The sequence below is a fragment of the Populus euphratica genome, unplaced genomic scaffold (genome assembly GCF_000495115.2).
Source record: "Populus euphratica unplaced genomic scaffold, PopEup_1.0 scaffold1.1, whole genome shotgun sequence".
In the NCBI taxonomy this organism is placed as follows: domain Eukaryota; kingdom Viridiplantae; phylum Streptophyta; class Magnoliopsida; order Malpighiales; family Salicaceae; genus Populus; species Populus euphratica.
The window spans coordinates 3,291,504-3,361,752 of record NW_011499845.1 but is presented as its reverse complement, the minus strand read 5'-3'; the positions used below and the strand labels follow the sequence as shown (position 1 = coordinate 3,361,752).

General features: G+C 35.1%; 7 protein-coding genes and 3 pseudogenes across 10 annotated transcripts in view; 6 read left to right on the top strand and 4 right to left on the bottom strand.

Moving 5' to 3' along the window:
• LOC105128093 (mitotic checkpoint protein BUB3.3-like) overlaps positions 1-5,804 on the top strand; it is a 9,413-nt gene extending 3,609 nt beyond the window's left edge. The window contains exons 9-15 of the mRNA XM_011029615.1: positions 1,406-1,491; positions 1,597-1,673; positions 3,694-3,828; positions 4,653-4,775; positions 4,872-4,928; positions 5,005-5,079; positions 5,408-5,804. Coding sequence (XP_011027917.1) covers positions 1,406-1,491; positions 1,597-1,673; positions 3,694-3,828; positions 4,653-4,775; positions 4,872-4,928; positions 5,005-5,079; positions 5,408-5,509 — 655 coding nt within the window. The 3' untranslated portion in view covers positions 5,510-5,804. The remainder of the gene's footprint in view (positions 1-1,405; positions 1,492-1,596; positions 1,674-3,693; positions 3,829-4,652; positions 4,776-4,871; positions 4,929-5,004; positions 5,080-5,407) is intronic.
• A 4,110-nt stretch (positions 5,805-9,914) lies between these two features.
• LOC105121129 (probable WRKY transcription factor 3) lies at positions 9,915-13,523 on the top strand. Its single transcript, XM_011019659.1, has 4 exons — positions 9,915-10,843; positions 11,368-12,044; positions 12,128-12,289; positions 12,938-13,523. Exons 1-4 carry the CDS (start codon positions 10,460-10,462, stop codon positions 13,182-13,184), a joined length of 1,470 nt encoding a protein of 489 aa, XP_011017961.1. The 5' UTR covers positions 9,915-10,459; the 3' UTR covers positions 13,185-13,523.
• Positions 13,524-26,556: 13,033 nt separating this feature from the next.
• On the top strand, positions 26,557-32,612 carry LOC105121119 (probable protein S-acyltransferase 22). Its single transcript, XM_011019649.1, has 9 exons — positions 26,557-27,399; positions 27,512-27,625; positions 29,026-29,424; positions 29,745-29,813; positions 29,894-29,965; positions 30,549-30,677; positions 30,754-30,834; positions 31,067-31,255; positions 31,465-32,612. Exons 1-9 carry the CDS (start codon positions 27,358-27,360, stop codon positions 32,227-32,229), a joined length of 1,860 nt encoding a protein of 619 aa, XP_011017951.1. The 5' UTR covers positions 26,557-27,357; the 3' UTR covers positions 32,230-32,612.
• Positions 32,613-34,862: 2,250 nt separating this feature from the next.
• On the bottom strand, positions 34,863-36,434 carry LOC105121111 (uncharacterized). The gene has a single exon (XM_011019637.1). It carries the CDS (start codon positions 36,085-36,087, stop codon positions 35,086-35,088), a length of 1,002 nt encoding a protein of 333 aa, XP_011017939.1. The 5' UTR covers positions 36,088-36,434; the 3' UTR covers positions 34,863-35,085.
• Positions 36,435-39,030: 2,596 nt separating this feature from the next.
• On the top strand, positions 39,031-42,436 carry LOC105121104 (uncharacterized; annotated as a pseudogene).
• A 646-nt stretch (positions 42,437-43,082) lies between these two features.
• Positions 43,083-46,567, top strand: LOC105121088 (Prefoldin chaperone subunit family protein). Of its 3 annotated transcripts, none has more exons than XM_011019604.1 (7): positions 43,083-43,162; positions 43,246-43,383; positions 43,743-43,842; positions 44,159-44,188; positions 44,337-44,438; positions 44,528-44,635; positions 46,194-46,567. In XM_011019604.1, the coding sequence occupies exons 3-7, from the start codon at positions 43,751-43,753 to the stop codon at positions 46,363-46,365; spliced, it is 504 nt and encodes a 167-aa protein (XP_011017906.1). In that variant the 5' UTR covers positions 43,083-43,162; positions 43,246-43,383; positions 43,743-43,750; the 3' UTR covers positions 46,366-46,567. The 3 variants fall into 3 exon arrangements, with proteins under 3 accessions (XP_011017906.1, XP_011017898.1, XP_011017915.1); XM_011019613.1 differs by lacking the exon at positions 43,083-43,162 and adding an exon at positions 45,757-45,811 and having other exon boundaries at positions 43,174-43,383; XM_011019596.1 differs by lacking the exon at positions 43,083-43,162 and having other exon boundaries at positions 43,166-43,383.
• Positions 46,568-46,924: 357 nt separating this feature from the next.
• LOC105128084 (protein argonaute 7-like) lies at positions 46,925-48,962 on the bottom strand (annotated as a pseudogene).
• Positions 48,963-50,842: 1,880 nt separating this feature from the next.
• LOC105128074 (ethylene-responsive transcription factor RAP2-11-like) lies at positions 50,843-52,075 on the bottom strand. Its single transcript, XM_011029595.1, has one exon. It carries the CDS (start codon positions 52,033-52,035, stop codon positions 50,860-50,862), a length of 1,176 nt encoding a protein of 391 aa, XP_011027897.1. The 5' UTR covers positions 52,036-52,075; the 3' UTR covers positions 50,843-50,859.
• A 2,879-nt stretch (positions 52,076-54,954) lies between these two features.
• Positions 54,955-63,685, bottom strand: LOC105121079 (CSC1-like protein At1g69450). 2 transcript variants are annotated; one of them, XM_011019579.1, is made up of 11 exons: positions 63,520-63,685; positions 62,889-63,217; positions 62,650-62,805; positions 61,650-61,713; positions 61,144-61,353; positions 59,636-59,815; positions 58,291-58,589; positions 57,319-57,595; positions 56,392-56,667; positions 55,531-55,764; positions 54,955-55,363 (listed from the first exon to the last, which is right to left on the bottom strand). In XM_011019579.1, exons 2-11 carry the CDS (start codon positions 63,167-63,169, stop codon positions 55,196-55,198), a joined length of 2,145 nt encoding a protein of 714 aa, XP_011017881.1. In that variant the 5' UTR covers positions 63,170-63,217; positions 63,520-63,685; the 3' UTR covers positions 54,955-55,195. The 2 variants fall into 2 exon arrangements, with proteins under 2 accessions (XP_011017881.1, XP_011017887.1); XM_011019585.1 differs by having other exon boundaries at positions 59,651-59,815.
• Positions 63,686-68,811: 5,126 nt separating this feature from the next.
• Positions 68,812-70,190, top strand: LOC105128066 (26S proteasome non-ATPase regulatory subunit 11 homolog; annotated as a pseudogene).
• Positions 70,191-70,249: the final 59 nt, after the last annotated feature.

The window sequence follows — 70,249 nt, the reverse complement described above, 5'->3', positions numbered from 1 at the left end:
GTTCTACCATACTCTTCTTAAATCTTGACAGTACAATTTCTCTTCAGCACCTACATTCGATGATTTTGTGTTACATTGTTTTCATTGGTGTCATTTGGTTTTCCGTAACATAAAGATGCATCTGTTCACTTTTGTCCATATAAAGATCGATTGGCAGCCTCCACCATCAAATCTAGATTTTTGCATGAATTGTCCTTTCTACTCCATCATTGATGTTTTTCTCCGTGCTGTTAAATTTCAACTTTTCGTTCTAGTAGAACGCTGCAGACTGCTTTTTTGGAAAAAAAATTGATATTGTTTTGTTTTTAATTAAAATTTTTTATCAAAAAGTAAAAATTTGGTGCATGTGCATAATCTGTTTCACTTCATGGAGGTTAAATTATTTTTATGATAAGGCGGGAACAAAGTGTTCTTGACAAGCAAAAAACTCTTTTTTTCTTCAATCATTTGTTGATACACCACCGTGTCGGGCTAGCAATTTTTTGCTTATGGGTTTTTTGAATTTAAAACTAACAATATAAATATTTTATTCTTATTGAATATTCATGAACAATTTTTTTTAAAAAAAATTGTATATTAAATTTATATATAATTTATTCAACAATTAGTTATTAATATCATCATAAAAAAATCTAATTTTACTTGACAGTTCAGGTTCCCTTGAGCGTGAAAGGACAAGTCAGGCCTCGTGCAAGTCTTAAAAAAAAAAAAAAAAAAAGGCACATTGAATGTTATTCTTTGCAAAAAGTGCTGGTAGTGGTTGAAAAATTACGGCCCAAGTATTTTAGGTTAAATATCAAAATTTCAATTTTTTTTTCACGTAAAACACATTTTAGATATCTTTATAATTCTATTTTCAATTCTAAAATACGTTCTAGCTAATTTAAAAATTTAAAATTAAATCAAAAACACTTTTTTCAAATTTTAATTTATCTTTTTCAGTATTATAGAAAGTTCAAACTATCTTCATCGAATCCCTCTCTTTAAAATAAATCTAGTGACACTAAAATTAACGTTTTCTGGCCGGCCAAAATCTATCTGTTAAGTGAAAAAATTAAAATATACAAAAGAAAAATGTCATGATTGAAATACAAACTTTGTTAATTATAAGAAACAAAATGTAAAAAAAAAAAAAAGAAGCTATCTCAACAGTGCAAAAGTAAACGGACAGTGTTTTAGGAATGTGTGAACAATGTTTAGATATATGGTGCAAATTATTCTGTTTTTTTTTATTGTTAATTGTTAATATTTTTGTCTTTGCTGCTTGTATCTTCATTTTTCTGCATTATATGATGGAAGAAAACCGACAACGGTCTCTTATTTGATTATGGCACTGTGTTGCCTAATACGTGTTGATCAAATCGCTTGACCATGCATATTTCTCCATGTGACATTTCCATGACAGGGAGGTGCCCGTGCCCCCTCAAATATTCATACAGAAAATGGAAGACAGCTATGTTGGATTCTCTTCTGAAGTTTCAAATGGGGAATGAATATTCGTATGCTTGGTAAAGAAGGTAATAGATCTAATTTAGAAGATAAATCTGCTCTGTAGTTCTTGCTTAGTTGCTTATAACAGTGCAATTTGCTGCCCAGGTATTAATAATGGAGCTTGCTCCAAACTGCAAAATGCGGGGGAGAAGGTGCAAAGCATTTTGTTTTGGTTCTTCCATGTAAGAAATTCCTTGTACCTGTAACATATACCACTCACTTCAATGGTTATCCTGTCCGGCTTTAATAAAGACGCCGTTTGGTCATGGACCCTTTTCCAATTCTGCACTTTTCTCCTCTTCTTTTTCTGCTTTCGAAGGGACCAGGATATTCATAAAGAAGGATTTGTTTCTGTCAAGTGAAGCGTGTTGCCTCGTGCCTGGTACTGAGTATTCAATGAAAAGAACTGGCTGTTAGAAGTACGTGTCGGGGTTATATTTCTTATGAATTTTCCACATAATCAAGGTCAAACTTAAAAACCAAGTTGCCTGATGGGGACCTGAGCGTCCATGTGTTTTTTTTTTTTTTTTAAGTTATCTCGTAAGTTTTTCATAAACCAATTTCCATTTTTATAATATAAAACATAAATTCTCCTACGGCGACCGAGCATGGAATACAAATTTTGAGAATTTTGATATTTTTTAGATTTTTTTTAGTGAAACGAATTACTTAATACATTTTAAAAAGTTGGGGTGTTGACTTATTCTTGCTTTTTTTTTTATCCTTTAATATTTTCTTAATTTTATAATTATTGTATTAAATATTTTAATTTATTTTATATAAGTTTATTCTAGTCTCAAATAAATTAGATATTTAATTTATACTTAATTTTATAAACATTTAGTTTTGTTATTATATATTTAAGTATAGAAAATTTTTAAAATAAATAAATATATGAAATTATTAAACCTCATAAAATATATCACATGAATTTCAAAATTAATGGATGAAGTAAAAAGTTTTTGGCAATATAATATATCCATGTCTTAATAACCATTTCAAAATTAATGGATGAAGTAAAAAGTTCTTGGCAATATAATATATCCATGTCTTAACAGCCAAAAAAACAAAAAACAAAAAAGAAGTAGAAATAGCGATCCTAATATTGTTTTTAAAGTCAAAATATTTTTTATTAGTTATTTAAGTTATTTTTTAATAAATTAAATAAATTAAATCATATCAGAATAACTTTTACAAGATTTAGTTTTGAGGGCTTGTTTGGAGAATGCAGTCCATGTTAATTTTTAGAGTATTTTTTGTTTAAAAATATATGAAAATAATAAATACTTTTTTTGCTTTTTAAAAATTAACACATTGAAATATTTTTTTATTTTTAAAAATTAACACATCAAAACAACTAAAACATATTCAAAATAATTAATGTAAAGTTAAAAAAATTCGGTTGGATCACAATAATAAAGAAAAATTAAATTCAAATTAGACAAAAAAAACCAATTAAAAAAATTTCAAAATTAATCTTTTAAACTGATTTATTAATAATATCAAATATTTTCTTCCAATCTATCAAAAACACGGCTAAATCACATTAACAAATAAAAACTAAATTCAAATTAGATAAAAAAACACCAATCAAAAAGTTGCAAGATTAATCTATTAAAGTTAAATATATTAATAATATCAAATAATTTCTTCCACCCTGCGTATTTCTTTAATGTTGGAAAAGAAAAAATCAAGTGGCAGCATGGCTCAACACTATAAACTAAACTAGTTTGTAATGCGGATAAAAGAAACCGTGGCGACAACGCAAGGGGTCGGCAAGGTCAAATTTTGTGGTTACGTGGCAAACTAGTTTATGCTTTCAGGAAAGTGGGGGAATCTCTCCTAGTAAGGAGGACACGTGGTAGAACATAATCGTGCATGTGTGCTTTAGTCAAGAACTTTACGCAAACACTTATCCCAAACAGCTTCAGCACAAGCAGCCCACGTGCCGAACTGCGTCCTAATAACGCCTTAGGCCAAAAATATATTTCATCGAATCCTTCACCGTCCATCTCTTAAATCCAATGATCTAAACTCACTCAAAATAAGTGGTTTTACAAAAAAGCCCAACTATTAGAAACCCTAAAGACCCTCACTTTTAAATAACGCACCCATATAAATAGCATAAATTGGTAAAATCTCTGCCCTCGTGTACTCTGTTTTTTTTTTATTATTATTGTTGGTGTTTTCTAGTTCTCTTGATCAGTCGCCGCCATGTCTGACGAGGAGCATCACTTCGAGTCAAAGGCCGATGCCGGAGCTTCAAAAACTTACCCTCAGCAAGCTGGTACCATTCGCAAGAATGGTTACATAGTCATCAAGAATCGCCCTTGCAAGGTCAAGTTTCACTATCAATCTAAATTTTAGATCTGCTTGAATCTTTTTGTTTTCATTTTTATCTTTGTGTTCAGTTTTGTTCCAGAATATGCATGCCTTTTATGAATGTCGGATCAGAATTGATTTAATTATTTTTATGGAATTGATTTGGTTATGGATAGTCAGGGTTTAAAGCTTACTTACAGTCATGTTCAGTGTGTTAGTTGCTGTTGATAACTTTAAAAAAGTAAGAGGAAAAATAAATAAATAATTTAGATTTGATACTAAACTGTTCAGAAAATGTAAAAGTTTGTTGAATAATAACATGTCTATAGGCAGAATCTAATGCTGATGGTAATTTTGCAAGCATGATCGAAATAGCCATTGCTCTACTCGTTTTGTGAAGGTCAATCTCAGAATACTTTGATTAATTATAAATAAAATATTAGGATAATTTGATTAATTATAAATATGAAACAAGTCATGAACTCGGATGGAAATCCTACTTGTCAGGTGTAAAGCCGTTGCTCAATTTTTTTATTTTGTAAAGGTAAAATTTTAGGATAGTTTGATTAATTATAAAAATGAAATAAGTTATGAACTGGATGAACTTCTGCTTGTGACGTGGAAATTGTTATTGATTCTGTAATCAGATAGGTTATTTGTTGTGAATGCGTGTTTGTTTGTTTGTTTATCATGTGTATAATTCATTTAGTGATGTTGAGCTTTGTTAACCCATGTTGATCATCCTATTGGTTCTTCAGAGATTGCTTTCCCCTTTTTAAAAAAACTTTTGGGTTTTGTATATCACTTATTAAGGACATGCTTTTAATTTTCTTTTACAGGTGGTGGAGGTTTCGACCTCCAAAACTGGCAAGCATGGCCATGCTAAATGTCACTTTGTTGGGATTGATATTTTCAATGGAAAAAAGCTTGAAGATATTGTTCCTTCTTCCCACAACTGTGATGTATGCAGTTTTTTTATCTAATTTATTTTACATCAATGAGTTATTTATCACTGAAGCTTTTTCATGATTTAAATGTCTCTTTCCATTGCATTGTAGGTTCCCCACGTCACCCGTACTGACTACCAGCTGATTGATATCTCTGAGGATGGATTTGTTCGTTCATTGCTCTTTCACTTTTTTTAAAACTAGGCTAATTGGACTTTTTTCTAATCTGTTTTTAAAATTTCAGGTGAGCTTACTGACTGAGAATGGCAATACTAAGGATGACCTGAGACTCCCAACTGATGACAGTCTCCTCACTCAGGTTAGTTGACACTTTGTTCTCCCTGGTGAATTCGATTAGGCAACAAGATTGTGCTGCCTCTCAGGATTTTAACTTTTTGGTTTTGTGGTCGCTTAATCTGCTTGTGTATTTTGTGCTTTGAAATTGGATGGATTTTTGTAATGCAGCACAGGTCATGTGCTGGATGTATAAAAATCTTACAGTGCCCTTAAACTCTGGCTTTGCGCTTCAATTTTTGTAGTGTAGTTTTCAATCTATAGGAGATAAGTCCGATTCAGTCTATTTCAGAAAAGCCATGAACCTCTGTTATACAGAATCTAGTTGGTCTGTTTTTCTCTTTGTTATGCAGATTAAGGATGGATTTGGTGAGGGGAAAGATCTTGTTGTGACGGTGATGTCTTCTATGGGAGAGGAGCAGATCGGCGCCCTCAAGGACATTGGTCCCAAGTAATCTGTGCCTGGCTGCAGGCAGCGCATGCCCAAGGTAATATGTGGGTTGACTGCTGATAGTTGTAGTTTTAGCAAGGGTTTTTATGTGGGTTTGAGAACTGGGCCCATTTAAGTAACGTTCTGCACCAGATGCGGGCTTATATGAAGACTTGCCATTATTTAAGTGGCTTTTTATTTGTAATGAATGATATTCTTGTGGTTCTTGGTTTGGAGAAAGTTTGTTCTGCCATTAAGACTGTATACAACATCTTGGCACCTTTGGTGGTTTCAAACAATTTACAGTTTTTATTTCCTTGGAGGTTCCAGTTCCTTTCCTCATCATCGTTCCTTGTGTTTGCCCGTCGATATTAATGTTATGGTTACTTGTGTTTTGGTAAGCGAACTCTTTACTTGTTTGTGTTAGGTTAGAGCCGAACCGATGGAAGAGAATTGATATTCTTCTTGAAAATTTGGTTCTTCCACGTGTTTGCCGAAGGATTCACGCTGGTTGAATCATAATTAATAATTTTATGACAGCGAACTATTTAGCAAAATGGAATGCCGTTTTCCGAACGGGTTCTGGCTTTCGTCATGTTTTTTCATGGCTACAATCTGATTTAAAATGTCCACTGTCGAAAGTAGCATACAATTGAATTCTCGAGAGATGTGTATGAATCCTCGTAGAGGATCCAATAATCGAGCATTTGTTGTTGCCTGGTTCGGAATCCTGACGAGATATGACCAGGGCAATTCTTCAAAAATTCCTTTCAAGGAATCCTGTTGAGGTTGGTCTTAAAAGTGTATTATCACTTTTTTGACATTTTGCGAGACACGAGATTTCCTAGGTCCTTTTGCTCAAGCTTCGGTGCCCCTGACCAAAGTCTCCAAATTCATCAGGTACTATTTCCTTAGCCAACTAATCTAATGGCAGTCCCCAGCCGATCTTTATGAGAGGAAATGGGGTCATAAAGAATTTCTTTTAACTTCTATGGAGATAAAAGATTCATCATTTATTAAACACTCACATTAACATTATAAAAAAGCGTAACATCAGATATTAACTCCAGTAAGATGATATTTAGAAATGTGATGATAATTATTTTTAAAAATATTTTTTATATAAAATATATTAAAATAATATTTTTTATTTTTAAAAAAAATTACTTTTAATATCAGAATATCAAAACAATAAAAAAAATACTGTAAAAAATAATTTGAAGTATTTTCAAAAATATAATTTCAATCACTTTTCTAACTGTCAATAAATGCAACCAATACTCGTAGAGTGAAGCATAGAAAGGACAGTCAACACGGACCATTGTTGACAAAGATCATTCGAAATGTCCAGTGTTCAGTAGTACAGCTTTTTTGTATCTAAAAAAAAAAAATCGAATCATCACAACCCAGCAACCATAGCAAGAGCAGATGGAAAACAAATGGCCTACCAGTGAATTGTTTTCAACTGGTTGAAGCGGATGGTTAGGGTGATAATTTATCGGTTTCCGACAAGGAAGAGGTAAGAAGAACCGGTCAAGAGTGGTCATGGACATAAAACCCTAAAGTTCAGGAATTGTTTAGAGGCTGGCCCAAATCAGTTAGGTATCGTTTGCACACAGAAAGATTGAATATTCCCTACAGCGCATGATGCAATCTATGGCTGTGGGCCTGTCTCCATGGGCCATATACTTCTACATTTCAACATGACCCCTATTCTCCGAGTTGCCAACTCGTCAAGAAATTTCTTTTAGATGTCGATCATCGTGTGGTAAATTCGTCCAAGAGCTTCATGCTATGTAGCAAGATTCAAGAAAAAGTGTTAGATTCCCAGATGTTTGTATCGAACCAAAGTACAGAGTATCTTCCATGCCTTCCCCAGCCAAGCTTTTCGAGGCTTGAACTGGACTCTTACATGTTTCGAGGGGGGGAAGACATCGTTTCTGTGTGTATTCTTGTTTGACAATTAAAAATCACCTGAAATTATTTCAAATGGCTTAAAATTGCATTCCTATCTCATCTAAACGTGAAGCAGGAGAATAGTGATGAAAAAGAAAAAAAAGATTGAGAAACCAAGAACTTTATTTGGATAATAACTTGTGCAAAAAAAGAAACAACAATATTTTTTGCCTGGTGAAATCTTTCAAGGTGGGTGCACTTGAAGCTCCGATTTATTTCAAATGTCAATGCTAGCTTTGTTAATTACTATTTAAAAATCAAAATAGAAGAGTTGAAACCTATCAAATTTAGGCCTTCTTTTTTTTTTAAAAAAAAGTGCTCTGTTCTCATTACCATAATTCTTACCAGGTACCTAGGTAAAGCACGGCACAAGGCAGCCCACTTCGACATGAGTTCTCCCTTTCAAAACCAATGGCATTAACAGTGGCATCCGTCCTCTAATGCAGGTTTGTGTCTTGTAAAAAAATACATGACATGTCAGAATCAAGGAAAAACATTAACTTAATATATTTTTAAATAAAACTTACTTTTAGAACACATGAAGAAGCAAAAACTATAACAATTCCAGGCACTTGCGAAATTTCTCCCACGTTCAATCGTTACCATCTCTGTGGATTTTATTAAAATAGCCCCCAGGCAGGTCCTTGCTAAAAATAAAACAAAATAAATATGAATGGGGATGGGGACGGGGACGGGGACGGGGACGGTCTCTCTCTCTCTCTCTCTCTCCAGCCAGAGCGTGGCCCTATATGCTTTGCACGAACCCATTTGCCATTAGCCATCAACATCGGCAACTGAAAACAATAATGTCTGTATGACAACTTGCATGCCAGCCCGCACAGCAGATATACAGATCAACAACATATTCCACACGCCGAGGCACAAGGAGGGAGAAGCAGCACCACCTGCCCCTTTTTGTCCTAGCACCAATTTTTCAAATAATGTGTCTTGCAACCTCATTCCATGATGCCTCTCTGGGGTTGGAAAAAATAAAATCCTTGGTGGCAGTTACAAAAGCTTATGATTCCTTTCTATTTTTCACTGAGCATACGATAAACAATCACTCTGTATCTTAAATATATGTAAAAAAAAATTAAGAAATTCAATTTGTAGTTTTGCTAAAAATCTTTCTTTCACCTTTAGCCGGTTCTGTAAGTTTGCCTTCATGGTTTGGGTATAATATTATAAAATGACAGATGCACTCGTTGTCACAACAAGACCTCTGTCTCGGGATTCTGTGGATGTCATTACAGACTAGCCCCTGATGCGGACAAATATTGAGGAAAAATCTTTTTGGGCAAGAACCACAAGTTGTGTTATCTCTTGGATCTTGACTTTCAGCACAATATAGCTTCGACTTGACATGAACGAGAAACCTGTTCTGGCACTGGGAAGACGCCGTTTGCTCCTCCCTGTAAAGCATCGAAGAACTAGCGAATTCTCGGAGGAAGTCCTTGCAAAGGTAATCTAAAGTAGCCGTGTGAAATATTTTGTAGGAAATAATATAAATAATAAATTAAGGTATTATTTAAGAGTTTAAGTTTTTAAATTGGGATGATTATTTGATATAATATTATAATTTTATTGATTAAATAATTATATTTGAATCTCATTGTTCTAATTAATTAATAGCAAATGATAGAAAAATGTATTAAAGAGTAATATAAATTATATTTTGAATTTTTTTTTTAAATAATTAAGTTTTTTTGTTGAGATGAAAAATTAATAATTATATTTATTAAATAATATTTATTTATTGTTGTGGTATAAAAAAAAGATAAAGAAACGGTTACAAGAAAAATGAATAACGGTACACAAAACTTGCATTTCTATTTTTCATTTCACCGTCTCTTTTATTATAAACAACAAATAAACACTATTCAATAAAGAATAATAATAATAAGTAAAGAGATTATATATTCTCTTGCGCCCTCTACAATTTGAAAAAAAAAATATAAACAGTAGAAAGACTCGTAACTCGCACGGTATTGATTTGTTTTTGAAAAGAATATAATGAAATTTAAACAAAGAAAGGTAATACAAAACTCTATTCAAGTGATGGCAACCAATTTCTCTTATATATCACAAATATAATGTGTGCAAGTCATAGTTATGATAGAATCTAATAGCAGCCGCAATGCTGCCCATTGCTTCATGTACAATCCAACCCCGGGATTCAATATATAATAGTCATAATTTAGAGGTAGGTCAGCTAATTAGATTTTAAATTTATTTTTAAAATTTTATTAAATTTAAATATTATAAATTTTAAAATTACTATAAATTTATATAATTATTAATTTTATACATGTAAGATAGTTTAAACATTAAAGATATATATATATATATAAAAAAAAGGAAGCAGCGCTAACCTCCCTTGAAACAAGATTAAAAAAGAGCAGAAAAGAGTGGAAACTGGCCAGCAATCATAGAGAGATCTATTCCACGGTTCAATTCCACTGTCACTGCATGCATCCTGGTATGGGCATAAACAAACATGCTTCTCCCTCCTGCTACTCTCTTTTAAAATCGATTAGACACCAGACTCCAAAGCTCTATCCTCCAATGAGCACTCATGTCAATCCAGTAGTCGTCGGGGACACAACAGTGATTTCACCTCCTTTCAATGAAGTCCCTGTCCCCGTGAGTAAACTATCTGTAGCTATTTGCTATAAAACATTAAAAATAATATTCTTTAAACAGATACACTTTAAAGAAAGGCTGGAGACTGATTCATTAATCGTGCGTGTGCATGAATCAACTGGGATTATAGCAGAGTGTAAACTTGCAAGATCATGAAGGCTGGAGACTGGTTCATGATTCCTTCACCCGTAAGAAAAAGACAGAAACGTCCTTTTAGCTCTATTAAATTCGTTTTCTTCTTCTCGTACCAGCAGCTAGCGTGGACTTTCTCAATCTTTTATTACTTTTCAAATCCACCAACAGCCAAAGAAACAATACAAACCGAAACTAACAAACTGGACACAAACAAACACACGGAAAACAAAACTATAATCGAATGGCTGATGAAAAGGAGCATCAGCAGCCACAACAGCAGCAGCCATCTTCCCGCCCGATCACCATAACACTCCCTCCACGTTCCTTCACCGAAACTTTCTTGTCCAGCGGGCCTCCTGGTTCCATGGGCTTCAGTCCAGGTCCTATGACTCTTCTCTCTGGGTTCTTCTCCGACTCCGACGACTGCAAGTCCTTCTCTCAGCTTCTTGCCGGCGCCACGGCCTCCCCTAATTTCAAACCAACCGATGACAAGAGCTCCTCCGGGGACTTTAGCAGGCCGGGAAACTTGTCGATCGTCCCTCCTTCGCCGATGTTCACGATGCCGCTGGGGCTCTGTCCGGTGGCTCTTCCTGATTCACCGGGGTTCGGGCTCTTCTCTCCTGAGGTAATCGAGTGCTTATATGATGGTTGCATCAGTTATACATTAACTCTTCTTTTTCGTAGTTTACTTTCGCTTGAGAAAGTTTCGGTCTTTTTCTTGTTTTACACTATTTTTATTTTCATTTTTATTTTTGATTACTTAGAAAGAAATAAATCTTTTTGACATTTTAAGTTTATCTGAGAAGGTCTTTCGTTGTCTTTAAGATAGACATTTTGTTTGCTTGGAGATTTTTTTTGTTTTCCTACCTTAGATAACAGCTCAGGTGTTTATTAGTCACATGGATTAGTTTCCATGAGGATTCTTAGCAGAAGGAATGTTAAATATTTTTTAGCTTCAAAGTGATTTATTTGCTCGCAGTTTCTATTATTGATGCTTTCAAGAATTAAGATTGCAATGTGGTAAAGGTTTGTATTTTATTAATTTATCTCCACCCCCCCCCCCCCCCCCACCCACCGCTCTTGTAAGAAAGCCTGTATTTTTATTGTCTTGCTATACTTGTATTCTTACGATTTTTGAGATGTCTGCAGGGCTTTGGAATGATACACCAGCAGGCACCAGCACAGGTCACGGCACAGGCAGCACAAGCCAATTCAAATATGCATGTTCAACAGGAGCATTCGACACCGGCAATGTCTTCGACACAGTTTTTGACCTCTATCAATAATTCAGCAGCGCAGCAGCTGCAGCAAATGCCAGGCTCAGTAACGGACTCTAGAGTGACAGTGCAGGAACTGTCGGGCATTCCTCACGCTGATCGGAGATCCGAATCTTCTTCTTTGGCTGTTGACAAGCCCACTGATGATGGATACAACTGGAGGAAATATGGGCAGAAACAGGTGAAAGGAAGCGAATTTCCTAGAAGTTATTATAAATGTACACATCCTAGCTGTCCTGTTAAGAAAAAAGTTGAGCGATCACTTGATGGTCAAGTAACTGAAATTATCTACAAGGGGCAGCACGATCATGAACCACCACAACCCAATAAGCGTGGAAAGGAAGGGATAAACGGCAATTCAAACAGTCAGGGTAATTTTGAAATGGCTACCCTTCAAAGTGGATATGTCAGAAAAACGAGAGATAGGAAGGATCAGGAATCCAGTCAAGCTACACCTGAACATGTATCTGGGATGAGTGATTCTGAGGAAGTTAGTGACACTGAAACTAGTGGTCGGATTGATGAAGATGAGCCTGGTCATAAGAGAAGGTACTTTTGGGCATGCAAATCTTAGTGTGCTTTTACTTGGAGGACTAGAGTGTAACTAATGAAATAGTTCATGTCATGTGCAGAATAACTACGGAGGTTAGAGTGACAGAACCAGCTTCTTCACACAGGACTGTGACAGAGTCTAGAATCGTTGTGCAGACAACCAGTGAAGTTGATCTCTTAGATGATGGCTATAGATGGCGCAAGTATGGGCAGAAAGTTGTCAAAGGCAATCCTTATCCAAGGTGGTTCCTTAACTCCATGAGATTGTAGTTTGTATTAGTAAAATCCTTGCCTTTGGCTGTATTACTGGTTACTATGCTGGTTTACTCGTGAATTTTAGCCACTTGCTGTTTTTAGACTTGCACTTAAATGTTGTGCAGGCGCAAGCTCTTGGTTCTTGATAGAGCTCCAATCAGTGTGGGGGGAATAATAGGCACACATATTTTATTCCTAGTTAACATCATTGTTGTGAACAGCTCTACTAGAGGTGTAAAGGGATAAAGAGTTTGTCTTGGGGTTACCATTGAAACGTGCTCTAAAGCTGTTTGTTCCTCGATAGCGATCCATGAGCTGCATCCTTAATAGCTTTGCTGGACAAAGGTAGTTCCTGTAGATTTGGTTTCAGAAACTTGTTAGAAGGGCCTGGATGTGCTAGTGGTGGGATAATTATAACAGCATGCTATTTTAATGCCCAAATAGCGGCATGCTGCTAGTGTAATTGCTGAATTCTTAGTTTGTCGTTGTTTATTCTGAAAATGGAAAATGTATCTCCATTTTATCATGTTTGGTTTCTTTCTCTAAGATATGTGTGCGGCACTTGCCCTTTGGACGTCTATGGAATGTTTTTAATCCAACTTTTCCTTCTGTTTTCATTTCTGTACAAATTACAGGAGTTACTATAAATGCACAACTCCAAGATGCAAAGTCCGTAAACATGTCGAGAGGGCTGCAGCAGACCCTCGAGCCGTTATAACAACCTACGAGGGCAAACATAATCACGATGTACCAGCAGCTAAAAATAGCAGCCACATCACAGTCAATAGTAATGCATCTCAGCTGACACCACAAACTCTGGAGAAGCGTGCATCAAACAACAGCAACAATCAACAGCCTATAGCACGTCTGCGGTTAAAATAAGAGCAGATAACATAGTTCATCTGAGTCCGTATCATAGCAGGAAGATAACAGCAAACGTTTGCTACGGACCGGGGAATGGTTGTAAGTTGTCTTTTTCTCGGATTTTCATGCTTTGGCCATTACGTACTTTGATGAAGGCCCCATGTCACCCAACTGCGAATATACAAAAGATAAATCAATAACAAAAGATATACATAGGGAGAAGTTAATATGAAGCGAGCTTTCTTATTATATGTAAAAAACAGTTCAACGGACACAGTTCCTTGAAATTATGTTCTGTGTATTCTTCTGCACATGGAAATATGAAAGAAATGTTTCATGTGATTGTTGACCACTTCAGCCTTTGGAATTTCATGTTTGACAGTCTCTCTTTCCCGCTTTTACGATGATATAGGAATTCCTATATCCACTCTACATCTTTTACTGCTGGTTTAACTTGATGTTTTCCCCAAGTTTGGCGAAAAAGTTCTTCAGTTCTTAAAGGTTGAGACCGTTCTTGAAGCCAGTTCTGGTTTGCAGTAGCTTCGAATCCATGTCCACTCACTTACGTAAGTTACTTAGTGAACAAAATGTTTCGATCCGGCTCAGCCCGTAACACGAGACCGCTTGCTCATGAATGTTTTATGGGATCCCGCAAAAGAGCTGGAGAGCAAGTGACTTTTTATTCAACATTGAGAATAAAACCCCTCTATTATTAGCGATCTTAAGAAGGTTCATACTCATATACTGTTGACGCATCATGGACGAGGCGTGTCCCCAAGAACATTCGTGAAGAAACAAATAATTTCAACTTCCCATTTAATACCCGTTAGGTTTGGTACAGATGTAGTTGTGATGATAGCACTCTTGAGCCCTTAGATGTTATTAACTGTCATCAGATGTTTTTTTAACGACCGGGAACATGGTATACCATGTTTTTAAAAAATTTAATTTTTTTTATTTTAATAATAAAAATTCTTTGAAATGCTTTCAAATAAATGCATGATACCCCTTCAGGGTGATGTCCCTAAATTTGCACAGCTATAAGTGTACGACACAACAGATGAAAGTGGCTCTAGAATGCATGCATTTCCCTCCTGTCAGTTAGTAGAGGAATGTGAGAATAATAATATATTCCAAAATCAGCATGATCCAACGATGAATTCCAAAAAATATAACCACAAGAGCATTATTGTTCCTCCAAATTCTACACGCACTTGCTGTGGTCATCAGGAAAGAAGCGTGTCTGATGCCGTTTCTGCACCACAACAAAGGTAACCCGAGGACAATATCCTTCTTCCACGGTGCCACATGCCTAGAAAGATTTAAAATCGTGCAAGGATATATTTATTTATTGAAAAGTGAATTTTTAAAAATTATTTTTTAAATATTTTTGTATTTCTTTATCAATATAAAAGTTATTTAATAAAAAATATTTTTCAACTAAAACAAATTAGTTTGGTTTTTAAAAAAATATTTTTTATTTATTTTAGATGGAAAACACATTTTAAAAGTTGTGAAAAAATTAGAAATATTATATTATTTTCTGATTATATTAAATTTGATTTTTAAACTTTTAATTGCTATATATATTTTATTTTGAATATTTTTTTCAATCTTATTTCTTAAAATTTAATTTTTATATTAATTTTGGTCCTCACTTTTATAATTATTATTTTTTTCTCTTATTATTTTTTAATTGAAATTTTTTTCTATCAAATTTAATTTTTTTTCTCTTATTATTTTTTAATTGAAAGTTTTTTCTATCAAATTTAGTCCTCGTTTTTTTAATTATTACTTATTTTATTAGAAATAATTTATGAAGTGATAATTATAATTATTTTAATTTCATCATCTTTCAATTTTTTTATTTTTTAAATTTGATCTATTATTTTGATTATTAGTTTTTATTTGAGATAATTTATAAAATTATATTTTTTTGAATTTTATTTTTATTTAACTTTTTAACTTGTATGATTTGTTCTCATTATTTTAATAAATTTAAAATAAAATAAAATATTAATAGGTTATTTTTCTATTTATTTTTTATGATATAATCAAATACTGAAAAATATTTTTTAATTTATTTTTTATTATATTATCAAACATTAAAAAATAATTTATTTTTCAAAAATTTATTTTTTAACCAGTAAACAGGTTAAAAGACATAAAAGTTTTACTATTGACTTAGTAAAAGTCACTGAAGGCACGAACCCTGTTTCTTTCTCTCTTCCCCTCATCAAGTAGTGGGTCCATTAGAAAACTAGGGGCCCGGACCCCATGTTCTTATAATTATCCCGAGATTCCACTCTTCATGTTGTAAAGATGAAATGTCATGTCAACAGAAACCCCCGAAGAAGCCTTTGCGGAAATGATAGCACTTTGTGTTTGTCGTAGATAAGCAGTGGGCTTGAGAAAGCAACTGATCCAAGCAAATGGCTTCTCGTGCTTTTGTGTAATGGAGTGGGAAATCGAGCCCATGAAATGCACTCACATGTTTCCCAGATCATTGGTCATGTCTCGGTCGAGCCCAGACCTACAGGGTCAACCTGATTGCCCAAACCCAGTCGTAGCTGCCAGAGTATCCTCGTCAATAGTTCCCCTTCCCCTCCAACAATTTTTTTTTTTTTTTCATTTTGTGAGCAACTCTCTCCAGCATATCGAAATGCTGGCAGCTCCAACCTCTTTGAGGAGGATAAGATTGCCTGGGTTGGTTAAGTTAGATAGCAGATACAGGAACCCACTTGCGTCCCTGTTGTGGAGATATTGATTGATTCCTTTGGAAAAGTACTTCCACTTCTCAGTATGTTGCCGCATAGGGTCACGCATAGTACAATATTGACCGAGCTCAAGGGTATGTTTATTTTGTACAAAAATAATAATAAATAAAAAAAGAGGTTGAAGTCATTTTTTATTATTTAGATGAATACAAAAATATTTTTTTCTATATTAAATTACTTTTACATCCCTAGTTCTAAAAGAATGGTTATTTTAATAAAATAAAATAAAAATAATAGTAGTGATGAGCGGAACAGTTGCTGTTGATGTTGTATTAGCAGCAGCACAGTCCTGTGTTTAGATTGTAATAAAATGATGGTTTTATAGTTATAAAATATCCTCTTTTATTTTTTTCCCACGCAAAGTATTGTTTAAGGGTTGATTAAAGAATATTTTCCTTACTTGTTATTTACTCTCTTTTTTTTGGATTCAACTGAAAAAAAGAAAGGAAAATGTTTGGCGTGGAATAAAAAGACTCCAAGACCATGTCTTTTCGCTGTCCCTTCCAGGACGGCCTTTGGAAAAAGGCAGAGCTCCAGAAAGGAGAAGAAAGTAGGGTTTGAACATGTACGGGAGGTGGTGAAAGAAATAGCTCTTCTTTCTCCCCCTCCTCGCTCGGCCAGGGCCAGTAGGGATCGGTGAACACACTGTTAAATCTGTGACATTGTAAAGCAACTGAAAATGTAAGGCGCAAGCTTCGTGCTTTCTTTCTTTCTTGTCCCAACCTCCCCTCTTGCACCCAGATGAAGCAACTTCTTCTCCATCGTTATCCTTTGGATATTCGATCGGGTCTTCTTCAGCCAGAAGTACCATTTTTTGTCCGAAAAAACACATTCAATGTAGATGCTGACTTGAGTTGGTGAAATTTTTTTTGTAAGACTCAAGTTTGTTTTGGGAACCGATGCCTGCTTTAGTAGACTAAAATGGCTGCATCCCGGTAGAGAACTTGAAAACAAAATGTCGCTGGAATAAATTAACAAGGAGACACAGTGCTTTTCTTGAATTATAATTCATTGTCTGGTATCGTTATGTAATTTATTTTAAAATATCTTATTTATTTTTAACAATAACATATTAAAATCATAAAAAAAATATATAAACTTAATATTTTTCAAGTGAGATATATTTTTAAAATAAAAATAAAATTACCGCGATCACAATCAGAAAATTAGTTTTTCAACTCTCGACTTAAGTACTGAACATCATCTGATTATTTCTCTTTATGTGGCCATCGTTAATTTTAATTCAAGATTTATAAAAAAAAAAAAAGAGCTTTATGCAAAAGGAAAGCGAAAGCCCATAGGTGGCACTTCTATCTTCGCGATGTCACGACGGATATCGATCAGATCGTGCCCTAGAAAAGGTGGAAAATAAAGGGGAGAGAGAACGTTAGAATGATCACTCACGGGCCACGTCCTTTTATTTTGTCACATTAAAGCGATGCTTGCCTTAATAAATTACGGTCAACATGACATTGGCACGACTGAATAAATCTCAGATCACGAGTCACAGCTCGTTGTGATTTAGTGGGAGGAAAATACATAAAGTTCCTTCGCAGTATTCGTTCGTTGTCTTTCACTTTCTTTTCTTCCAGCATAGCAGCCTCATATCCCTCTTCTCCACGGAATCATAGCAAGCAATACGTCAAATATTCTATAATAATTAAAAGCACTGGTGTTAAAATTGCTCTCAAATCTATGATAGTGAATAGAGTCCACCTCACCGTTGTTATTTTGAACGCCAGTTACACTCTGGCGGTACTAAGGAACAGTCACATGTACACAAGTCCATTTCCTTCTGGGACCAAGAACAGAAAAATCCGAGAACAACCTCTTGCTACCAGAACGAAGGCATGCAAGTGCAGCTAGCTAGTTGGTGCATAGATGGCGCCGTGTGTATGTATATATATGGTCCCCCTTGTACAAGATGGTGTTTGGTTCATGGGTGAATATATGAATGGATCATTACAAAAATAATATTCAAGGATGTAGAAGCGAGTATAAAATTGATACTTTAAGATTATTGCTCGGCAAGAGGTTAAGATAAACTATTTAGTGGAGTCAATTGGAAGAATGCATCGTTGCCTCGGCGCTGAGTCCTCAAACTTGTTAATTGATGAATTCCTAAAATTTCAAGTGGCTTAATAACAATATTTTCATGTTGTATAGTTGGTTATAGTAATTTTATTTATTTATTATAGTTAAAGTAGTTGATAACTTGTATTTGATGTTTGATAAATCAAAAGAACTTATAAATCATACTTGTAAACGTTTCTTTACGGTAAAGATATGAACTCTCTGATATTTAAATAAGTATTTTATTAGAAAAAAATACAATAATATTCTAAAAAAAGATATAATAAAGATATATATGTAATATAAAACAAGAATTATGAATCATTATTATGAAGATCTTGTTATATATTTATAATTCATAAGTTTTATTGTTTTATGAAGAATAAAAATTAAAATGTCATTTTGCATTTTTTATGTTTAGAGTTAGGCTTGCCACACCACGAAAACTCAATCATGATTGAGTCTAGCATTAGACACCCCAAAAACACTTAGAGTGTGGTATACCACCAAATCCAATTATGTTCAAGTCTGGTACCAGCCACACCTTACACTCTCGAGGCTTAGCACAACATCCAGACTCAACATCGTTGAGGCGGCTTACCAGACCCAATTTGTATCTGAGTCTGGCACAACATCCAGACTCAACATGGTTGAGGCTTACTAGACCCAATTTGTAGCTGAGTCTATCTAATATCAAATCCAACATATTTTTACTAGAACATGTTTATATTCAAGAAGATTTATATTTTGTAAGTATTTCTTGACCCTTTTTATTATACAGAGATACACAAATAAAATCTTAGTTTATCATTAACTTTTTAATCTTTGCAATATAATAATATATAAAAATATTAATTAATTTTTCAGTTTAGATAAAGTATTATGATTGGATTTTATTAATGTCTGGCAGGGCTTATCGTGGGTTTATATGGATACTTGTATTCTCATGTTATGCTTTCAATCGAATAAAAAAACAGAATATAAAAATTGATTAGCAATTTCATGAATTTCTTACTCGCAATTTAACAATCTAACTGGATTATTGATATTAAAATCGCAATAGTCAAGAATGAAACCTTACATTTAACTACAAGGGAGGTAAATTATTTAATACGTACAAACTTGTGTTCTACATATTACATAACGAAGAAACAGTGAACAGATTTTTGAATGGAATCAATTTTAACGTGAGACAAGGAAGACCCCATTGTACCTAACGCTAACCATATTCATCTTTTCCTAATAAATACAAATCGATAACAAAAGGTTCCACGACTCGCGTGTGAAGCACAACCCTGCACCCAGTCCGCTTCCATCTTCCCCGGCGCGAGCCTCAAATATTATTTATATACGTGTCCTTGGCCTTCCAGGACTAGTTTGTAATTGTCTTTTAAATAGCATTTCATAGAAATTTAATATTGTTTATTTTATTTAAAATTATTTTTTATCTTTTAAAATTATTAATATAAAAATAAATTTTAAAACATATATATATTTTTTAAGTAACCACTGTCACTCCATTAATCTTGTATCTGGTCAAGGCCCGTGATCATATGAAACCCATTTATCGCGATGCCGGAGATCTGTACGAAAGGAACGCGCAGCCAGAGAAGTCTGTGCAGCATGAAGTTTGTTCACTCATGTTCATTCTTCACCGTCAGATCCTTTTTGGAACACATAACACCGTTATAGCGTTCTTTCAATATCATCTCGCCATTACCATCAAGTACTTTCAGCTGTGACCTGTCCTCCTGTCTCGTTGAATTTGAAAATTCCCTTCGGGGTCAACCTCGGGTTTTACAGTGGATGGATACGGTATGGTATTTGTGGGGCGCTGTGCTGAGAGAGAGAGAGAGAGAGAGAGAGAGCAGAGGTGTCTTTTGAGGAACGACAGACTGGATCCAAGGAAATTAACGCACTTGATCTACCCCTTCCTCTTCACTCCAACACACTATCAATTAATTCGACGTGAACGCCCTTTTCAATTCCTTATTTTATTCTCTCTTTTTCATGGTTTACGTGTTAATAATGCTGCAAGAATATCTGCTTTTTCTATTTATTTTTTTTAGATTAATGTGGGTGTCCGGACCAGCTTACGCGCAACACGACTAATCCCATGAGTCCTGAAATTAACGACCGTGTAAGCCTTCAATGACATCATATAAGCAACCAAGGACTCGAATTTGAAATTATAGAGAGAACATGTAGCTCGGATGTCCTACCAGCTTACACGCACCACGACTAATCTTATAGGCCCTGAAGTTAATGACTGCCTGAAATTAACGACCGTGTAAGCCTTCAATGACATCATATAAGCAACCAAGGACTCGAATTTGAAATTATAGAGAGAACATGTAGCTCGGATGTCCTAGCTCATTGGACTGTGTTTCGTTTCCCCCGTCAATCTTCTTTCTTCCCTGCCCTTACTCTTTGTTTAGGTATATGGAAGGACTTTTATCTCTGTCACGGTGGAGGCTGATAAAATCACAAAAACACTCAACGATCTCAGCTATGGAGATCGATGAGGTCTTCTCCGACGCTATTCATCTTATGCTCAAGTTTATATGTTTAAGATTTTATCAATACATGTCTAGAATAACCTATATATGTAGTTATTTATAATATTGCTTGAACCTAGCTCTATTTGTCTTCATGCGTGCAAAACATTTTTACTCCGATCGAGTAATTCTTTTAGGAGGACTATGTATTTAATTCAGTTCATTAACTGCAGTGGACAGTAGTGAGATAAAGCATGTGAGAAATCTGATACAAGTTGATGTCTTGAATTGAAATATATATGAAAAAATGGATATAGAGGTGAAGATATAAAAAAACTTCGTTAATCTCCATCTGCATGGGATTCAAATCCCATAAAAAGATTTTTGTTTTATTTTTTTAATAAAATACAAGTTAGTAAATAAATGAACCTGTTTAATTTGGATGGAATTAAAAAAAAAAAGGTTCAATACCGTTAAATGAGAGCGGGAAAAAAAAATCTTAATATTATAGCGAATATCAACCATCGTACAATCTTAATTAATGATTAACCTTTATACTAGGATGTGAAAATTGACACGGAATAGTCTCGCAAACCGAATATAAAAAGGAAAATTGTGAAGGGAAATGCGGCCATGGACATGATTTTTTAAACCACGCCATGCTCCTGTCCAATCCCAGACATGTATGCATGCCGAACGCATGTAAATTCCATACATACGTGTTATATGAGCACACTTTTATGCATCAGTGCTGCCCATACACTCTGCACAGGATGCACGGACCATCTTCTAGAAACACAATCAAGTGGTATCAGATTAAAGTTGACCCATGATCTTACGTGGAGACAATAATGATGACTGTAATGATGATCATCACGAGCCCACTGTATCACACTAATCTTGCTGGTCACCACTGCGAGCAGGGGCGGAGGCATGCTAAAGGATTGGGTGTGCTATAATACATGTAAAGATTTTATTAATATTTTTTTTTATTAATTTTATATAAAAATAAATTTATAATTTTCAATTAAGTTATCAAAAACAATTCTAAAATTTTTTATTGGGTTTTCTAATATGATACTTTGACTTAAATTAAAATTTCATAATTTTTTAAAAAATTTAAAAATTTAATGAAAAATCATAATTTAATCAGTTTTATATTATAAGGTGTAATTTTCAATCTAACAATCAAATTAAACTGAAATGTACAAGGAATCTTAAAATATATTTAATAAAATTTAATTAAAATTTTAAGATGAATGGAACTTGGTAGTGCTAATAAAAAAAATCATCAATAAAAACAAGATAACTCATTAAAGGTAAAATATTTATTTGCCATTAAAAAATAAAACAAATTAGTTTTTCATTCCTTTTATACGTTGTCGATTAAGCAGAAGCAGAATAAAAAAAAAGTAAGGAAAAAAAATTAAAAAAAAAATCCAAAAAAAAAGAAAATAGTCTTATAAATATACAAAGTCCAACTTATAAAATACTAGTATAAGAAAGTATCAAGTGAAGAAGGAGGAATCGAGAGGAAAAAAATTTAATTATTTTATTTTTTAGTTGATATAATATTCTTATTTTATCCCGGTTGAGGAGTTATTATAATATCAATTTAGATTTGATTATACATCAATTATATTTTATAAAACTTCAAAGGATATAACTTTAATAATGAGTTTATTTTTACTTTAATTTTATATACTTTCAAATTTATTTTTTAATATTTTAAATAATATATTTAAATTAAAACTTTATTATTAATTTTAAAAAATTTTATATATAAATTAATAATTAATCTTGAAATAAATTTATATATTTATTTAATAATCCAGAGAAGTAAAATTTTTTAGCTCCTCCCTTAACTGCGAGCCTTTCAATCACATATCACAAAGTGCTTAAGTACGTAGAATTTTCTTATACCGTGTTTGTAACTGTATTTTTAAAATATTTTTTATTTAAAAATATATTAAAATAATAATTTTTATTTTCTTAAAACTCACCCCCGTTGGGACCATAATCCAAAATGAGAGCATCGAATGCTGATGGTGCACATGTACGCTCGGCCACACAAAATAATCTTCTCTCCATTTACTCTCTCACTGCAATATTTAATTACCTGCGACTGGCCTATGTATATTTTACTTCGCTCATCAAGTCCAATACCTGACAAGAAAATGCCAATTGCATCTTCCAAGCTTTGCAGAACCCTAAAAATAATACCTGCTGTAAACCCCATTCCCCATGAGCCTGTTTCGTAATGGTATACTGAGTGTTTTTTATTTAAAATAATATTTTTAATTTATAACATTTATTTTTTATATTAATGTATCAAAACAATCTAAAATAAAAAAATAACTTGAAGGAAATAATAACAATAATAATTTTTCAAAAGTAAAATAAACTGGCTATGTTTCTCTCTCAGACTGTTGGGTCGCTCTCTAATGGTTTACTTCCATTCACTTTGCATGCGATTATCGTGGTGCTGGAAAAGAAATTATGTCGCTTGGTTTAGAAAAAATAAATTCAATTTTACTAATTAAAATAATTGTTCTAAGAATTAAAACAAAACTTGATAAATCAAGAATTGTTTTGAACAAAAAATGAGAAATTATGAAAAAAGTGGCCAATAGGTGCAACACAAGTGTCGTCTTGGGGAAGAGGTCGCCGCATTTGAGCGGCATGTGTAGCAGCCTTCAACGTCTGTTTCAGCCCTCTCTTGGTGTCAATTGAAATCGCCTCGTCATGCTCCGTCTCCGCAAGCAGTGTGTAGGTGGCAGTCTGCTCCAGTTTGGCTTCTACTGTGATTGGACCTTTGTTTTATTTTATCCATAATTTATAACTGTTTGGTAAATATTTGAAACTCAAATTTTAGAAATAGATTCATTGAAAATTAAGTTTGTACTTCCGGTTTTGTAAAGCAAAAAATTACTGCTTTGTAATTTTTCACTTCTGCTCGCCTGCTGCCAAGTGAAAGATACGACTCAAGGGTCCAGCCAACCCAGCTGGTCGTTTGCTTCCTTCCTTCTCAGCTAAATTAGGAGTATTTATTTGGCGATTATCATTATCTGTACATTATCAAGTGGATTCATTTAGCATCGTTAACGTCAACAATTATCTATTATTCATGTGTACAGTCTCCTATTAAAAAATTTAATTTTTTAATCTATTCATGTGTACAATTATCTATTATTCATGTGTACAGTCTCTGATTAAACTTTTTTAATTTTTTAATTATATTTTACTTAAAAATTAGTATTTAATTTTATTTAATAACACAATATAAATTTAAAAAAAATCATATAATAAAGTAAAATTTATAAAATTTGATCGCAATTTCAATTTCAATTTCAATTCTGATAATATTTTACTTGATTTTATTACACGCTCAAAAAATTATAAAAAATTTAATTCTTATTGGATGAATTTCATGTGTGGTGAAATAGTAGATAAGTTAGTGAAACAATTAAAAATATTTGTTATAAGATATTATTTATTTAGTGATATAGTAGTGATAGCTAAATTTATAATATTTAAATTAAAAATATCAATATTAATATATATTTTTTTAGTTATTTTATAATCTTAGTTTGAAAAATATATTTAACCAAACACATTAAATTATTTTTTATTCAATCTCAATTTCAACTAAAATTTTAATTAAATACATATAAATACCAAATCAACCTCAAATAAAAATATTTTTTTCAAAACACAATTACAAAAGTTACATTATTCAACAAATCACCTTTTTTTTTTTTACTTTTATCTATTTCCCTTTTCCTTAACCTCAATCATTAGATCTCTACGCCTGGCCTTGTATAAAAACCAAAACGGGTTGCCAAATTATTTTTTTTTAAAAAAAAATTAGTTGTTATTTTTTTGATTAATGTTTATACCTACCATTATTTTCTACCATTTAAAAAACATTTGACCTTATTTTGTGAATTTATCATGCTAGCATCAATTTACCTAGTTTTTTTTATTCTTTTAATATATATATATATTTTTTATTCTTTAATATTATACTAGTTGAGAATTATGATGCATATATTTTTTTATGATTTTTCATCTACGAGGTAATCCCGGTCTCTTGACATCAATTGCAATCTTGCAAAGCTTTGCTGGATTAAGTTGAGTCTTTTTTTTTAAATATATTTTTTTAATTTTATTTTTCAGCGCTGAATTGGTTAGGATTTATATTTTATAATTTTTTTTATTTTCTATAAGATCAATTTGATCTAACAACATGTATTAAATTAACTTGAATCTTTTTTTATGTCCCTTTTATTTCAAATCATCATTTTTTTCAATTCATCGTTCAATAATAAGTTGTTTAGAAATTGAGCCTTGATGATTTTTAAAATTTATTTTTCATAAAATTATCATATTTCCATGACCTGTGCCATGAGTTTGACAATATAACCCAAGTTGATTTAATTTTTTTTAAATATTTATAAAAATAAAATGATTTTTTCCCTCTTCAATTTTTCAACGTAAGACTAGTTTGAGCTGGACTTCTATGGTAAATATTTATAAAAATAAAATGATTTTTTTCCCTCTTCAATTTTTCAACGCGAGGCTAGTTTGAGCTGGACTTCATGCTTTTCAATTTGCTTATTGATTTGCTCTTTACGATGTCGTTGTATTCTCATAACCCGTAACTTAATCAAGGTTGACCCTAGTTAATCTAACTAACTTAATCAAGGTTGACCCTAGTTAATCCAACACGTTATTGTGTCAAAATTCACATCTTAAAATGTCATATAACATGTCATTATTTATGTATTTGAAAAATATGTTGGCAAATATGCATTGAATTTTTATTTTATTTGAGCGGTTAATGAATTGGACTTCATAAATGTTTTTTAATTTATATTTTAATTTATTTTTCATGAGATTATCATATTTTTACTATCCGAGTTATGGATTTTACAATTTAATTAAAGATTATTTATGTTAATATAGTATATTATTATCTTAATATTTATATATATAAAAGAAATATAATCCAATAAAATAGCTAATTCCATGTGCAAAAATTATGTCATCGGACATGTATCACATTTCTATCTCATAATTGTTTTTTTATTCAAGCAAGAAGCATGTTAGCAATGCATGAACGTTTTTTACATTTAATTTATTTTTTTATCCGACCCAGAAAGCGGTGCGGAACAGTTATCTAGTCTTCGAAGTTCACAAGGCCATGGAATATTTGGCCAGCCCCATTTCTTCGCATGATTCTTCACCTCTTTCCGTCGGTCCTGTTTAATTAATTTTTCATTTCACGGGGCTGAAATGTGCTGCTGTTCACTATCTACTCTATTTTTTTCTCTGGTCACAACTGTGAAGCAAAGCAACCATATCACATAGCCTTTTTGACTTTTTGCGCAAGCGCTTTTCAATTAACCCTATACCGTCCACCCCCCATATTCGACTGCGTCCATCTTTGTCCCACCCCTTACTGAATAGTGAACATGATTGGTAGTTAAACTCTGATCTTTCATGTCTCTTTTTTAATTGGAAGCGGTAGCTAACACAATAATCTTATTTTTTGTTCAATAATTGCTCCTTGCTAGGCGACACCATAGAACTGAACGGAGAAAAGGGATTAAAAAACATCGCCATACTGGGATCTTGTCAATTGTAAAGCTCACCCACCCATGGCATATGCCACCTTCAAGCTTCATTTTCCTCTAGGAATCAACCACTCCATTTATAGTGGTATGAAAAAAAGAACAAGGTCAATAAATATAGTAGGTATTTGTCTTAATTCCTCCAGATGAGTTACCAGCCAAAAAGCATGCCAAGATGGCGATGAAGGACACAGGAGCTCTAAAAGGAAGAAACGCCATTGAAGAAGTGGGGTTTGAGGGGAGGGTTCTCTGTTCCCTCCATTTGTTCCTCAACTTGCTATTCCTTTCCACGAAAGAAGTCTTTAATTAGGAAGGCGCAATTCTACATCGATGTGGGCCTTCTTCCCTGCCAGATTTTTTCCATGAAAAAAAAAAAAACTTCTATAAAAATCCATCACAGAGAAAATACTAGTAAATTGCTACAACAAGATAAGGTACAAGGGGGTGTTACTGTTCAACATTGAAAAGGGAAGGGAGGTTGGTGGCAATTACAAAAGTGAAACCAAACAACTGTCTGTTGCCCTGGCCTGTTACACATGATTTGGCCAGAGAAAAGGTAACGCTAGGAACAGGGAAAAAGTAAAAGGGAGGTTGCAAGGTAATTATAGGCACGAAAAGAAATCCAGACCCCAATGTTGTTTCTTTCTCTCTCCCCTACAGTCACATGTCTTCTTCTTCTTTTTTTTTGGCCCAAAGTGAAAAGCTTTGCTTGAATATACAAAACAAACAAAGAAAAACCCAAATCCTAAGCTAGGCCAAGCCACGCTCTTTTCTCTCATTTTTCTCTCTTCTCTTCTTAATTTTTCTTATCCATCTCCTTCAATTCCATGACCTTAGGCCACGAATGATTGAGTGAACTAGACAAAGGTTTCCTCCCTGTCTATTGACTCTATCCCTCTTCACCACCCAGCACACCATACTAGTCATATCGCCAACCTCCAGCTCCTTTTCTGGTGTCCTTTTCTCTCCGCATTTCCTCTCCTTGTTTGGCTAGACTCATGAGAATCATGGCCATGTGTTAATCTTTGCTCTGGTTGATAATGCAGTGGAATGAGAGATTTTAAAGTAGCCTTTTTAACTAGGAGAATGAGGGAAAGTGAAAGAAAATAAGTAAACTCAAGCCACTCCTCCTGCTTTCCCATTCATTTTTACTCTTTTACCTTGAACACATATTTTTTTGTGTTGGGCTGCTTCATTTGGCTACAAAATGAGAAAGCATGGATGGCAACTTCCTTATCACCCACTTCAGGTACTTATTTATTTATTATTATTATTATTATTATTTCTTTTCATTGTGTTATTTTTCAGTGTTCTGCATCTTTATTGGTTGAAAGTTTTGATCTTGAGTGGTCGATGTGAAGGTGGTGGCTGTTGCTGTATTTCTGGCACTGGGGTTCGCTTTTTATGTGTTCTTTGCTCCTTTTGTGGGGAAGAAGTTATTTCAATACATAGCGATGGGAATCTACACTCCTCTTGTAAGCGAATTCACGCTTTTCCGTATAGTATTTCTTTTTCTCCTTGCATATTTTTTAATGTGTACTTTCATTATGTTTAGCGGGTTTAACAACCGAGATCTGTTTTCCTCTTCTTGGTTCAAAAGCTCCTAGCTTTATTTTCTCTAATTCGATTTCCTTGTGTGTTTCTGTTTTCAGGGATTCTTCTATCTATAGATCCTTTCAAACATACTGTCACTTTAGTTGATAAATGTGATTGAGTTGATTGTTGTCTGGTTCCCGTGTTTGTTACCTCAAACCATAACACATGAACTACAAATTTGATCCCCTAAAGATCAAAATTTTGGCACTAATTGGAACAAAAACACTGTGCCATTTGTTTCTCTGTGAATGCTAGCCCTTGGCATATGCCTGTGTTAACAAATCGGGGATATTTGATACAGTATGCTATTAATTGTGGTCTTCCAATGAAAGCAGTATAAAGCCAGTCCTTGAATTTTCAATTTAGACTGTAATTGCTTAATCACTGGCCTCCCTCTCCCTCTCTCCCTCTCCCTTTTTTATTTGTGGATTTTCACAAACTGTCAAAACCCCTCCAAAGCGTGCATTTTTTTTTTAAGAAGAGAGTCAAAAGACTTTCTGGATTAACATGGAACTCAAAATAACCATTAATTAATTTCAGTATTCTACCCTTTCATGGTCTCGGGAATCCATGAAAACATATCACCATTATGTCACTTGCAGAATATGAATGGTGTCTATGTATAACAAATGTTTTATTGCTAGGTACTGAATAGACAGCTAACAAGCTTTCTATTCCGCCAACACACGTAGGGGTGATGATACTGAAAGCAGTTAATTACCAAAATACAGAATTGGGTTAGATTTTATTAGTGCATGCTATTCATTTTCAGGCTATCTAATTCCGTGTTTAACAATCAACTTCTCTTACATGATTCACTTTATGCCTTTGGATTGAGATATTTCCGACTGATTAAAGTCTGGATGAGAAGCTAATAGGTAGTAGCTATGGCATCAATGTATTTATATCTAACATGCTAGCCCATGCTAATCAAATAGATATCCTTGGGCCTGGTGATATATTTGAAACACTCGACATTTAGCTGTTAATGTGGTCTCTAAACAACAAATCATTTGCCAGAGGAAAAAAATAGTAGGCTTATATTTCGGTCATGCTATGGTTCTAAATTTCATTTGTGCAAATCATGACATGAGCCAGCCATTTTAAGCATAGAAATCGCGTCTTCTAGTCTTGTTTATTAGTGACAACTAATACAGGTCCATGTAAATGCAACATACATGTACTTCACAACCACTGTTTCTTATGCTGGTTTCATTAGTTGTGTGCTCTCAGCTTCTCCTCTAGTTGGCACTTTAATAACTGCTCCTCTTCTTTTCAGATTACCTGTGCCTTTGGTCTATATATTTGGTGTGCAGCTGCTGATCCTGCGGACCCTGGAGTGTTTAGATCCAAAAAGTATCTCAAGATTCCAGACAGTGAAAAGCATAACCCACAGAAGGATTCAAAACTCGGTGGAGGGTCCACTTCATCAATACATGATGCAAATGCTTCTACAGTTGTAGGAAATTCTCTGGAAAAAGAGGTGGTGGGTGCAGAATCAACCAAGAAAGAGCCGAAGACTCAAATTGATAAGTTGTCATCAGGGAATTCATCTTGTTTCCAGTTGGTTTTCTTTCCTTGTGCTTTTATCTGTAATCACTGCAGTTCGAGTGATGAATCTTCTGAGCTACAGATGAGCGAAGATGGCATGTTCTATTGCAGTTTGTGTGAAGTTGAGGTTGGTAGGAGTGCTTGAAGTGAATAGATTTTTCATTTCTTTTTAAATTGTCCAGTAGAGTTAATAAATATGCACTGACTTGGTTGAAATGAATAGCTTGACACTCAAGAATTACTGTTCTAATAATGTAAGCATATGCTTGCAATTTTTAAGTATTTCTGAGGATGTTTATTTTTATTGAGAAACCATTTTGATACATTCAACCGGAAAAAAAGCTAACAGCCATTGCACACATCTTGAGTTCAATCTAAAGTTCAACTGTACTACTTGTGTTTACAGTTCATGAAAGTTTCTGCTTATGAAATTATAATCCTGTCCAGGTTTTCAAGTACAGCAAGCACTGTAGAGTATGTGACAAATGTGTAGATCGTTTTGATCATCACTGCAGGGTATGGGAGGTCTTGTTTTCTGGAAAATTTTCATTTTCATCTTATAATCCTTATGCTCATTTGGTCCCTGACATTTGCAGTGGCTTAACAACTGCATAGGCAAGAAGAACTACAGACAGTTTTTCACACTTATGGTTTCTGCTCTCCTCCTGGTAAGCCCAAGCCCCCATGTTCTGCCTTACCTGGAATCTTCAGATGGTCAGACTGCATCAATAAACTGTAATCCCGGCTTCTGAAGGTCATTAGGATTTTCCATGTCCTAATTCTTAAAATCTTTCCATTCTTCCCTATGCAAGTGTCTTCGTTCCCAATCACGTGAAGCGAACCAAAAAAATTCATCTCGAGTCCATACGATGTTGTTGCCTTCTGTAGTTCATAATTTATCCATGCATGTCACGAACTTTTGAAAGCTCTTCCAGTTGAGTCCAAGACAGATGGATATTTATTTTTTTATTCCATTGGTTACTTTGCTTAATTGCTTGACTATCACGTTCCATTGGCCTCTGGCTTTACTGTTTGTGCTTAAATAGTTTCCCAATGATGTCTGAGATTCTTGAATCATTCCTGGTATTAAACAAGTTTTCACTTCCTGAACTTTCTACCATGATTCCCACAAGCAACCTCCCATTACTGAAGATTTCCCAGAGTAAGCCCTTCATTTTCAAGTCATTTTCGATGTAATTGACTATTGACAGGTATATACATGGTTTGTATACCTTGGGCTTGAGATTGCAGCTTATTCTACAATGGTCGACTGGAATCCTTGTACTTATCTGCTGTTTTCTTGAACGGAGGCGATTCTCTGTTGATATCTCTGTTAAACTGGGGAGCAGTTTCTCTTTGGCCCCCTTTGTTATTGTGGTGGTGAGTGCTCTAATATTGTTATATGTACCGCCTCATTTCTTTGCATTAAACTAATAGAATGTGTACATTCATGTAGTTGGCCTGCACCATCTTGGCTATGATTGCAACCCTACCTCTTGCCCAGCTTTTCTTCTTTCATATCCTCCTTATAAAAAAGGTAATGATGCCTGTCATTTTCTCTTCAAATTGCGCTTTCTGCTATTTTTTTATTATTCAATAAAAAAATATAATATTAATAAAGCTTTTATTTTTATTTTTTTTCCTTTTTGTATTTTCTGTGCTGATGAGCCTTATATATTTATCTTGGTACCTTTAACTGTTGTTTTGGTCTCATGCAGTTTTATGCCAAGTTGTTAGGTATAATAACATAATTTCTGCACACGTCACAGGGAATCAGCACTTATGATTACATAATAGCTCTAAGGGAGCAGGAACAAGAGCAACAAGGTGTTGATGGTCAGCAGAGTGCGCAAATGTCTCCAGCCAGTTCACTTACTGGATTAAGCAGTGCAAGCTCATTTTCTACTTTTCACCGGGGTGCTTGGTGCACACCACCACGCCTTTTTCTGGAAGATCAGGTACCTCTCACTAATCAATATTTCTACTAGGTGTATTGTGTGATCATGAATCTGTCCATTATAAGAGGGACGATAACTTCAGCATGTGTTTTATTTTTTAGATTTTTTCTGCTGTCTTTTTTGAATGCTTTGCACTTAGGCACGAGTTTACACTTTTAACGACACTGCTAAACTTCTTGATGCTAATGTAACATTCCCTGTTTTTTCAGTTTGATGTTGTCCCTCCAGAGACTGGATCTGTCAGCTCATTAGGAAAGAAGACTGTTGGAGAAGAACCAATCAAGAAAAAGAACCCAGCGGCAGTAAAGATCAGTCCTTGGACCTTGGCCAGATTAAATGCAGAAGAAGTTTCAAGAGCTGCAGCAGAGGCAAGAAAGAAGTCGAAAATCCTGCAGCCTGTGACAAGAAGGGAACCCCCTTTTGGGCTAGACATGCATAGCAGCTTTGGCAGCAGTGGCCGTCGGATGGTCCCAAGGACTGATAGTAATAGAAGGAGAGCTAGTAAGCGAATACGCATTCCAGCTGACCTACCCATGGAGTCTGCAACCCAGGCTTCAGGTATAGCTCCTGACAAGGGTTTCACTGAGACATCAACTAGCTTGGCTCCTCTCCAGCTTGAGGCCCGTAGCGCTTTCCAAACAAGCCGAGCAATGTCAAACTCAGCTGGGGTTGTTGCTTCTTCTCCTGAGAGCAGTTTAGACTCCCCAGATATCCACCCTTTCCGGGTTTCCTCATCCGGAGAGTCGAGACGTCTCATGGGTCTATCAGTGGGTGGTCCTGTTTCTCACAATTTATTTCCACTTTCAAGGTCTACCAGTGATGGCTATGAAGCGTCTGGCGGGGAAGATAGTGACAGGGTTTCTTCCAGGATTGCTCAAAGGTCAAATAATTGGAGTAACCTTCTCTTCCGAGCTGATCAGGATGAGAGTGTCTTTAGATTGAAAGCATCATCTTCATCCAGCCAGGCTCAGTAGGAAACTTTGACAATGACTCATTGAAGTTGGGTTTCGCTCTGGTTTCTCCGTGGGGAAAGGTTCAGCATTCTTTCATTTTTGGGCCAAGAAATAACTGGCCACTTACTTCGCCTATTGACTCTGTATTTTGCTTTGGATTCTGGATTCAAGGCCCCAGGAGAAGACACGACACTGCTGCAAAAAGGTCGTTGAACTTGTTTCTCTTAGCCACACCGAAGCTTCAAGCGCCCTCATTGCAACAGTCGGTCCCTGGCCGTTGCATTTGGTACCAAAACTTTGATCTTGTATTGTTTATAATACTTGATTTGTATTTTATTGGAAGGGTTTGTTGGAAATGGACTCTCATGGATGGTTTCTATTGAAGATTTTACTTTTAACATACACAGACTAATAGTATTGTTTCCGGGGTTCTGTCAATGGATCCAGCAAGGAGGAAAAGCTCACAGTGCCAATTAAAAGACAATTGCAAATGCATCCCAAGTCAACAAGCTTCAATCCTTTCCACTTCATTTTCTTGCATATGCTGGATTGTCTGATTGTCTTGTGTTGGTTCTGGTACAACTTAGAAACTAATGATTAATGGGTACCAAATTTAGGTCGAAGGATATGCCATCTACTAATTCATGTATTCCGGTATCAACAATGCCAACGCTGTAAACTTGCTGCTTCCGATTGCTACTGTGTTACCTAGCCCTGCAGCTTGTTCCGTAACTTTGTTTTTGTGGTTTGGATTTATTTATTTATTTTCTTGAAAAATATTAATTTTTTTTATGTTTTTGATATGTTAATTGTTTTTCTGAAAAACAACATTTAAATATATTTTTCATTGAAATGATCTTCTGGTGAAGCGGCTTTGTTTTCTCAACAACCACAAAAATAACTTTCCAAAGACCGTTTTGTTTGGCTTTGAAAATTTTTGAGTGTTAATTATTAATATTTTACGTTTCTAAAAACAAAAAAATGAAAAATGAAAATGATACTAAACAATCCCTCGGCTGTCAAAACTATATGAACTGCAGGTCTTATGGCTAGAATTTCCAACACCAGACTTATTCCATGCATGTCACTGCCAGACTGAATAGTAGTGATTAGAGTATATGATAGCACTGACATCGTGAGTCCGATAGTACCCGGTGAAGGCATAATTTTATAGCTCCAGGTGTCTAAAAGAAGAAACTTCATTGCAATTTCTGCGAGCTTTAACTTTTTACGGAACAGATTAGACAAAACTATTTGAATCGTAACAGAGTTTCGGCAAGTCAATTTCCAATAAAAAAAACTGGGGACTCAATGAGTTCTAGGTTTGCACGTACCCCTTTTTTTTTCCAATTCAGATGCTTTAACGATTGGCAAATGACAGCAAGACATCTTAAGATTCAGTTTCAACATTAACTGAAGTCTGTAGTACAACAAAGCTAACATACTGTACAATAGTAGATGCAATGATTTATTACGAGAACTGAAGAGGCCCCCCCAACCTCCATGAAAAACTGTCCAAAACTGAATCAAACGAGATACCTATGTCACTATCAAGCCACAAGCAAAGAGAAACCTAACAAACTCACCTCCAATCTCTATTCCTAGCTACTAACATATAAAACCTTCCACGTCCAGGCATAGCAGTATTTTGGGGGGTACAAATCTAACAGATGCCACCACAGATGAAGCTTCAGGAATCAGAAGGTCAGTGCAATCAGGAGATAAAATCTGAACTATTTCAATCACCAATCCCACCAATAGCAATGCTGCCAATGGTTAACCACTTTACAATTGAAACCACTTAAAAATCCTAAATATAGTGAAAGAGCTTTAAGCCACACCTTGTTCCTTAAACTGCCTTTGTGATTCGACAAGACATTCATACATCTGAGTCTCAGGGAAATGATACATACATCTTTCAAGTTTATGTAGATCAAATCTATCAATATCCCACTGGTATGGCGGGTTTTGAAAAAAAAAAAAAAGGCCAAAAACCATTTTCCAAACAGCAACACAGCACGCACGGAGTGCAAGTACTACACAATTCTGAGAAATGTGAGCACCGGCAATCAAGGAGTAAAAACATCAATTGGAAAAAGGAGTTGCAGCGACAGGATATGTAGCAGGAAGTAAATGTTTTCTACTCAACTCGCGTTCAAACTTCACAAATTTCCTTCTCGAACTAATGCTTCCAATAGTGTTTCTTCTCAATTTTATGGCTCAATAATCACGACTTCTTTTCCCGAACGTGATATCTCAACACCTTTTTAAGATTCCATGTTTTACTGGCAATTTTTTTTTTAATTCAAATATACTGATTCATGTGTCATTGACAAGTCAATATGCATCTTTAAAGTTTCATGTAAATTAATTTCATCTTTTTAACCACAGTGTTCAATTTATAGATTATCTAAAAGTGCACCATCTACAGATACAATCTGGTTTGCAGTATTATTATGTTTCCCTACTGAGCTCTTAGGGTTGTGAATCCACCAATTGCAGAAAGAAGAATACAGTTTAATTAGTATTTCCAGTGTGAAAATTTCAAGCAGTGGCAGCATCCAAAATCCACACTTGAATTAATTTTTCGAGTCCTATCCAACTAAAAATGGATCTGTTCAGTCTCCATCACAGATTTAGCCAAACCAATATAAGTGAAAAGAAGAGCTATAATAAGATCCATTCATAAGCAACAGCAACTCAAATCTTATTTCAGATGATGGTACACACAAGTTTCATATTCATTGCAGTATCTACATAGAACTCAGTTCAAATACACAAGTACGTACAGACTAGAATAAGCTAGAAAAGAACAACCAACAAAACATGTATAGCAAACAAAAGGGATCACGAGGTCGCTAACCTTAGTACTGCATGTCATATATAAGCAACAGAAACAAAATGAGGGTTCTTTCCATCATCAAAAGGCAAGCTAACATAGTCACCAGCAAACTCCTCAGCAATCTCCAAAACAAGCTCTCCGTGCACAGCCTTGCAATCCATGTAAAGAACAGCAAACGCCGCGATATTGTAAAGCTGCAACACCATTTGGAGTGCTGAAGTCATCACAATTCGAACAACAAAAGGCCAAATCTTCCATGCACTATCAATATTACCAACTTGCAAACCTTCCCAAGGAAAAGAACTGGCAATTACCAAACAGCCAGAGAAAAACCCAAAAAATAAAACCATAGACAAAGCCACTCCCTTCTTTCGTTTCATTAAGTAGTCACTCCTTCTCAACGGCTCAAGACCCCAACTTGATTCGGCAACCACAATCACCCGAGCTAAAATCCACTTCAATTGCAAATGAAGCAATACGAAGGCCAAAACAACCCCAAGAATCACAACAAAAACAATAAAATAAGGCGAAGAGACATTAATTTCAAATCCAGGAAGCTGAATTCCATTTATAACAAAAAACAACAACAACACAAAAGGAAGAAGGACCCCCAAAAAGATAATTTCAACAAAAGAGCCAGTGATCGAAAGGGGAAAGAAAGAAGTGAAAGCAGATTTGATTGAAGACCAAAGCTTTACAGGTCTACCGTAGAATCCATGAATAACACTGTAGGTGATGGAACCTAGAGCAAAAGTTGAGAAAGTGATGGTGAAGAGTGAAACGAGAAGAGAGAGGATAATGAAATTTGTTGTGAAAAGGTTTGATGGGTCATCTTGATAAAATGTACGAGAGAGGAGGGTTTTGGAGCCTCGAGTGGAGAATTGAGAGATGATGTTTTGGATGGTGGGGTAGACAGAAAGGAAGAAAGAAGGAGGGAGGATAAAGAGGACAGAGAGAGCCAAGAAATGGCGAGAGTGAGCGTTTATTATACGTTGTGATTCTGATAAGACAGAGCAAAGGTTTGCCGCTGATCCCATGGTGGAGATGAAGGGGGAGGGTGGTCGTGGTGGCGGTCTCGTTTTATGGGACGAAGAGATGGATTTGTTCTGTCTTTTTTTTTGTGTCTGGAGAGATCGAACAGTTAAAAGACAGGAAGTTATTTCCGGTCGTTTACTTTGTTTGTGTGCTGCTTACTTGGTGGTTCAGGCTTGAGATTGGAGATTGAAAACAGCAGCACAAACCATTTGATCGGCAAGAATTTTCTTGTTCGTGATCAGACAGCTAAAACCAATCAAACTAGATTGGCATCAGGGGACGGGGACGTTTTAAGAGCTAACAATTACTATAGAATTTTAAGGGGTCTCCCCCGCTATATATGAAAAAAAAGAAAAAGAAAAGGCAATTACTATAGCAATTTGAAGATATTGTAAGTATAGTGGGAAAATTTCAAATCTATAACTTGACGCTGGTAAAAGCGACTTTTCCTTTTTCCAGATATCTCGGATTTAAACATAAAAAATATTACTCTTTTCATAATTTGTTTTGACGGAGTCATTATAAAATACATCCAAATTATTAATTAAGATTTGATTGCATATCAGCACTTTCAACAAATTAATTTGAACAATAAGTTCATGATGCTATTTCATTATAAAATATTAAGTTATTGGATTGAAGGAATCCACCAATTTTGACATTGATTGTGTGATTGGATAACTCAGTGAAATTTATTTAAGATACACGTCAACTAGAAGGCTTGATTCGTTCCGAGAAGTTAACCCATGAAAAGCTACTCTGGAAATAACCCAATTCCTATAACAATGAGGTTGAAGATCCTCTTATGGAGACGAGGCTTTGCTCAAAATTGATGTGAATGAATGTTCTTGGTTCATCATGTAGCAGTGATGACTAGAAAATCTGCAAAAACTTCTGTTGTTATCATTAAAAGGTATAAAGATTCGCATGAATTACCAAACATGTGGAAAGAAATAAGCCTTAGAAACCGTCTTGTTTTTGTAGGGAGATCCAGAAGGTAAGAAATTAAGGTTGTTTACTTAGTCAACTTATATGAAACCGAGAATAAACCAGACAATTTCACCACCATCTTAGAAGGCTCGCCAGTCATAAACACGGACATAAGACTAAATCTATTTTCTGATCACTGAAGCTTAAGCTATCCGTTCAAGAACCGATGCCAATAATGACAAGGAGAGGGTTTATTTTAAGATGCGGAAGATAGGGAACAAACAAGTTTTCCAATTGGATCCTCGACATTGAATTAACAGGAAACGAGGATCTAGGTGTCTTGTTTTGATGCCAAGTTTGTCATAAAATAATTTTAACGAGCAGAGTTTGGGATTGTTTGTCTTTCACGTTGTGCCGTACTTTTCAAAATTTTATTTATTTTTATTTTTATTTGTATATTTAGATTATTTTGATATATTTATGTCAAAATAAAAATAAAAAAAATATTATTTTTATATATTTTTAAGTAAAAAATATTCCTTAAAACAATGTTAAACACCATCTTTAATAATGAGGTAATGTTTAACAAATAAGTTACTCAAATTAATTTTTTTTTCCCTGAAAAAACAACAGTGGAAAATATTTTGTATTATATATCAACACAAACCTTGTTAAAATCTCCAAAAAAAAAATAAAAATGCTCGAGACTCGAAATAACTATATCAAGGATGCGATGCTTGAAGAGGTGTACCCCTCTGCCACCGCTAGAGTTCTTTTCTTATTTTGCTTCATCACGTCTTCTTCCTTGGCAAATGTTGCGGCATAGCTCAGTCATCGCTGTCGTCATCTTCTACGTAGCTGAAAGGTAAAGGCACAGACTTGAACGCGCGATATTTTCCTACGTTGTTCAAATGTTCATTCTCCAACCTGACCGACAATTCAACCAAAAGATTTAGAGATTCTCGTTCATTACGGATCTTGAATTTTTTGCTGTTTATTTTTGTATTTTAAAAATGTTTTAATTTTTTTTTAAAATTTTAATTTTTTATATTTTTAGATTATTTTGAAGTATTAATTTTAAAAATAATTTTTATAAAATAAAAATAATATTATTTTAATATATTTATAAATATAAAACATTGTAGAAATAACCGGAATCAAACTTGAATCAAACTTCTAAACAGAAATGAATCAGACTGTTCCTGGACATGCGTTCTTGTGGACTAAAAGAGGGTGAACAGTGAAGTCATGAATCTAGCAGTTTGGGGCTACCTGGAATCTAACAAACAAGAAAAAAAGAAAAGGACTTAAACCTGACTACACAAGAATACTCAAATTTAATGATCGAAGAGATGAAATTGGCTGCATAAAAACACTTGAATGTTCATAGTTCTAAAGATAACAAAATCATGGATTAAAAAATTAAGTTATAAAGAGACTAAAATAGAATTAAGTTATAAAAATTAACTAAATGAATTTCTAGAGGGTAATGATTTGCCCACCAAACGCTCTTTTTGAAGGATAAAATTTAACAATCCCTAATTAAGAAACAGCGTGAGTATGATTTGCCTTGCTACATGATAGAATCAGAAGGATGTGGCCTTTCTCTCCTTTAGAACATCTATGTTTTGTTTTTTGGGAAAAACCTCAGTTTAGTTATAAATCTGTACGTTCATTCTCAATTGAATCCAAATTTATAAATTTTACCAATTTGATCACAACTTTTTTTAAAAAAACTCTCAATTAGTGTTCATCGACATTCTTATCAAATTTGATGTTGATTTGGTGCATAAATATGCACATTAGACCAACATTATTAATGTTTATTAATTTTTCCTTCATTTTTTCATGAAATTAGGTCCTTTTATTTAGTATATAAAACATGCATATGAAATTTAAACTTTTATAAGAACTTGACAAAGGGTTGCAATTGAGAATGTATGGGATCTAATCGATAAGATTTATAGGTTTGAAATGCAATTGGAAATGGGTATATAGTTTGGGGACTAAATTCAGATTCCCATTTTTTTAACCACTTTCACGTAACGCCCATCCAATGCAAGCGCAGGCTGCAGCTAAAAAAGCTCCAATGGTGGCATCTTCAACTGCACACCTTAGAAAAAATGCCAGCATCCTGCATCTATGACACACACACGGTTTTGAATCACCATCCCATTCACGCAAAGAACCCACCGACTCCTCTCTTTCAGTATCAGAATCCCTCACTATTAATTCCCTCCAATTCCAGCAATCAGTTTGCAAGTTCCCGGGTTTTTTTCACCATCCGATCTGTCTTTTCCATGTTTCTCTTATTGGCCTATAAATCGAAATCTAAGTTTTGTTTCTTTAAGTTAAATTGCTCGGCAGTTTCTTTAATTCAAGATCCAATATAGTGGCCCTGTGTATACATTGAGTCTTGTTTCTTTATATTGTCGAGTAAATATTGATCAAATGGAGGTTTCTAGCGGAGCTTCTCCTAGAATGAGCTTGGATCAGCTACAAAAGGAGGGATCTGAAGAAACCCGTTTCCAAAATTTTGAGCTTGATTCATTTGATTATATTGATAGCCATAATCTTCAGTTCTATTCAACGAGTGCATTGGACATCTTGAGAGAAACAGTGAGGATTCTCCGATGTAATTCATGGTCGTTTATGACAATTGCTGCTTTGCTTATTTGTCCAGTATCTGCCATTCTTTTGTCGAATGTATTGGTTGATCAGTCTATTGTTAAGAGATTGAGTACTAGGCTTTTGTTAGTTGCAAAATCTAGCGGACTTCCATTGAGGCCTCTTATCAAACAGCTGTGTCATCGTTTCGCCGAGATGGCTGTTTCGTCTGCAACGTGTTTCCCGTTGTTTATTACCTTGTCTTTGTTATCAAGAGCTGCTGTGGTTTATTCTGTAGATTGCACATATTCGAGGAAAGATGTTGATGGTTCAAAGTTTTTGGTGATGATAAGTAAAATTTGGAGGAGGATTGTTTCGACGTATTTGTGGTCGTGTATGGTGATTGTCGGTTGTCTCACGTTATTCTTCGTTCTTCTTTTAGCTGTTTGTAGCACATTTTTGGTGCTTGGGTTTTGGCCGGAGTTAAATCTGTATGCTGCGATGATAGTGGGGCTAGTTTTCTCGGTTATTTTTGCCAATGCGATTATTGTTTGCAATATTGCTGTTGTGATCTCTGTGTTGGTGGATGTTTCAGGGCCCCAGGCACTGCTCCGGTCCAGTGTTTTTATTTGGGGACAGACTCAGGTGGGTCTTTTAATATTTCTTGGATCAACAATTGGGATGGCATTTATAGAAGGTTTGTTTGAGCATAGAGTTAAGACATTGAGTTATGGGGATGGGTCTTCCAGGATTTGGGAAGGTCCTCTCTTGGTTATCATGTATTCATTTGTGGTGCTTATTGATTTGATGATGAGTGCAGTTTTCTACTATAGTTGTAGATCTCATGGCATGGAAGCTCGGATGGCGGATGCCTGTCAATTTTAGGAACAGTTACTGTTTTTGCTGAATCTGTGGGCATTCCATGACGCGATCTTGTAAATCGATTGACATTGTAGAGTTTTCTCCAGTTAGTGAAGGCAGGACTTGTATGAGAACTCTCTACTGATAAGGAAGTCGCATGGAACTTCACTTGCCATTAGCATGCAAATTAAGATTATGGCTGTTGCTAAACTCAGATGAATCTGTAGTTTTCTGTAGAAATGTTACTGGAATGCGGAACATCACATTCTTGGTATTCTGCAATAGATAAAATAAAATTCAAAACAGGTATGTGAATTTTGATGGGTACAGTATAGTTGTCAAACAGATAATCCTTGGAGATAAACCTTTAAAAATGATAATAACATTTTCCTTTCATCTGGTGGAAATCCATTTCCTATTAGCTTCTTCTTTTATTTTTTCAGCTACCTTTTGTCCTTTGCATGTGCTGTCCTCAATCATGGATGATCAAAGTTGTCTAGACGTATTCAACTGCAACTATGAATTTGTTAATATTTGATTTCTATAAATTAATTTGTTCATTGTATTGGATGTAGTTTGCCAGTTGTATGCATTCTTTTCCGCACAAGGACATTGCGCGCATAAGTTTAAAATGTTGGAAATGCCTGATGGACCAAATGAAATTCATGATTATCTTGCTCAGGATTGATTTTGATTTCTTTTGGCCTGTTTCCCAAGTCGTTGAGGAAGTGTGTAATTTCATATACTTGTAATCATTGTAGCATTCATATGGGCAGTTAGTGATATAATAATTCCGTTTGCTGGGTCTTTCACTTTGAAATCCTTACATATAGCTGTTGTCTGGTTGCTGGAAGCTTTAGGGGAAAGGATTTCAAAGTATGCTTCTCAGGTTTTCTTTTTTAATAATGGATATCCCTTATCATCTTGAGATGCATGCTGGAAAGCAAAACATCTCTTAAATAGAAAATCACGGTTTTTTTTCTTTTGCTTGTAAGAGACACACCTTCAATTTGAAAACCATTCTACTTATGAACAACCCTATGGGATTAGTTTTTTATTCATGTAGTTTCATTGCCTCAATCACCAGAATTTTGAGAATTGTCATTTATGCTGTGAATATCACCAAAATTTCATCCAGGTGGAAGCACGATGATTGAATTCAATAGGTCACACTTCTTCTCGAATATGTTCACCACAGTACCTTTATTACAAGTATCCAAACTATTTTGTTCTTGTTGAACATAAGCTGGTGCTTATGCTGCATGAGGCTTTTGCCGAACATTGGGTTCTCTAACACCTCGATCCTTTGACTTGTTTCCACATTAAGGAAGTATACTAATCTCTAATTCTTATGCCCTTTAGATGATTTGTTGTTGTGCCAATTCTAAGAATCAGGTCTTTACTTCCAGGAGCTCCACTGTTATTGTTGCACAATCTCACAGGTATTTCAGTGCTTGTTGACCCTTCAGGCTCACTTCAGATGCCAGTACTTCCATTACTGGATTTTCCTTCTTGAAAACTATCGATAGAAGTGAGACAAGATGATTTCTCGCATCTAGATAGTCTATATACAGAAAGCAAGAAATAATACAATACAATATAATTCAGCTGGTAGCGAACTTTGATCTTAAGTGTTGCAACAAATTTTGATGTTAAGTGTTGCAAGTCATACCCACAAGATTGATTTGTTATTGTTGAATAAAGGTTGATGCTTCTCGTTGCCTCATAGTTTGCTGGAGTTCTTGAGGGTTCACATTAATGCTAGAAGGTCCTGGATCATTATTGGTAGCTATTTGTTTCCTTCTATCCTCAGATAATGCCTGCTGCTAGAAGGTCCTGGAAAACGAACCTCAAGTTTTCATGGTGGCAGGAGTAATGCGGAAAGCAAGGCCGAAGGAGCTTAGCATTAAAATCAATGTGATAGAGGGGCAGAAACCATGGTGAAATTTGATTAAAAAAAGATGTTAGTGTTGTGAAATGTTGGAATCTCTTTTCCAAGGTGCCGCTTGAATTTTGAGGTCCAGTTCTCGATTCTAATCTAACAGTGTAACAAACCCAGGACGACCTGCGGAAGACATGTCGTTCATAAATAAAAGTTAAAAACAAAAAACCCTCCATACTATATGTGTAAAATAAAAGGCATGCCATTCATGTGCTCATTCATATACATGACATGTCGTTTATCTAGTCTAAACTATCTAATCATCACAGACAGTACCTCACTCATGCGGAAAAGGGAACATCCCTTTGAACAAATAAAAAAAAATAAAAATCCCCCCAAAATCTGCACCTTGAACGAATAAAATTTATGAATCAGATAAATGTTTTATGTTCAGGAAGCCTTTCTCTTTTCGCCCCGGTTTGGGTTTTTTTTTTTTTTTTTACAACTTAGCCAAACGGCTCTTTCCCTATTTTTGGTTCATAAAACAGTTTTTTTTTTTTTTAATACAATCTTGTTTTCTAAAAAAATTGATTTTTTTATTTCAATTTTTTTTAATGTTTTTAGATTTTTTAATATGTTATTATAAAAAATAAATTTTAAAAAGTAAAATTATTTTAATATATTTTTAAATAAAAAACCAAAAATAACAAAAACACTTTAAATTACATTATTTTAAAAAACAATCTCTGCCTAAATCACAAACACTGTCAGAAACTAGCAGCGGGTAGTGTTATGACGTAGGTTGAGCTTTCCCTTGTAAAATAATGTAATTTAATAATATTCAAGCGAAAAAACACAAACTATAATATTGCGGTTGTAGCTGTGACAGTGCTTGGAAAGAACTGGATGGCTCGCCTCGCGCTCATCACCGTATAAGGAGTAAGAACCCCGAACAGTTACGATTCCTCCACTTCTTGTCAGCGTTTTGTATATGAACAAAACCTAAACCTTGGAAAAGGTGAGCAATTTAGTTATTTAACACACATATAATTTGTATTTTCTCTTGGCTTGACATCGGACTAATTGTTTAACTCCTTTTTCCTTGTTAATTATAATAATCATTAATATTCAACTCTATTGCATTATAATTTTTTTCCTGTCTAGCAACATGCGTGCATATAGTTGGACATGCGGTTATTTGAGTTTGTGCAGTTAAACTGTTCGACAAAAAGCCTAAACGAAAAGTTTGCTTGTTTCCTATTTGATTGAAATGCTTTAGGTCAGCCTCTTTTTATATATATTTTATTTGCAAGTTTGCATAAGAATAGTGACTTCTCTAGTAGGACGTCTAACGAGCTTGGCTATATTTTGTAACAGGGATAATAATGGACAGCTACATACAGGAAAAGATCCATAAATTTGAGGAATTTGTCGATGGCCATTTGAAACCACAGCTTGTTCGCGCTATTGCTGAACGGTATGGATAAATGTTTTCTTTTTTTGCTTACTTTCTTTTAATTATGGCTGCCACCTCTTTTTATCATTATTCTTATTACATAAGTTCTGCTACTGCTATTGTAATCTCAAAGTTTTCTACTTTTTAAGTGAGAATGAATGGGAAAAGAAGCTTAAAAAAAATTAAGTATAGCTTACATCAAATGCTTAGCATGTTGCTTCTTTAATTTGCTGGATCGAGAGTTCACAAGTAAAAAGAGATATTTATAATTTACTCTATGTTGAATGCTGGCTTTGTTGGATGCTTATTAAATGTTTTCCATGTTCTTATTTTGCAGGGACAAGGTTTTTGAGCAACAAAAGATTTTGTATCCTTTTGTTCCTGTTCATGTTTACTTAGAAAATAAAAAAATATATCCTTGTGCACCTTGGACATTGAACGTTTTTTAATTCAATTTTACAGCTCATTTAATGATCTTTGATAGCATCAATGTTTTCTTCACCATTTACTTCTAGCTCAGATTTGCGAAGGAATATAGAGAACTTCGAGAAGAACAGTGTAACTAATCTCAGAACAATGGTCAACCTTGGCTCTGAAGTGTACGTGCAAGCTGATGTGTGAGTGCTTGTTGCCTTGAAGTACTCTAGTTTCTATCAGTAGCTGCATGATTTATCTTTCTTTGATCTCCATGTCTTTTACATATTAGGCCAGATACACAACGCATATTTGTGGATGTTGGACTTGGATTCCACGTGGAGTTTACCTGGACTGAAGCTTTGAATTTCATAGCGCTAAGGGAGGAAAAAATAGCAAGGTATGCAATTTTTCTTTGGTTAATCAAAGCTTTCTCTTAGCATTTACTTAACAATATTTTCATTGCCACCAAAATTTTCATGCCACATTACTTACCAAGCATCGGAAAATACGTCAATGCACATGTTATGGTTAAATATAAAATATTTTGCGCAAAAAAAAAGCTCCCTGAATAACAAGACAACTTGCTGATGGCAGAGTTGAGAGAAGAAATCCTTGCTGGTTACTTTTGTCATGTGTTATCTAGAAGTAGTTCTTAATATGACAAACCTTATTAGTCATTACATATTCTGTCATGGTAGTACCAAAATGAAAGAAAAAAAAAAAGGCTTGTCATGCAAGTTCCTACATCTGACCATGGTGTACCTTATTTATCTCTATACTCCCTTACAATAAGAGAGGACACGGAACTAAATCCTGAATTGATAGCATATATTGAGATCTCGTAGCGCCTCTGAGGCAGAAGTTAGCAGTGCATGTCAGATTATTCTTCTCTTTGATCATTTTGCTTGGTCTCAGCTACAGTAGGAGGTAGGGTAGAGGATGTTTAGGAGTGTTTCCCTTTTGCTTGACAAATTTAGGGGGTGGCCAGGGGTGGTCCTGGCTCTCCCAAAGTTTGAAAATTTTTCAAAAGCCCCCGACATTTATAAAAAAATTTAAGGCATTTTTATGAAATGCCCCCTCCCCTCAAAATCAGAATTGTATGTTATGCCTCCCTACAGTTTGCCAAGTCTAGATTTGTCCCTGATAATGTGAACAACTTGTTGGCATTAATTATGATGAACCCTTGGGTGGGGATGCTGGAATAGAGCTACTTTTCATTGTGATCGAATTCTGAAAGTTCAATAATGGAATGAATGATCTTAAAGGCTTTTGCTTAATACTGTAGGGTATGCCACAGGTCCCATCAATTACATGGACTGCACTTGCATCTTCCCTTCAGTTTCTTGTCTGCACATCTAATGTCTTTGTATCCATCACTCTTGCCATTTTGTATGGCTGTATCACCACTCTTGAAATTTTCAAGTCCCGGGAATATCTAGGGGTGTTCTGTATTCATTCTTTATAAGGAAAGGGTGTTCTCTTCAAAACCTTAACGATAAACTGAATTTGATTCTGCAGACAAATAGAGGAGTACACTCGCTTAATATCATCAATTAAAGCCAGGATCAAATTGGTAAGTTTTGTTTTAATGAAGGCTCATTTTGTTCCAAGTTCTTGCTGTTTAGGGGAAAAAAAATCTCTCCTTTTGTCTAAAAACCATCTGAATGCTGCTAGGAACTACTTTTAGTAGGTCCTTAGTCCTATATGTGTTTTTCTCCTTCTTAAGTAGAAAGGGGCTTCAGGACGTGAATTCTATTCTTAGTAACATACAAGGTGAGGTATGAAGAACATTGCATTAACTATATAATTGCTTTCACCGGTGAACCACGAGCTTTTCTTGGGTGAGAGTTTTAATCAGACATATCCATGGTGAAAGCACTTGGTACTATGACTTATTTATTAGCATTTCTTGATAGTTTCTGGGATTTGAGAACCATATCATTGGTTGCGTGCAGGTCTGTGAGGGGATTCGAGAGTTGCTCCAACTGCCGGCAGAGAAATCTTTACCACAGCGTGTTTTTTAATATTTATGAGTTAAAAGTGTACTGCAACCACTTACCCTCCTTCATAATTTGCACTTGGGAAAGTGATGGTCAAGAGAGTGAAAACAAGATTCTTGCTCTGTGATTTAGAGGATAATAGTTTGGCGTTGATGCTTTTCTGATACCCACTTCTGTAAGATGTCCCTTTTGCGGTGTTGCTGAATTTACTTTTAACTGCTAAAACATAAAGTGGAAGTAGATATAATTTGGTGCTTTTATTTGCCAGCAGGAATGCTGTAACACCCTTGTTGTAATTAAGGAATGCAAAGAAGTCCCATAATTATATAGTCTTTTTTTTTTTGGAAAATTAACACTTTAAAAAAAAAGTTGAGAAACTAGCACAAGCCAAAAAAATATTTTGAAAAATAGCATAACTGTGATACAGTTACCAAGTATAGTATTTAAAAAAAAAACTCTTGGGAATTGGGTGTTTTAAGTTGTCAAAATGAATAGAATGAAAGGAAGGAAAGAGAGATTTTAGATAGCTTGTTGAGAACTTAAAGGAATGCTCTCCGTGGCTGGGATGGCATGTAAAAAAGGGTTTTTTATTTTTTTGAAAATATATTACAAAAATATATTTTTTATTTTTTTATAATATTAATAATTTAAAATGATTCAAAAACTTCTTAAAAAAATTAATTTACAGCTAAAATATAAATATATAAAAAACTAAACAGGACCTAAAGCCAACATCATCTGCCATCACCTCCCAGCATGCACCAGCCTAGTTGCGGGCTAGCAGTGCGAGTATCGTGGACATTAAATAACGTTCACTCGTTGATTAGCCGGCTATGTATCCTGTGAACAAAATTTTAGCGCCCCCAATATCCATTGGATCTGGATAAAAAAAACTAAAGTCTTTTATTGCAAGCCCAAACCTAGGCTGCAAAATTAAGCCCGTCTCTGTTGTTAATTCTGGGTCAGAATTTTATCGTTGAAGAATCGACGTAAAACTACCAGGTTAAAAAAGGAGTGTGGCTGGCATCTTCTATGCACTTAAAAAAATAGATGAATAAAAACATTTCTTTTTTTTTCTTGGTTACGTGTTTTTGTATGTATGTAGGTGTAACTGCCAAACTGAGACTTGACTGATTCCACCTGAGATAGGGTTTTGTTTGTGAGGTTAGATGGCAATGAGAGAAAAAATGCCCCTGTATGCAGCCAAGTGAGCATAGTAGGCTGGAGGCACCAATGAGATTGGCTTGATGCACATTACAAATGTACAGCACAGGTTGTAAACCAACTTTTGTAGTTCATCAGAAGTGCATTGGTTATCATCCCACAGGACATGGTAATGTGCTGGCCTGCTTGTACCTTTCACTCCCCAATGGCTGCATAGACAGAAATCTAATTCCCTTGGACGTGTAATCAGTGTCCACAACTGTCCCAGGCGGTATTTTTTTCTTCAGAAAATTGGTTCTTAGTTGAAGATGGATCAGTCTCACAAGGAAAGAACCTTGTGTGATGTCTCCTCTGGACCACTGCAAAAGAAATGGGAGGTCTATAACCAGGGAATCTAGAACAATCCTTCTCTAATGGCTTGCAACTCCTCTTGAAGGACCTTATAAAATTGGGTTTCGCTTACTCCGTCCCTAAAGAATATTATTCTTTTTGGAAGTTCATTCAATTCCTGGTAAAAGTCATCTAGTAAGGTCCTGGATGATTTCTTGTGGATGTGTTTGCGACCTCATTCCTGAGACGTACTTGTTTGCTGCAGGCCAGTTTATGCTACTAACCACAGCAACAGCAGATGGACTGATATCGTCTAGTGGGTGAGGATGAGTCACATCCGCTCCCATGAACATCACAGGTTCATTGGGACGAAGAAGGCGGGGAGTCTGAGAGGGTAATGAATTACACAAATCAACTGTGCACCCACCAACTTTGCATTGATCTTGAGAGCCAAGTTAGCCAGAAACTGAGAGCTCAACTTGCCAAGATTTGGATACAAGCAGCACTGGGTCACAGCACCAACACTTGTCTTGTCTCTGCTATTCGCTTTAAATCAGCGTAGCCTTTGTGTTTCTTTTCCATCACACATATAAGCAACTGGAGATCGTTTGATGCAGCACTGTGGATCTTCTTGAGTTTTGATTCCAGAAGGGAGACATTGTTTAGTGCTTGAGTTGGCTCATACTGAGGGCTAATTATGGTGTTCTTGTTAAGGAAGATGCCTAATTGTTCACACCTTTGAGATAGCCGGTTTAGGAATTTTGGAATGTTGGACTTCTGATCAAGGGTGACTCCAAAACTTATCAGTGCCCATCTTTGGATTCTAGTTCCTTCAAAGACATAGCTATCCAGTATGTTCCACTGGCGCCTTTGAGATAGCCGGTTTATGAATTTTGTATTGTTGGGCTTCTGATCAAGGGTGACTCCAAAACTTATCAGTGCCCATCTTTGGATTCTAGTTCCTTCCAAGACATGGCTATCCAGTAGGTTCCACTGGCGATCATGGCGAGAAGGAATGGGATCTCACGACATAGCTATCCGGAAGTTTCTTTTTTTGTTTTGTCTATAGCTATGATTCATCAACACCATGTTGATTCTTACCTTCGGCTTTCCCTTTTCCCTAAACTTCTGTTATCATGATTAGTGGTGATGGCCAGGGGGGATGTGGTTGGGGGCCATTCATGCACTTGGGAAGGCGGGCCTTTCCAATTCTTTCAAAGGATAAGACATTGTTGGAATGTGGCGATGGGACAATGTCATTAGAGTGGAGCCGAGGATAATTCAAATTTTTTTTTTTATTACTATTATAAATTCTGACCACATCAGGCCCACTAAAATCAGAAGATTGGACAAGCAACCACAATTCCCAAATTACAACGAGTCAGACATGTGGCACCATCAAAATACCCTGTTTAATGTTGAGCCTTTACGCCACAAGACTATCAACTGGGGCTATGGGCAAGACAGGCCACCTAGGTAGGTGACAAATAAAGAGAGCAGGCATATATGTAGAGCCAACAGTATAAACGAATCCATGTAACCTCGAAGAACCGATGATGTAAGCTTCGGTTGTCAACACATGGTTTGGACGATGGACCCATATCAATCTCAAAAAAGTTCAGGGGCAGAAGAGGATAGCAGGAGGAGCTTGGGATTTTGATCCGGAGGGCCAAATAGGGCACAAATGTATGGAACATATCGTATTGAACTTGAGGAGGGAGGGGGGTTTTCTTCTTTTCTTGTAAAGGGGGCTTAAAAATTAAAGTTTTCCAATCAAGTGTGCCCTGCCCAAGAAACATTTAGGCAAATGAAACGAGAGTGATGCAGAGAACTATCTCTTGAAAGAGGATTATTCAAACACCCTCCAGGTCTGCTAATCAGTGAGATGTATGCACGCATTTTTCATGAGTTTAATCAATAGTTTGTAATTCCCACCAAGAATCATATGATGTTTTTCTTCTTTTTTCTTGTGAAAAAGGAGTGAGAGGTATCACCGCAACCAAAACGATCAAATTATCAACAAAGAAAGAATTAAAACCCTCCAAGATGGCTCGTTTTGTAGCATAATGCGGTGAAAATAATCCCAACATATGTAGTGGCCATGCTAGTGGGTGTGTGGATGCCACGAAAAGGGGCCTGGAGGGAAAAAAAATTCAGAGTTAGACGAAGCCTGGAAAAAGAAAGGTTGGTTAGATAGGTGGCTATGGGAGAAATAAAATGCATCTGCCTAGCAGCTGTAACACGAATTGTTTGCCCGCCATGCCAGTTAATGTCTCAGAATCTGTCACAGGAATATCTGCATTTCTATTCTGTGCTCCTAGGCGTTCCTTTTTATCCTTACATGAATATCTGCCATCACCTCTTTTGAATCATGTACCTTCGCAGAAAACACAACTCTGTTAGCATTATAGACACTTTGAAGACGCTCTCTAGCCACTAGTTTAGAGTTGAACTTGGTACCAAATAGAAACATCGTAAAGTCTCTCTCTCTCTCGCACTCTCTTTCTCTAGCTAAAGTTGTAAGTAAAGCCTAAAACGCTCTGTGAACATGATTTAGGTAAATGGAAGGGAACTAAACTTTTGACATTCTGCACAAAGGCTAGAAGTCTTGGATCATCACATTAACTAAAGTTAACAATGTTCTTTATCTTTCTAATTAGTGATGGTTAGTTAACGTCTCGATTGGTTTAAAAATCAGGTTTATGGGTATTGCAGAAGCACTAGGTGTGCTCAAGGATAGTGGAAAAAGAGGACCAACCCTGGATTTGAATCCTAATTTTTATTGTAATTAATTAGAGTGCCAAAATGAAAGTACAGCGTAATTACACAAGAGATTACCACATAGCTTATTTATTTATGGAGGCGAGGCAAGCAACCTCCTTCTAGCAGTGCTGTTTGCTCTGCTTTAGATTCTTGTACATTGGGAACACAATTCAATAATCCAAACTTGAAACTTAATTGGAATTTGTTTGATTATTGTTCTCTGCAATGCAGCATTAACCAAAATGCAGCAATGCTGACCTACAATTGTCACTTATTTTGATGCTAAATGAAATATTAAGAATTCTGCCTAAGTTGCTACAAAAATAGGAGTAACACAATTAGCTCATACTATTACCAATATCCCTTAAATGTTATTGAAGCAGATAGGAGGAAGATCGAGCGAACTCCAGAGAGACAATTCACCATCTTCCTTGCTCAAATAAGAGGAAGAAGACGAGGACCCCTTTTCTGTTGGGGTTTGTGGAATCTCGACTTCTTCTTGCACCTCCTCTTTGGCATCCTTTCCCATGTCATCTCTTTTCTTTTCCTCCTCGTTGTTATTGCTATTGATCCCAAGGTTAGATGGCAACTCATACCCACCATTTGCCACCGCTGGCATTCCTGGTCTGAATGCCAGCCTTAAACATTCGGATACCCCATTGTAGGCATAAAGAGAAGCTGAGAACTTCCGTTCGTGCTTCCACCGCTTCATGATCTCTCTAATCATTGGTGGCTCATCCCCATGATGTTCCTGCTCCATTGGCTCCATCATCTCCTGTGCTATATCAAATGGAGAATGATAGAAAGATGATCCTAATGCATCATCAAATTGAAAATCAATCAGCCCCATATCAATCTCTTCTTCTCCTCTCCCCTCTTCCTGTCCACCTTGACCACTGCCATCAACATTTCTCCAACTATCATCCACTTCAAATGTGCTTGTACTCCCATGATCTTCTGTAATATAACGTGATTCAAAGAAACCACTCGTGTGGTCGCTGATAGTCATAGTATCAGCAGTGCTATTAGCAGTATCACTATTTTCAACAATGCTGATATCTCCAGGCATTTCGAAGAAATGGTCGAACTGGCTTTCCTGTTCTCTGGCTTCTTGCTCCTGTTGGTTAACAGGGAAAGTAGTGGTCTGTGTGAGTGAATTGTGTCTAGCTTTAATCCTAAGTAACAGGAGGTTGACGATCTTTGGGGGAAGAGCTGGCTTTGAATGTAGAGACGGGGAGCAAGGCCAGAAATTTGTCCTAGTATTAGCTCCTCGGAGCAAGCAAGCTGCCTCGTCATAAGCTCTTGCGGCTTCCTCAGCAGTATCATAAGTCCCCAACCACACTCTAATCTTCTGAATTGTATCTTTTATCTCTGCCACCCATCGGCCTGACGGCCGCTGCCTCACCCCAAGGTATCGTTTTCGAGCTCTCCGAACTCCATGGAGTGATTCAGCATCCTCCATCATTTGGTCCCAACCCACGTTCCCATCATTGCTTACCCTCTCTTCTTCACCCTCACCTGCCTTTCTCTTCCTCGCCATATTCCTGATCTGACGATTGCTTTCTAGTTTACAGCCTTCCTGTTATGTTTAAATACCGTGTTCTGGTCGATGGAGCTTGCACGTAAGCTCGCTTTTATGTGTTCTGTGCGACGTTTTCAGACGTGTATATAAGGGTGAGGGGATGCTGTCCACTTGCATGAAACTTGCGAATAGTCTGGGTTCTACTGCTTGGAATTACCTCGTTGTTCCTCGTTTAATTCGGCTCCTTTTTTCTTTCTTTCTTTAATCAAAACCTCACTTGGATATCCCTTTCGACGAAGAGGAGACTTCAATGTAGAGCAAGTTCTATGAAATCTTATTAGACCATGTCAAAACTCTTTCTTAAATTATTTATGAGTTGAGAGGAGTACGGTTTGTGTGTACTGATTTATGTATCACTTGTGACAACATGCACGTCATACTTTGATGGGTTTTAATTTCCTTCTACTTCTCTCTTGTCACGCAGTGATAGTGATGTGTGATTTGTTTCGAAAACCAACACTAAATAATTTTTCAAGTAATGACCAATGAACATTGTAGAAACCAATCTAGTTAAAGGGACATGTTGTCTCGTAGTGCTTCTTGTAATTCAGAATATTTACCCTTCATCTTCGTTACATTCAACACTAGCAAGATTTTCCAAGAAACAATACAAAACCATCAACTTCGCAAGGGAGATAAAATCCACAGATCAATCGAGGGTAAGGTTGTTTGGTCGTTGCTTTTTTTTATCCCAGTCAGTCTCTATACGCTTATCCCGTTTTTGAGGCCAGTACGAAGCAAGCACTTCAAATACCCTGGCTATATTTCCTAGACCTGTAATGGAAATTACCCGGCCATGGCATTTTCTCTGCTGCTGCACTTTTCAATAATTGAATTCTAGCATTTTATTTTTTTGGTGGTTAGTCTACAGACTATCGATGAGGTTCAATTCTTCATGCTTGAGCTCAAACTAATACCATTCCTTCACTGGTTAATTCTTGTGTAGTTCAACTACGTTTTTTTTTTTTTTGGAAAATTTTACTAGGGCCAAAACCTCTTGGAAGAAAAGTAAAAAATTAGAAACTTGACAAATGAGACGCAGCACAGCCACAACAATGTTTGCGGAGACAATCCCAAAAGATGAGACAAACAGCCCAATGCTCTCGATGAATTCCCCGTCTGCGTTCCTTGCTCCATTGATATTACCATCCTAGATTAACCCATTCGAGGCTTAACCCCTCTTGATTTTTTATGCAATTTTAACAGAATTTCGAGAGAAAAAAAATGTTTTCTTTCATTTTTTATAGCTCCAACAATTCAAACTGCAAGAGAAGATTTCCCTAAACAAGAGCTACAAAGCGTGCCTTCACCAATCCGAGTGCAAGGTAACCATATCTATTGAATATGGGGTCACGAACCTTTTGATTTGCATTTATGAAGAAACTGAACGATAGGATATCAAAAGCGCACGAGTAGCAGAGCAGACACAGCTTATAGCTAAGAATCTCTGCCTTTTCTGATAAATTGCAGAGATAACTGTTACTTCATGATGGAAAACATTGTGAAGGACATTTCTATGTTCTTTGTCAGATTTCTCTGCCAAAAGAACTTGAGCATAAACAGTTTCAGGTACGGTTACGGGCTCTTAGGGCAGTGTAGTGCTAAGAAAAGGATTTCTGCAGTAACTCTTTCCAAGCAAGTTTAGAAGCAAAGAACACGATGAATTTGAGGAACTGGGAGTAGGAAAGGATACAGTATGCTTCTGGTATTCTTCATAAAATCGGGGGACAAGATAACTGTACATTCTCAGTAAACTCCATCTAGTACCCCATTTCTCAGCCCAAAGTGTACATAAGTACCTAAATTTTTCTTGGGTTGTGCTATACATAAGCTAATTGATTGTCAGGTGTACTAAACCACATGTACTGTTTATTCCAGATGAACTCCAAGGCCAAAATGCCACTAGTTTTCACTGCCGAATAACAATCTCCCACTTCGAATATGGCCTAAAGCTCCTAGATTCAGTTCCAGACTTTGGTAAATCATGAAGAAAATAGTAAGAGAATGGTTATGAGAGTAAAAAAGTGGAAATATGATTGCATGCAGCAGCATCCACTAAAACAATCACTCAGCAGCAAATCAAAACCATTTCATCATCAAAATCACCCAAAATGATCACCCACATGGGCGGTGCATGGTATAGCTTTGTGAGGGCCATCTCTCCACCCCCCGCACAAACAAAAAGGAACAAGGAAAAAGAAAGTTTAAAAAATGCAGTATCAGTCCCTAAAGTTCAGCTATTTTTCATTTCGATCCCTTCAGAATTATTTGTTTTATCACGTGACAAACCATCCACCAGCCAGTGGTCTCCCCTGCCTTCCAGGATGACTTCTAACACTTATAAAGCCACTCCGATAAGGATCGTCCATGACATAGAATGATACTCTGCCAGTGTTTGATCTACCAAAAAAGGCAAAGGCTTACTGGACTTGATGCTTGCATTAAACCAACCATCCTTGTAATATAATTATCAGGTACCCGACATTCTACAACTAGAAGCCTTTGCCACACTGATATCATTCTCAAAATAAAAACACGGAAAAACAAGAGGCTGATATTTTAACTGAAAAATCCATGTTGCAGAGACCTGTATCATTCATTTTATATTTCAACTTCTCTTCAATTTCGTAGATACCAAACATTTCCAGCTAGGCGATATTAGACGAGTACTTAATTTAATAATGGTGTAGATTTGACTAAAAGTGAAAAATAACCTCCTACATGCACTGAAAAAAATAACCAGTACCAACTTTTTAAAAATAAACATGTTTTCGACTGCCATTTCTCTGTGCTTCCGGTTTTTCTCCTATTTTATTAGCTCATTGACCAATGGCGAGTAAAATGTAAAGGCGGGGAGCTAACTATTAGATGAAAATAGTCAATTGAAACAAGTATTTGGGATGTCCTTGCAATAAATTGGAAAGCATGTACATGAATAAATACAAGCATGCGTGGGCTAATATGCACACACATATGCATCGGATGTGTTTTTCAAGGCACTTGCTATTTCACTTGAAAAAATGAAAGATATATCTAGGGTAACATATGGAAATGGTGGTTGATAATAGAAACCAACACTACTATTCAGCTCAATAGTCAATACAGTGCAAAGACAACCTCACATTGACGTTTCAGAAGATGATAAAAGGGGTCTGTTAAGGCTGTCACAGTCTGCAGAGTACTGAATCGGCATTAGAGCAGGGTCCTGATAGGTGGTGGCCAATTTATCAAAAAATTCAGACATCGTAGCATCATTTTGATCTTCCCTGTCCTTCTTTATCAATATCTGAAAACACATATCCAGGTCAATATTTGGGTTGAACATTAGACGCAGAAGAAATCATAAGTACACTTGGGGAAAGGGTGGCGGAGAGGGGATAAAAGTATGAAAGCACAAGGATTGATATCCCCTTGGCCATGGTGTGCAGTAATAAAATTGGAATATCAACATACCTCAGCTGGATAAGCTGTAAAAATGGGGCGGAAGCGTTTCCTGCAGTACTCATTAAACAGAAGCGTGAGAACTGGAAGAGGTAAGACTAAGGTTGATGCGAGAGAGAGCTTCTTCAGAGAAAAAATTCCCACTGCAATCGCATGCATGAGTACCAGAGAAAATATCACCAAGTTGTGTACGATAGGCCAAAACTTCCCAGCAGTTTCGTACTTGGGAGCATATACATTTATGAACTGCATCATAAATTTGCAGAGTATTAAACTTGTTCCAGAACCTGTAAAACTAGCACTAACATAAAAATATTTAAACTTGAGTAACGCAGAAATACAAACTGTAAAAATCATGGTCCCTTCCTAACCTAAAATCTCTTAAAACACTGTTCATGCAACTGTTTGCAGTCCCTAACATCTCCTGAAGAACAGCCCCCAAAGCGATCATACATCATAATGAAAGAGGAAAATTTACACAAACTCACGCTTGCAGCTACCCACACTTTCATTACGATTATTCTATTCCCTATATCTGCTATAGACAGGCATGAGCTAAGACCACAGTGGACTCTTACTAGCTGATACTGCTCACCACATTTTTTCAGTGGTGATCTTTGCTGATATAAAAAGGGAATGCTCCTTCTTCATATCTCCCTATTTACCAAAAGAATTACATTGAGCAGGTAGATATAACTGAGAACCTTGTATTGTTACTCATTCTGTAAACATTTTAGTGTTTCCACACTTTAAATATCTTTGACAATGATAAAATTCTGAAACTACATAACAACCAAACAACCTACCCTGATACAATATATTTTGAAGTCATGAAATTATAAAAAGCATGATAAAAAAAAAAGGAAAAGAAACCTGGTTACGGAAGATGATGTATGCAAGACAGAAGTACACCAGTAGGAAGGGCAGAATGACGGGAGCTAAGAAGAAATATGCAATACCAAGAAGTCCAAAGAAAAGAATCCTGGGAATGTCCCTGTGATAAGGAATAGATGGAACTTCAATTTCATCATCTGCACTTTCAGCACAACACTTCGTCATTAGACTGCAAATTAGAGGGATTATCCGAAAAAGTTCCGATGAAGTGCTTGTCCATCCAGATGTGACAACATAAGCAATGAAAAATGATGCCTGCAAAAAATAGAAATTAAAAATTACACATTCTTGTTATATGCCACAGCAATTTTTCAATCAGAAAATCATCTAGCTGTCATGAATCTCATAATTGGCTATTTCACTCCTCATAGTGGAAGGCCACCAAATATTTTTGGGATGATAACAAAAATCCTCCTGTAATTTGATTTCAATTTCACTTTCCCTCCATACCTTCATAAATTACACTTTCCATCATGTAGCTTATATGTTTAATAACAGTTTACATCCTCAACAGTGCATTTTATTTGAGTTTTTTTATTAATCCAGGATGTAAAGTGTATATGGAGGGAAAGTGAAGTTTCAATCGAACTATAGGAGGGTTTTTGTATTTTATCCCAATATTTTTAAGTTGTCGGTCCGTGAAGAAGCTGTATTAAGCACTCCAGCTGACAAAATGCTCTTAGATTATCTCCTTCCACTTCAAAAAAATTCATTTGTTTTTTTATTGTCTTTTCAGTATTGAGAAAAGGAGTGGAGAGCAATGCAAGATATAATTGACAGAAAGAATGAGTTTTCAGCAAACATGTCAGGTTTCTCTACTGCCAAAAACACACACAAACTCACACACTCCTCTCTCTCATATCAAATTGAAAATTTTGTTATAAAATCTCAGTAACATAAATTCACCTGTGCTGGAACAACAACAGCCAGTTTTGCAGGAATATTCTTGGGATCAAGAATAATGGAAAGCTTATTTAACACGGAACCGGAAAATACAGTGGCGAAGAAGATGTTCCATACTGTGAACCAGAGTACTTTGTTGCATGCACTCCTCTCTATCTCGCTATGAGAAATGTATCCTTGAATGGAGGAGAGGAACTCCATGATTGGGGGCACGATCTTTAGGAACAACATAAGAATCAGACTAGGAAGATATCCTGTAACTATTTGACTGACAAATGCTCTGCAAGATTCACAAAATTTAGTGTCCTGCAAAAATCCAGCTATAACAGAGTAATTCTTATTAATAACCTCAGTCATGTGTTAAAGAAGAAAAACATTCTTTTCTAATATGGAATGAAATATTAGTTAAAACAATTCTATTTGTTTGGCACATTTCAGATATGATTGAAATTCAGAAGGGTCCCACTGGAAAGAACTGATGCAGTTCATCAGAAAGTACTTTTCTTCCAAGATCATGAAAAACAAACTTAATGCACCTATTATTGATAATCTAGTGGCAGCATATAACACCAAATGCCACATCAACAATAAAAGCATCCAATGTATAAAAAAGGGTTCCACGATGTCAATAGAGGATCCCTGGAGAAACTACATATGAAAAATTCTGAATTATTTCATTGATGTTGTTCAGCATAAATCCTTAAAATTCATAATCATGGTTAAATCCTATCACATTGACATTCATGAAATGCATACTAGAAGCAAGCACCCCAGGATATACTCTTAACATACCAGTCACCATTCTTTGTTGACAGTACCAATTCAATTTATAGTGGGAGAAAAGTAGAAGGCAAGAGAGAGTGGGGAAGGGTTTTCAAGTAAAATGGCAGCAACAGAAGCAGCGATGATAATTGAAATGTCAAGGATGATATGATGGGAACTCTGGTAATACAAGGACTTGAGATCATTACTTACATGGTTAGAATGCTTTTGAGGAATGGAAACCAAACTTCCAGCTGACTCAGGTTAGTAAGACCTTGTACAACCACAACAGGAATAAGGAACACGACTGTAAGAAGAATACACGCAACTACAACCAAAAGCTTAGAAATCCATCTTCCCATGAATGATGAAGAAAAAAAAGGCCAAAAGACGTCATTTGGTTGAGGAGCTTCTTCTGTGAGCCAATGTGTGGGGTTGGTTGATTGTTGCAGGTGGAAAACAGTGGAAGCACCATATCGAGTCTTGAAGGACACAAAGGCAGCATGAGTGTCCTTTTACAAGAGAAACAACGTAAATTAATAGCATTCACTGCACAATACCAAAACTATTAAAAAATAGACAAAATCTAAATAAACTAATCAGAAGGTGTGGAAATCAATGGAAAAAATACACATCTGGGTATCAGCTTGATTTTAGAAAGCCAGGTTTTTGTAGTCATCCTCTACCTGAAGATGATGTGTTAAAAACTTATTATGAGACATTCCATTCAGACTACAGTTGCTGCTACCATGAGACTTGAAGTGCTTCAGAAAAAATGATGTACTGCAAAGTTTCGGTTATAGTGCTCTAGAGCTGTGACGAAAATGAAATCCAAAATAAACCATCCAAAATTGGTATGAGCATGCACACAAGCATGTACCAGTGTGCGCCTATCTAGACACAAACAGTGCACCGACAAGAATGTCATCTCCTTTGGGGAAGTAGGTTGAAGGAGAGAGCATAGGGTTGTTATCTTTCTTTGAGGTGAAGGGGGAGGGAAAAGGGTAGGGTTGTAATTTTCCTTCCTCCATAAGCTCCAAAACCGACAGAAACATTCAAGCACTGATTAATCCAAAGTTGTGCTTTACCATTTTGACTTGGGTTATTCTTTTGCAAGTCTTTGCTTTTTTCTATGGCAATATTACAATTTCAGAAACTTCTTGATCTCCAATAAATTCTTGACAGGAGAAAAATTCAACCAGCTTTCTTCCTTGTTTTATTGGGGGAAAAAATTATGTGAACCTACAATATCATGCAAGCATAGCTACCTTTTCTTTTTTGAGAAAAACTAAATTGTACTGTAATCCTATAACTGTTTTGATCGATCAAAAACACTATTTACCAAGATACATGCCAAAGCATTCTGCAACTTGCACATCTTTGAATGTTACTAAATTTGATACTCGTGATGCACAACCAAATTTAAAGGATTTGAACACCTTCATCTATGTTTGATGGTTATTTGAATTGTTGAATAAGATAGAAATTTGATAATTAAAGAATGTAAATGGAATTTAAATACAACAGAAAGGATAACAGTGAAAATTGCACCACATACTTTTGCCAATGATACCTCAGATTGCTCCAATCGTGCATTCTGCTCTAAGTCTTCTAACCTCTTCCCATAATGATCCAAAAGATCAACATTTTTTTCAAACAATCCAACTTGCTTAGACTTCTGCTCAGATGGTTCTGATTGCAAGTGAAGAAGCCTCCTGTATAATTGCTTTGCATCATTCTGAACCCACATAAAAACAAAGGAAATAAATGTGAAGTAATCTAAGGGGAGTGGTGTTTCACTGATTATCCATTCCAGTTCTTAATCTAATGGCTAAATTACTCATCAAAGAATAGTTCGCTTTTTTTCTCTTGCCATCACTCTGGGACGTGACCAGAATTTGGTACCTGGTTTCTTGGAATAACACTGAGCAGCTTTACAATTTTCATTAGTTTTTTTATTCCAGAAATGTTTAACAATCAAAGAGAACTAGTAGGAATTTTATGGAGTACATCTCATGTTTCCAAAAAGAAAAAGGTGTATCCAATTCAAATATCAACTATCATGCCAGGTGCAGTAGTTTTAAAAGGAATTTATCATTACAATCTGACCATGGATACTAGCAGCAGGTTTTCAACAATTTTGGAGAATAATTAACCACCAAGAAAAAGCTTCATAGCTACTTTCCCTGGAAAATTAATATTTTTTCAGCAGTTTTGCAACACTGATGTGCATAAAATTAGTCTGATTCCAAAAGTTGATAATTCTTAATTTAAGGTTAACTGGTTTTCAATTGAGATTTTTATATGAATGTTAAAAACTAAATTGTACAAGCCATTTAGCAATTATCAGCTGCAAGCTGGGAGTTAGAATCTACATGATTCAAGGGAACCAACTTTCACAAAAATTGTAGTTTGCTGGGATTTTATAATAAAAACAATCTCATTTCAACAATTCCTTAAGAAATTCTCATCATACATCTATATGCAATAAATGATTGGACAACCGGTGGGGAAATTTTTATTACTCATTCTTCGTTTCATTACTCTTTTTTATGTACAACGCAATGGTAACAGAAGTCTTGGACTTATGACCAAATAGATTATAGGTTCTAAGACTGAAAGCTTGCTAATTCAAGGAAGAAAAAAAGAACAGAAAGGTGGAACCTTCTACAAATTTCCCTCTCACAACCCTCACTTTGTTTTGTTTTTACAACTGTACTGATGATCTTATCTGCCTACCACTGTTATAATCCACCTCCCACGTCTGTAAGCGCAAGGTCTCATCATAGGGCCTTAATAGAAAGACACCATGAACATATAGTTTTCCTTTTGGCTACTGCTTTTGGAATCAGCCTAATAATATCTCAAAACCAGTTAACTAACATCCCAGGACCTTTTCCTATCAAGAAAGACCACAAACACTCCAAGTCAAGCTGCCCTGTGACATGCAATTCAGCACAACACTAGAACCGTGTATTTTTCCCAAGAGCTCAAATATATAAAACAAAAGAAAGATAAAAAATCAATTATAAACAATGGTGACAAAGAAAAGGACATGTTACTTACAATGAGGCTCTGAACTTTGCTAGTTCGACGAACAACTATATGTGACAGATATGTGGCAGGGTAATACTCGGTAAAGAAGCTCTGAACACTGTCACTGACACTGCTTCCAGCTGAGACAGGGATATTGCGAACTAAGATGGTGAACTGATGTGGCTGAGGTTTGGATGAATAAAAATACGCAATCCTTTTTGAAGAAATATACTTATATTCCTACATAATCAAATACACATTAGCAGCTGTTTATGTATCAAGAAGTAACTTATTAATATATTTTATCAGTTAATTAAGCAGGATAACTATGATCGACACCGTGCTAAATAATTAACAGTTTCCTTCCCACATGAACAATAAATATGGATCCACATCAAAATAAATATCTGATTATCACCTGACCATCAACATGGAAAACTTACAGTCACAGTACCAGGAAAAAGACTTTGGAGGTAATCAAATTCTGCTAAAATAAGAGTAGACAATAACCTGTAACTGCAAAACATGGAACTTACATGATAAAGTAGATAGCAGATGAAAATAGTGATAGCATATACAGAAGAGAAGTGAATCCATAACCTGCAAAAATGGACAAATTGCATGAGTTTCTCTACCCACTACACGCTAACTTACATAATAGAGTAGATGGCAGATGAAAAAAGTGCAATATGTACAGCTGCAAAGTGAATCCATAACCTGCCAAAATGGCCAAAATGCATGAGCTTCTCTACACAACACACACTATCCTTACCATAAGAATACCACACTGCCTGATACTGTGAACACTGGACAAAGTTAATTCATTTCCAGACACTCACCAGGGCATAAATATGTGAATATTTTAATGGGAAAGCGAACCATCTCACTCAGATTTACTTCAAATTAACTATGCATATGAGTTATGTATCATTTTTAACAAGTGGATTCTTAATTTTGGTTGAAAACCATTTTCCATTACAAATGGAAGCCCAAATAAGCTAACACCATTTGGACCAAATGAGCAACATTTTCTAATGTAAACAATATATAAACCAATTACTGACGAGAAGCAAGAACAAATATGTTTCTTAGAGTCATCAATTAAGCAATTCATAAGAATCAAAATATAGCTAAAAGCCATAAAAAGAGTTTCAAATTAGTATTCTAAGCATCAAAGCCACAGTAACATTGCTAAAAATTATATAAAAGTTTAACCAAGTCTTGCAACTGAATATAAATGTGAGTGGTGAAGTTTCCAGAATTAAGGTTTCAGGCAAGGGTTGCTACTACATACGTTCAAAATGAGAAATGAAATTTAAAATTGAGTTTTACAACTAAGAACTAAAATACAGTGAAATAGGAACTGCACGAATAAAAAGAAGCAGCAGTTAAGAGCACATATAACTTTAGAAGCAATCCTGAGCCTCAGGGGATTAAGAATATTCACATGGATAAATTTAGCACGTTGACATTTCTTAATTAAATTGAATGTTGGTGCTGATTCAAGTTAGAACCACATCTGCAGATGGAACTTACCACTTTGAGCCTCGATTTACATTTGAAATGGTGAATACATCCAGAGAATTGCTATACAAATCTTCGAAGTCAATTTGGTGAAGCTCAGTCCCCGAACAGTTCACTGGAAGAAGAATAAATATCCCTATTATCCCAGCGAATGAAAATACTTTCAAACTGCAGTATTCAGATAGAGCAAGAACAAATAAGGCTTTGTTTAATGGGGAATAAAAGGCTTAATAAAGCAGGACTGTAATTACCAGAAAGTTATAGTTCGCATATAAACAACGGCGTCCAAGCCTGAAGAAGACAACATTTCCTCCTCCGATAGTTTCCATGCCTTGGGCAACCAGCCAGTAGATGGTATTAGCCTTTCAAGGTTGAAACGGCTTCTCCGTTTAGAATTCCCTTCCGTCAGCAAGCGCGGTATATAAACTTCATAATAACTTGGTTGTTTCTTCAATATAGAATACAGTACCAGGAATATAACACATAGAGCAGAGTTTATCCCCACTGATGTTAGAATAGCGGAAACGAGCATTTCAGCATACCAATCTCAAAACCTCCAAAACATGAACGAACTCTTAAACTGCAGCATGAACAGGAAAAATATTTAACACCCCTAAACGGATTGCACTCTCCTTGCAATTAAGAAATGATAATCACTTTACATCTTGTTACTTCAAATTAATCACTGCTTCTCTCACTCTCGGTAGAAGCTGACAACGATTTAAAAAATCTAATGCAAAGCTCAATTAATTTGATTTCTTTCTATATGTTAGTAAAGAGGTAAAAGATGATGCTCCAGAAAAGAAAAGGAAGGAGAAAGAAAGAAAGAAAGAAACCTGGAAAATAGAAAGCAAGAAAAAAGTCAGTGGAGAAAATTCACACCTCGTACGGTTTGGATGTGGCTGCTTGTGAGAGAAGCGAGATGCTCTGCTGAATCAAACAACTACTCCAATGTGTGGTGCGATCGAAAGTTCGCAGCAATTGAGCAGAGACTGGTAGAGGTAGAATTTGGTACTGTTTACTAGTGGATGGCTAAACCGTGCATTTGATAATGGTACTGAGCTTGCTTATTTTAGTTTGCTGCTTGAGTAATTACCGGTGATACCCCTGGTGGTATCATGTTACTTGCTTGTTTCAGAACGGCAAATAAGAGGGCAGGGATGATTTGGGGATTTACAGGGGAAAAGGAAGGAACGGTGGGTAATCAAGGTCTTTGAAAATGATACTATTTACTCCATGTGCAGCGTATAATTTTCCCTGATACTCTGGTAGCAATCTATCCCACCCGACACGCTTTTGGAGTGTCGTTGTTAAGCAGCCACGTGTTTCTCTGATAGTAAAATACCCTGTTATAAGAATGGACAGGTTAATTAAATGACCTCTAGCCTGTAATTTCATGTCAAATCACTTTTTTTATTAAAAAACTCAAAATAATATTATTTTAATAAAAATAACACAAAAACTACCCGTCAGTGTACAAGTTGACTTTGACTTTATATCTTCACACCATAGTTATGAAATTAATGAGGAGCCGGTGCTATGTTATGGGTTTATTTTTTAATTTTATAAAAAATATTATAAATTTAAATATTCAACAGTATTGGATAACGCTGTGAACGTCGGGTTAAAAAATACTGAGTCCATTGTAATATTACATCTAATAATAATATTTAATTTATTTTTATAAATTTTTAATTTTTTAAAAAATTATAGTTTTTTATGATAATAATAATAATAGTTTTTTTAATTTTAATCTTTAAACTAAATATATGATTGTTTTTCAATATTGATCAATATCAATAATAATTATTTTCAAATTTATTAGTTTTTTATTGATAATATTAATTATAATAAAAATAGTAATATATATAACATAAATAATAATACTTTTAATATTAATATTATGAATTATAATAAAAATAATTATATTTATAATACAAATAATTATATTTAAAAATCCAAAACCTAAAAATCTTGAATCCAAATAACAGACGCATAAGAATTGGATTCTCACACAAAACCCCTTGATCTTGGACCCTAGTATAGATCCAAGGTTAATGGGTCTTAATATATAACTCAAGAGAATTATAATAAAAATAATAATATTTATAATATAATAATACTATTTTTTATGTTAATATTTTTTAATTATAATAAAAAAATAATAATATTTCTACCACAAATAATAATATTTTTTATATTAATATGTTAAATTATAATAAATATAATAGAATTTTTAAAACATGTAATACTATTTTTAATATTAATACCTTTAATTATAATAAAAATAATAATATTTATAGTAAAAATAATAACAATGATAATGATATCTTTTTATTTTATCATTCAAATTAAGTATATGGTTTTTTTTGTAATAATAATATTTTATTTTAAATTTATTAATAACAGTAAGAATAATATTTTATAATTTTTACTATTTAAATTAAATTTATTCTTGTTTTTCATTATTAATAATATTTTTTAAATTTTTTAATTATTTTATTATCAATATTAACTATAATAAAAATGATAACATTATAATATATGTAATAATATTTATTATATTAATAATAAAGTTCTCTGATTAAGGTTTTTATAATAATAACATTTTTTTTAATATATCAATAATAATAAAAATAAAAATAATAATAATGATTGTTATTATATTTTTTTATTTTTTTAATTTATTATTTCCCTGTGTGGTTCGCAGACTCCAGGTACAGGTCAGTAGACGAAGGTAAATCCAGATACGCTATCTTTAGATCTAGATGAATGAGCCTACAGACCCCAGACACATGGGCCTACAGACGCGCTTGTTGGGTCTACAACTACATGGGTGGGTCTAGCTCTAACATCTAGAATTTAGAGGTGCTAGTATTAGGTATCTGTAAATTGATATATGTAACCCCACCAAAACTAAAACTAGCTATTTTCTACCGAACCATTGCAGTCTACCTGCTCATTCTTTTTTACTTATTCTTCCTGTATCTCTAATCCTGGGCACGAATAGGTTACCTTACACCTGGGTCTGGCTAACGATAAAACATTTTTTTTTTAATTCTCGATTAATTTGAGATTTTTATCTTATTTTACTAAAATAAGGTGGGGATTTAAAACCTTTTTCGATCTACATCGCTCAATTCAAAACTGTTACTATTTTTGTACAGGACAGGGGTCGGTAGTGATTGATGATAGTTTTGTGTTGATTAGCTATTGGTAGTTCAAGTACGCCCATGGTTAGTTTACTGCCTCTGGTGGCAGTAATTGGCTCAGCTAAGCCAGTCTGCTGGACACATGGTGTTTTTAGCTCCTCGAGTCCTCTGGCATGGGTACTGGGTACGATTGAATTCCATCGGGGCGGGCTAGGGTTTGGTTGGCTGAGGTCCATGTTGGAGTCCCGTCTGTAGTGGACATGCAGTGCATAATTCGGGTTCCCTTCGTGATTGATGTAAGAACAGAGTGGAGGAGAAAAATATGTTAGGAAGCGATCAAGCTCTTGGAAAATTATATTATTTTTGATGTTAGAAAGCTTTTGTAAAATTAATTTATTTTTTATATTAGTATATTAAAATAATTTTAAAATATTAATTTAAAATAAAAAATAAAAAAACATTATTTTTTTAAAAATATTTTTAAAACATAAAAACAAATTTAAATTACACAGAAATGTATCACGAATTCAAGATCATTAAAAAAGCCTTTTTTGATAGAGAATATGCAAAATCAAATCATCATATTTTATAAACTATGCATTTAGCAACAGAAAAAATTAAAAATTACACGATTTACTTGGATTTAGTTCAAGTAGATACTATTTTGTAAATCAATAATATTTCAGTTACTCTTCTTTGTTAATAATAAATTTCATATCTTGTGTTTTCTGAAACTCCTATAAAAAAAGTCAAAAAAGGTCACCGCTTAAAATCTTTTTCGTATTCTATCACTAAGAAGTTTTCTTCCAATGTCTCTAATTGGAAATAGGTACACATGCATGTTAAAATTACTTTCCATCGAATTACATGCAGGGTATGCAATACTCAAGATTCTCTCCTTTCTGATAGCTTTTAAATATATTACTGAGACGACATTGAAATTTTCCAGAGTACCACGCATCGATTATTTATTAGAGAATTTATCCCCAAGAATATTTTGCTACTTAATGTTCTTATAAATATTTTTCAAACCAGCTCAACTAGCCTCAATTGTGACCAGAATAGAAAAGAGAAGGAAAGCCTCGACAATTGGAAAGTCAACGAGCTTTTTATAAGTGGACCACGCGGCACATTCATCGCTGCACATTCCCACATCTGGATAGCCAGGCCACTGCCGCACTCGTTAACATAGCCGTAAATCCATGTTTCTGAAAATTTTGAAATATTTTTAGAATAAAATTAATATTTTTGTATCATTTTAATATTATGATATAAAAATAAATCTTAAAAAATAAAATAAAATTTTTATTTATTTTTAAATAAAAAATAATTTAAAAAACAACTTTTAATACAAGCTACACATAAAAAATACAAGGACTATATTACATGTCTCCTTTTTATGGTTGTTTATTAAAAATATATTAAAATATTTTTTTTATTTTTTAATATCAGCATATCCTATTAAAAAATATAAAAAAATAGAAATTTAATATTTTATTTTATTAAACATATTTTTAAAATATTTTCAATGAAAATTTCAACCAGCTTCTTAGCCAGGAAAAAAGCACCACACTGCAATTACGCCATCCTTAAGCACCATAATGCAGTTACGCCGTCCTTTTGACCATCCTACCTTGCTATTAAATAGTTTATGATTTTTGGCTGTACAAGGATGTGGTTGAATTGGATTTTTTTAATTAAATTAATTTTTTTATTTTAAATTAGTTTTTTAATTTTTTTTAATCATCTTAATATATTAATATTAAAAATAAAAATATTATTCTAATATATTTTTAAATAAAAAATATTTTAAACAATAACTCAAATAAATATCAACCAGGCTTCATGGAGGTCCAATTTTTATTACGAGTCGAGTTGTTGGTGTAAAATTGTACTATTTAAACCACAGGTTATTAAAAAATATTAATTTAATATTTTTTTACATTAAATATACTTTTAAAATGTTTTTAAACAAAATTTCAACCACAATGCGAGACTACTTCTTAGCCAAGGACAAAGCACCACAATGCAATTACGCCATCTTTTGACCATCCTATCTTGCTAACGAATAGGTTATGATTTCTGCAGGCTGTGGTTGAATTTGTTTTTTTATTTTTTATTTTAGATTATTTTTTTTAATTTTTTTAGATTATTTGTTATGTTAATATGAAAAATAAATTTTTAAAAACAAAAAATATTATTTTAATATATTTTTAAATAAATAATATTTTAAAAAATAATATGGAATATGGCTAAATGGATGGAGATCTCAAACAGGCTTTTCATGGAGGTCCTGTTTTTATTGCGAGTCGAGTTGTTAACGGAGGATTGTACGATTCAAATCACGAGTTTTATAACCATGCGTGTATCTTAAGCTCTTTTAATTCCAACAGTAATATCATCCGCCACTCATCTCTCTTGGAATGCCAGGATAATGATTAAACTATCCTCAAATGCCCCTAGGTATGGAACAGTGATAGCCTCCATTGAACATGAGTTTCTGTTTCCCGGGCTATACTACCACCCAGCATGGTTTTTCAGCCAGCGAGTCTATTTGTTTCTCTATATTGTTTTTGATAGCAAATTGAAAAAAATAAAAAATCTCCGAGTATAAATTGTGTTCATTGACGCCCGTTGAGTGTTGAAGTTGGCTGTTAAGATCAGTGCTTTTTCAAAATACTGATTTCGTGATATTGTAGGTTTTTTCTCTTTTTTTGCTTGATGAAATGGTGTTGTCGGCTCTAATGTTATTGGCAGTATCAGAGACAATAACTGGAATCTGGTGCAGCGAAAGGTTTTAACACCATCATGTTGTCAAGATTGTTAGCAGTTGCTCAGGAATCTTGCCTAGGTATTCAATACCTGTGTTACTGTCTAGGCTCTGGATGGAGATGCTGCAAGCAGTTCTTTGGACGTGGATATTTTTGTTCTGTACCGTCATTCTTCCTTTCTCGAGGCAAGGTTGCCCATTTCAGATAAATTTTCATTTTGCAGGACTTCAATATTTTTAAAAGCATTCACCATGTCAGCATCGTATCTTCCTGCAACCACGGATTCAACTGCTCAGGCTTTAGAAGCAAAAAATCCATCTGAAGCCATTTTAATCTTCTACTGTATACTAGAGAACCCGTCATCTTCTCCTTGATCCCTCAGGATTAAGGAACAAGCCATCAAGAATCTCTCAGATCTTCTGACCCAGTTCAGGCCCTTTTCTACATTGATTCCCAAGGCAAAAACTGCTAAAACTGTTCCTGAGATAATTGATGCAGTTGCTAAAATACCTGGCACTGCTGGTCTCCAGATTTCTCTGTGCGAAGAGATGGTGGAAAGCAAAATTTTCTTCGGCGGTGAGTATTTACAAGCGTTGGATATACTTTCTAGATTGTTTAAGGAGGTGAGAAATCGGACGACAAGCTTCTTCTCTTGGATATAGACTTGCTGGAGAGTCCGCTCCACTTTTCTCTAAGAAACCTCTCTAAAGCCAAGGCTGCAGTACTCACAGCAGCTAGAACAGCAGCCAATGCAATTTATATGCCAGGGACTATAGAATGAGCAGAGTGGATACTTCACGCGGAAGAGAAGGATTAGAAAACTTCTTATAGCTACTTCTTTGAAGCATTTTAAACTTTCAATACTCTTGAAGATCCCTGAGCAGTATTTAGCCTCGGGTATACGTTGTTGTGCGAAATAATGGTCAGCCAAGCTGATGATGTTGCATGAATGACATCATCCAAAACAGGGCTATAATATGCGGGATGAAAACTGTTGCCAAAACGCTCCTTGAAGCTCTTTGAGACTGCACTTATGGACTTTAAGGCCCGAATAGAGGAAGACCCAATTGTTCATCGGCATCTCTTATTTCAACATGACACTTTACTAGAGCAGAACCTCTGCAGGGTGATTGAGCCATTCTCAAGAGTTGAGATTTCTCACGTTGCTGATCTGATTGACCCCTCAAGCTGCTTAGTAATGCAATGGTATTGGCCCTTCTTCGAGGGTCAGAGAAGAAACTATCTCAGATGATTCGGGATAAGAAAATTGGGACTTTAGACCAAAGTGCTGGATGCCTCGTCGTTTCTTATGATTCAAAAACAGATGCAACCGACCCCAGCTGCATCGGAGACCATTTCCAATATGTGCAAGTTTGTTTGTTTTTTTTATTAGATTAACGTGGGTGTCCGGGTAGCTTGCTTGCACCACGACTAATCCCACGGATCTTGAAATTAACCACCATGTAAGCCTCTAGTGGCTATCATATGAACAACTAAGGACTCGAACCTGAGATCACAGAAAAAACAAATCTCTTGGTCTCAAATTTTTATCACTTGGCCACCATCTAGATGGTTTATGAGCAAGTTTATTGATAGCCTCTATGTTAGGTCTGCCAAGATTTTGTCTTGAGGTTCTGGATGCAAGGGGCTGTCTATTTGTTGCTTGCATCCATGTTTCCGAAGAACTTT

What these genes read in the sequence shown, in the direction of transcription:
- LOC105128074 (XM_011029595.1), bottom strand. Translation starts at nt 52,035, where the DNA reads ATGGCGAGGAAGAGAAAGGCAGGTGAGGGTGAAGAAGAGAGGGTAAGC.
- LOC105121088 (XM_011019604.1), top strand. Translation starts at nt 43,751, where the DNA reads ATGGACAGCTACATACAGGAAAAGATCCATAAATTTGAGGAATTTGTC. An exon ending in GTGTACGTGCAAGCTGATGT is followed by an intron (nt 44,439 to 44,527) that starts GTGAGTGCTTGT and finishes TTTACATATTAG; the next exon opens with GCCAGATACACAACGCATAT. An exon ending in AGGGAGGAAAAAATAGCAAG is followed by an intron (nt 44,636 to 46,193) that starts GTATGCAATTTT and finishes GGTTGCGTGCAG; the next exon opens with GTCTGTGAGGGGATTCGAGA.
- LOC105121129 (XM_011019659.1), top strand. Translation starts at nt 10,460, where the DNA reads ATGGCTGATGAAAAGGAGCATCAGCAGCCACAACAGCAGCAGCCATCT. An exon ending in TCGGGCTCTTCTCTCCTGAG is followed by an intron (nt 10,844 to 11,367) that starts GTAATCGAGTGC and finishes AGATGTCTGCAG; the next exon opens with GGCTTTGGAATGATACACCA. An exon ending in GAGCCTGGTCATAAGAGAAG is followed by an intron (nt 12,045 to 12,127) that starts GTACTTTTGGGC and finishes TGTCATGTGCAG; the next exon opens with AATAACTACGGAGGTTAGAG.
- LOC105121079 (XM_011019579.1), bottom strand. Translation starts at nt 63,169, where the DNA reads ATGCTCGTTTCCGCTATTCTAACATCAGTGGGGATAAACTCTGCTCTA. An exon ending in TCTGCTATCTACTTTATCAT is followed by an intron (nt 61,354 to 61,649) that starts GTAAGTTCCATG and finishes TTGATTATGTAG; the next exon opens with GAATATAAGTATATTTCTTC. An exon ending in CTCAAAAGCATTCTAACCAT is followed by an intron (nt 57,596 to 58,290) that starts GTAAGTAATGAT and finishes TGAATCTTGCAG; the next exon opens with AGCATTTGTCAGTCAAATAG.
- LOC105121119 (XM_011019649.1), top strand. Translation starts at nt 27,358, where the DNA reads ATGAGAAAGCATGGATGGCAACTTCCTTATCACCCACTTCAG. An exon ending in GCAGTTTGTGTGAAGTTGAG is followed by an intron (nt 29,425 to 29,744) that starts GTTGGTAGGAGT and finishes AATCCTGTCCAG; the next exon opens with GTTTTCAAGTACAGCAAGCA. An exon ending in TGGTTTCTGCTCTCCTCCTG is followed by an intron (nt 29,966 to 30,548) that starts GTAAGCCCAAGC and finishes TTGAGATTGCAG; the next exon opens with CTTATTCTACAATGGTCGAC.
- LOC105121111 (XM_011019637.1), bottom strand. Translation starts at nt 36,087, where the DNA reads ATGGGATCAGCGGCAAACCTTTGCTCTGTCTTATCAGAATCACAACGT.